This window comes from Carassius auratus, unplaced genomic scaffold, assembly GCF_003368295.1.
Source record: "Carassius auratus strain Wakin unplaced genomic scaffold, ASM336829v1 scaf_tig00215494, whole genome shotgun sequence".
NCBI classification, from domain to species: domain Eukaryota; kingdom Metazoa; phylum Chordata; class Actinopteri; order Cypriniformes; family Cyprinidae; genus Carassius; species Carassius auratus.
In genome coordinates, this window is record NW_020528110.1 from 1 (window position 1) to 51,506 (window position 51,506).

Genomic DNA, 51,506 nt, shown 5'->3' on the forward strand with positions numbered 1-51,506 from the left:
ACTTTTCGAAAAACTTACTTTTTCGAACTCGTCCTAGACGGTTTGTCCGGATTTTCACGAAAATTGGCTCAGATCATCAACAGACCATGCTGGCAAAAAGTTATGGAATTCAAGTTGATTCGTCCAACCGTTCTCGAATGACACGTGAAAAAAATATGACGAAAAGCACGCAAAAATACACGTGAGGCTATATCTCCACAACGGTTTGGCGTATTGAGACCAAACTTGGTGTGTGTTATAATAAGCATGACCTGAGACTACCTGCAGTGTTTCGACACAGCGCCACCTAGTGGTCAGGAGATATGAAAAATGCATATTTTGGCTTATAACTTCTGAATGGTTTGGCCAAAAATTACAAAACTGGTCTCTGTAGATTCAGTGCGTCATGTCGAGTCGATTGATATCCAATTTTCCCGTGTCGGCCATTTTAGGCGTCGGCCATTTTGAATTATATTTTAAAATGCTGTATTTTTTGAACGCAGCATCGTATCGTTTCGCAAATAATTACAAAAATATTCGGCTCCATGCCCTGAAGGTACTCAAAAAGTTTGGTGGCAGCGCCACCTTGTGGCCAATAGTTATAATGAAATATCACATAAATGCTAATAACTTTTGAATAAATTAGTCTATTAAAATTAAAATGGTCTCACTATATTCTGTGGGTCATGCCGAGAGTATTAATACCAATAATGTGAAAATTGGCCATACTTCCTGTCCGCCATTTTGCTTAATGTTGAAAACCTACTTTTTCGAACTCCTCCTAGACCGTTAGCCCAATTTTTCACCAAATTTGACGTGAATCATCTTCAAACCATGCTGGCAAAAAGTTATGGATTTCGTGTCGATATACGTAACGGTTCTCATTTAGCGCATCAACGAATTTGCTGGAAGGGTGCCAAAATGCATTTGAGGCTGTATCTCTGCAACACTTTGACATATTTGCACCAAACTTTGTATGTGTCATCGCCACCTCACACTGACCATGCCACATAAATTTGGTAACAGCGCCACCTATTGGTCAAGAGTAATAAACCATTCATAAACCATGAGTAATTACACTTTTTTAAAATGCTAATAACTTTTTATTGCATTAGCCTATTTGAAGGAAACTGGGCTCAAAATATTCCCTGGCTTATGCCGATAACATAGATACCAAATATACCACAGTAAGCTGAACTTCCGGTCCGCCATTTTGATTTATGTTGAAAACATACTTTTTCGAACTCCTCATCAACCGTATGTCCGATTTTCACCAAATTCGAATCAAATGATCTTCAGACTATACTGATTCAAAGTTATGGATTTTGAGTCGATAGACAAAACCGTTTTCGCATACCACATCGACGAATTTGAGGCACAATGAGAAAATGACACTTGAGGCTGTATCCCTGGAATGCTTTGGCATATTGACACCAAACTTTGTGTGTGTCATTGAAAAGTCACACAGAGTACACCAAATTGATTTTATAACAGTGTCACCTATTGGTCAAGCTTGATAAACCAAGTAATCATGCTACTAGAGGTGGTATTGGTGTTTTTTTTTTTTTTTGCCATTTCAAATACAATAATTCCAAAATTGCTGTTATTGCTCATTAATGTATTTGGTGTGATGCTTTATGCGATGCTTAGCTACTACATTTGCCGTTGGAGTGCTTGGCCCCGTAATTGCTGCTTGCAGCTATATTTAGGGGCCAAGCACCGAAGGTGCGTAGGCACCTATTGTTTTCGTTGGCGTTATTATTCTTCTTCTTCTTCTTCTTCCGCCGCAAGTCTATGGCAGCCCATAGAACCGTTTGCGGGAAAGTTGTATAATTTGGCACACTGATAGAGGACAGTCCCAACATTAACTATAGCAAATTTGAAGCCTCTAACTCCTACTCTCTAGCGCCACCACTTGTCCAAACTTTCAATGTTTGTATGCTAATAACTTTTGAACCGTAAGCCAGAAAATGGAAATTATTTTTTCCTCTGAATTCTTGGCTCAGGCCAAGTCGAATGAACCCTAAAATTCAAAAATCGCAAGGTTTAGTTTTTTCGCTATTTTCAATTATTCGAAAAACCTACTTTTTCGAACTCGTCCTAGACGGTTAGTCCGATTGCCACGAAAATTGGCTCAGATCATCTTCAGACCATGCTGGCAAAAAGTTATGGAATTCAAGTTGATTCGTCCAACTGTTGTCGAATGACACGTAAACAAATTTGACGAAAAGCACGCAAACATGCACGTGAGGCTATATCCCGGCAACGGTTTGTCATATTGAGACCAAACTTGGCGTGTGTTATAACAAGCATGAACTGAGACTACCTGCTGTGTTTCGACACAGCGCCACCTAGTGGTCAGGAGATATGAAAAATGCATATTTTGGCTTATAACTACTGAATGGTTTGGCCAAAAATCACACAACTGGTCTCTTTAGATTCAGTGAGTCATGTCGAGTCGAATGATATCCAATTTTCCTGTGTCGGCCATTTTAGGCGTCGGCCATTTTGAATTATGTTTCAAAATGCTGTATTTTTTGAACGCAGCATCGTATCGTTTCGCAAATAATTACAAAAATATTCGGCTCCATGCCCTGAAGGTACTCAAAAAGTTTGGTGGCAGCGCCACCTTGTGGCCAATAGTTATAATGAAATATAACATAAACGCTAATAACTTTTGAATAAATTAGTCTATTAAAATTAAAATGGTCTCGCTATATTCTGTGGGTCATGCCGAGAGTATTGATACCAATAATGTGAAAATTAGCCTTACTTCCTGTCCGCCATTTTGCTTAATGTTGAAAACCTACTTTTTCGAACTCCTCCTAGACCGTTAGCCCAATTTTCACCAAATTTGACGTGAATCATCTTCAGACCATGCTGGCAAAAAGTTATGGATTTTGTGTCGATATACGTAACGGTTGTCATTTAGCGCATCAACGAATTTGCTGGAAGGGTGCCAAAATGCATTTGAGGCTGTATCTCTGCAACACTTTGACATATTTGCACCAAACTTTGTATGTGTCATCGCCACCTCACACTGACCATGCCACATAAATTTGGTAACAGCGCCACCTATTGGTCAAGAGTAATAAACCATTCATTAACCATGAGTAATTACACTTTTTAAAATGCTAATAACTTTTTAGTCCATTAGCCTATTGCAAAGAAACTGGGCTCAAAATATTCCCTGGCTTATGCCGATAACATAGATACCAAATATGCCAGTGTTTACTGAAGTTCCGGTCCACCATTTTGATTTATGTGGAAAACCTACTTTTTCGAACTCCTCATGAACCGTATGTCCAATTTTCACCAAATTCGAATCAGATGATCTTCAGACTATGTTGACACAAAGTTATGGATTTTGTGTCGATAGACAAAACCGTTTTCGCATACCAAAGCGACGAAGTTGAAACACAATGACAAAATGACACTTGAGGCTGCATCTCTGGAATGCTGTGGCATATTAACACCAAACTTTGTGTGTGTCATTGAAAAGTCAAACAGAGTACACCAAATTGATTTCATAACAGTGCCACCTATTGGTCAAACTTTATAAGCCAAGTAATCATGCTACTAGAGGTGGTATTATGATTTTTTTTTTGCCATTTCAATTACAATAATTCCAAAATTACTGTTATTGCTCATTAATGTATTTGGTGTGATGCTTCATGCCATGCTTAGCTCCTACATTTGCCGTTGGAGTGCTTGGCCCCGTAATTGCTGCTTGCAGCTATATTTAGGGGCCAAGCACCGAAGGTGCGTAGGACCCTCTTGTTTTTGTTGGCGTTCTTATTAGGGGCCAAGCACCGAAGGTGCGTAGGCACCTATTGTAATCGTTGGCGTTATTATTATTCTTCTTCTTCTTCTTCTTCTTCTTCTTCCGCCGCAAGTCTATGGCAGCCCATAGAACCGATTGCGGGAAAGTTGTATAATTTGGCACACTGATAGAGGACAGTCCCAACATTAACTATAGCAAATTTGAAGTCTCTATCTCCTACTCTCTAGCGCCACCACTTGTCCAAACTTTCAATGTTTGTATGCTAATAACTTTTGAACCGTAAGCCAGAAAATGGAAATTCTTTTTTCCTCTGAATCCTTGGCTCATGCCAAGTCGAATGAACCCCAAAATTCAAAAATCGCAAGGTTTAGTTTTTTCGCTATTTTCAATTATTCGAAAAACCTACTTTTTCGAACTCGTCCTAGACGGTTAGTCCGATTGCCACGAAAATTGGCTCAGATCATCTTCAGACCATGCTGGCAAAAAGTTATGGAATTCAAGTTGATTCGTCCAACTGTTGTCGAATGACACGTAAACAAATTTGACGAAAAGCACGCAAACATGCACGTGAGGCTATATCCCGGCAACGGTTTGTCATATTGAGACCAAACTTGGTGTGTGTTATAACAAGCATGAACTGAGACTACCTGCAGTGTTTCGACACAGCGCCACCTAGTGGTCAGGAGATATGAAAAATGCATATTTTGGCTTATAACTACTGAATGGTTTGGCCAAAAATCACACAACTGGTCTCTTTAGATTCAGTGAGTCATGTCGAGTCAAATGATATCCAATTTTCCTGTGTCGGCCATTTTAGGCGTCGGCCATTTTGAATTATGATTTGAAATGCTGTATTTTTTGAACGCAGCATCGTATCGTTTCGCAAATAATTACAAAAATATTCGGCTCCATGCCCTGAAGGTACTCAAAAAGTTTGGTGGCAGCGCCACCTTGTGGCCAATAGTTATAATGAAATATCACATAAATGCTAATAACTTTTGAATAAATTAGTCTATTAAAATTAAAATGGTCTCGCTATATTCTGTGGGTCATGCCGAGAGTATTGATACCAATAATGTGAAAATTGGCCTTACTTCCTGTCCGCCATTTTGCTTAATGTTGAAAACCTACTTTTTCAAACTCCTCCTAGACCGTTAGCCCAATTTTCACCAAATTTGACGTGCATCATCTTCAGACCATGCTGGCAAAAAGTTATGGATTTTGTGTCGATATACGTAACGGTTCTCATTTAGCGCATCAACGAATTTGCTGGAAGGGTGCCAAAATGCATTTGAGGCTGTATCTCTGCAACACTTTGACATATTTGCACCAAACTTTGTATGTGTCATCGCCACCTCACACTGACCATGCCACATAAATTTGGTAACAGCGCCACCTATTGGTCAAGAGTAATAAACCATTCATTAACCATGAGTAATTACACTTTTTAAAATGCTAATAACTTTTTAATGCATTAGCCTATTTGAAGGAAACTGGGCTCAAAATATTCCCTGGCTTATGCCGATAACATAGATACCAAATATACCACGGTAAGCTGAACTTCCGGTCCGCCATTTTGATTTATGTTGAAAACATACTTTTTCGAACTCCTGATCAACCGTATGTCCGATTTTCACCAAATTCGAATCAAATGATCTTCAGGCTATACTGATTCAAAGTTATGGATTTTAAGTCGATAGACAAAACCGTTTTCGCATACCACATCGACGAATTTGAGGCACAATGAGAAAATGACACTTGAGGCTGTATCCCTGGAATGCTTTGGCATATTGACACCAAACTTTGTGTGTGTCATTGAAAAGACACACAGAGTACACCAAATTGATTTTATAACAGTGTCACCTATTGGTCAAGCTTGATAAACCAAGTAATCATGCTACTAGAGGTGGTATTGGTGTTTTTTTTTTTTGCCATTTCAAATACAATAATTCCAAAATTGCTGTTATTGCTCATTAATGTATTTGGTGTGATGCTTTATGCGATGCTTAGCTACTACATTTGCCGTTGGAGTGCTTGGCCCCGTAATTGCTGCTTGCAGCTATATTTATTATTATTATTATTATTATTCTTCCGACTGGGGGTCTATGGCAGCCCATAGAACCGAATGCGGGAAAGTTGTAATGGTTTGACATTCTTATAGAGGACAGTGCCAACATTAAGTACACCAATTTTGGTGTGTCTAAGACATTCCCTCTAGCGCCACCAACTGTCCAAAATTTCACTTTAATTTTGTTAATAACTTTTTGACCGTAAGGCCAATCATCAAAATTCTTTTTTCATCTGATTTCTGAGCTCATGCCGATTTGATTGCACCATAGCAAATCATTTTCCGTCATAGAAATGTGGCCGCCATTTTGAATTTTTTTAAAAACCTACTTTTTCGAACTCGTCCTAGACGGTTTGTCCGATTCACACGAAAATTGAACCAGATCATCTTCAGTCAGTGCTGACCAAAAGTTATGCAAATCAAATTGATTCGTCAAACCGTTTTCGATAAACGCTCAAACAAATTTTACGTAACGCTTGCAAAAACAGTCGTAAGGCTGTATCTATGCAACGATTTATTCTATTCTGACCAAACTTGGTACATGTCATAACAAGCATGACCTGAGGCTACATGCTGTGTTTCGGCGCAGCGCCACCTACTGGTCCAGAGATATGAAAAATTGCTATTTTTGCTTATAACTTTTGAACAGTTTGTCCAAAAATCATAACATTTGTCTTGTTAGATTCAGGGCTACATGCCAAGTCGACTGATATCCAATTTTACCATTTTGGCCATTTTGACTGTCGGCCATTTTGAATTTTGTGCTAAAATGCTGTATTTTAAGAACACATCAACGGATTGTTACGAAACTTGGTATGGGTCATCAGCACAATGTCCTGAAGGAGCGTGAGAAGTTTCGAAACAGCGCCACCTAGTGGTGATCTTCTTTTTTTAAATGCTTATAACTTTGGGTGTGGTTGACTTATTTTCACGAGACTCATCAAATTGGACTCCTGAAACCTTACCGAGTCCTACGATACCAAACATGCTAGGTTTCGCCTTACGGTTTGTGTAGCGTTGTGATTTAGCGCTTAAAAAACATTTGGCTATATCTTCGAAACCGCTTGTCTGATCGAGACGAAACCACCATCAGAAGTTCGGAAACATAGGTCGATAGCTAAACGCCAATGCCCAAATGCCAAAATATTGATAGTAAGGGGTAGTAATATTCAATCAAAGTCAAGAGTCAGTCATTTTTTACATGCTTTTTCATGTAAATGTCTATAACTCTGAAGTGAATTGAGATATTTTCACCAAAATTGACACACATATGTATGGGCTCACTCTGAGGACACATAAAACAAATGGTTGGACTGAGCCTCTTGGTGGCGCTATAATAGAACAAAACATGAAATTCCCATTGACTTCAATACAGTTTTGTGAAATAAAATGCTATACTAAACAAATGCATTTGTGTAATATTACGAAACTCAGAATGTGCCAACAACAACATCCCCTGAAGGTACTCAAAATATTTTGAAACACCTAGTGGTCAAGTTATAACTCAATTTACATAAAGGCTAATAACTTTTGAAAAGATCTGGCTATTGACATGACGCTGATCTTAATAGATTCCTTGGGTCAGGCCGAGAACATAGATACCAAGTTTTCCTTATTTGGCTGAACTTCCTGTCCGCCATTTTGATTAATGTTGAAAACCTACTTTTTCGAACTCCTCCTAGACCGTTAGTCCGATTTTCACCAAATTTGACATGGATCATCTTCAGACCATTCTGGCAAAATGTTATGGATTTCGTGTCAATATACGAAACGGTTCTCATTTAGCGCATCAACGAATCAGCTGGAAGGGTTCCAAAATGCATTTGAGGCTGTATCTCTGCAAAGCTTTCACATATTTGCAAAAAACTTTGTATGTGTCATCGTCACCTCACACTGACCATTTCAAACTAATTTGGTAACAGCGCCACCTATTGGTTACACGTGATAAGCCAATAAATCCTATTACTAGTTGTTGTGTTTATTGTTTTCAAGCCATTTTGCCTAAAATAATCTTAAAACTGTCTTAATTACTCATTCCTGCCGTTCGTCTGAAGCTTGCTTCTGTAGTGCTTGGCCCCGTTATTGCTGCTTGCAGCTATATTTATTATTCTTCTTCTTCTTCCACCCCAAGTCTATGGTAGCCCATAGAACCGATTGCGGGAAAGTTGTATAATTCGGCACACTAATAGAGGACTGTCTGAACATTAACCATAGCAAATTTGAAGTCTCTAACTCAAACTCTCTAGCGCCACCAATTGTCTAAACTTTCAAAAACTTGATGCTAATAACTCTTGAACCGTAAGCCACAAAATGAAAATTCTTTTTTCCTGTGATTCCTTGGCTCATGCCGAGTCGAATGGACACCGAAATTCAAAAATCGCAAGGTTTAGTTTTTTCGCTATCGTCAATTGTTCGTAAAACCTACTTTTTCGAACTCGTCCTAGGCCGTTGCACCGATTGTCACGAAAATTGAATCAGATAATCTTCAGACCATGCTGGCAAAAAGTTATGGAATTCAAGTTGATTTCTCAAACCGTTTCCGAATAGCTCATGAACGAATTCTTCGAAAAGCACGCAAACGTGAACGTGAGGCTATATCTCCGCAACGGTTTGGCCTGTTGAGACCAATCTTGGTGGGTCTTATAACAACCATTCCCTGGGACTACCTGCAGTGTTTCGGCGCTGTGCCCCCTAGTGGTCAGGAGATATGAAAAATGCATGTTTTTGCTCATAACTTCTGAACGGTTTTGCCAAAAATCACAAAAGTGGTGTCTTTAGATTCAGTGCATCATTCCGAGTCGAATGATACCGAATTTTCCCAATTCGGCCATTTTGGGCGTCGGCCATTTTGGATTTAGTTGTAAATTGCTGTATCTTAAGAATGAAGTTCCGTATCGTTTCGCAAATAATTACAAAAATGTCCGGCTCCATGCCCTGAATGTACACAAAAAAATTGGGGGCAGCGCCACCTTGTGGTCAATAGTTATAACGATTTTTTCGAAAAATGCTAATAACTTTTGCATACATTAGCCTATTGTAACAAAGCTGATGTTGATAGATTCCTTGGGTCATGCCGAGAACACCGATACCCCATTTGTCAATTTTGGCAAAATTTCCTGTCCGCCATTTTGATTCATGTTGAAAACCTACTTTTTCGAACTCCTCCTAGACCGTTGCTCAGATTTTCACCAAATTTGATTTGGATCATCTTCAGACCATGCTGGCAAAAAGTTATGGAATTTGTGTCGATACACGTAACCGTTTTCAATTAGCGTACCAACGAATTTGCTGGAAAGATGCCAAACTGCATCTGAGGCTGTATCTCTGCAAAGGTTGGAGATATTTACACAAAACTTAATATGTGACATTGACACATCACATTGACCACGCCACATCATTTTGGTCACAGCGCCACCTATTGGTCAAGAGTAATAAACCAATCAATAACCGCGAATTATTACATTTCCAATAATGCTAATAACTTTTGATTGCATTAGCCTATTATCATGAAACATGTCTCAAAATGTTCCTTGGGACATGCCGACAACATACATACCAATTATGTCATATTAAGCAAAACTTCCTGTCCGCCATTTTGATTCATGTTGAAAACCTTTTTTTTTAAACTCATCCTCAACCGTTTGTCTGATTTTCACCAAAATTGAATCAGATCATCTTCAGACCGTGCCGACAAAAAGTTATGGATTTCGTGTCAATAGACGAAACCGTTTTTGTACAGCGCTGTTTCAGATGTCAGGCATCTTCACAAAATGAGTCTGAGGCTATATCTCTGCAAAGCCCATTAGTGGTCTTCCAGTGACATCTAGTGGTCGTAAATGCAATTTATCATACAACACTGTCTCTTTAACCTTTATAAGTGTTATATGTTGTCTTAATTTCATTCCAAAGAAGCATACGCAATTTATGTATAATTTCACAGTCTAGATAATAGTACTGCACTGATTTTAAATAACCTAGATATGGCTGACAGTAAAAGAACAGAACAGAATTACAGACACACACAAACATGAAATGTTTAAACTAGTATATTAATACTCAATAAGCATGCTTAAACCCACACACAGATGCACACATTTTGTAATATATATAGATAATTAAAATAAATGATGGGTGATAAAACCTATTGCAAGTCTTCTGTTTTTATGGGCTTCTATGTCATTTTTCAGGTTTCATTGCAATCATAATCTGGCATAATTATAAACATTAGATATATCTGTATGAATAAATTGGTAAACTTTGACTCAATGTGATCTGAAATGCTTGAACAGTAATATTAAATAATAGTAATATACATTTTTTCTAGATGAATCCCTCAACAAGCCCATAAACTGTAATGTTTTAGTCTTTAGTGAGCTCATTAGTGGTCTTCCGGTGACATCTAGTGGTTATAATTGCAATTTTTTATTCAACACTGGGTTTTGAAGCTTTATAAATATTACAGTGTTCTTTTTTACCTAATATCTGTTAAATTTTGCATGATTGTTTAGAAAAAATACAGATCTAATGCATGTGTGATTATATTACCCCTTTTTTTTTGCAGTTTAATGCCATTCACAACAGAAATCTTTTGTTTTTTAGGCCATTTTAACTGTTATAGCACCAGCTATTGTCTGATCTTAATGAAACTTTGCATGCTTGGTGGGTCATCTTTCACATGTTATAACCAAGTTTCATAAAGTTTTTGTTTCAGTTTTATAGGCTTTAGTTACATGTGGCCTCGGCCCTTTCCTAAATGACCTCTTATAGCTAACCAAAGGACAAAATGCAACATATTTTTGAAAATTATTGATCTAGAGAGTCCAGAGAATATTATTGCAGTGGTTTGATCAAGACTGAACAAAAAACCAGGTGACCCAAAACATTCAAATTCGTGGACCAATTTTACGAAAAAGGCTATAACTCGGGAACAAAATGAGATATCTTCACCAAACTCAGAACTCATATGCATGAACAAAAACTTTAGTCAAATTATTATTTTTTTTCCATATCTGCCACTTAGTAGCGCTACAGGACGAAAAAAAATCAAATGGCTATAACTAAGCAACCGTTGATCCAATCAACTTGAAAACTGATATGGCCCAATGTGGCACAAGTGCTCTATGAGGAATTTCACTTATCTTAAAAAACATGGCCGCCATTGGCCAAACAACTTTAAGCACCTATTTGACAAGGTTACTGGAAGTCGATCGGAACGAAACTCGGTGGGCATGTTCGACTCATTGCCCTAAAGGTCTGTAAGTATTTTGAAAGAAATTGCCCACAACATTGTCACCTCCAACAGAACACAACAAAGCGATTTGATTACAGCGCCAACTATTTTCCAAAAATGATAATGCATCTTTTTACTGGAGTTTTACTGGCTGTTTCAATTACACTCTTCCAATAATTGCTTTTCTTACTCGTTGCATTTGGTCTGATGCTCCATGCCGTGCTTAGCTCCTCGCTGTGGAACTTTTATTAACGATTTTCAGCCATTTCAATTACAATCATGCAATTATTAATTTCATTATTCATTGTTGCATTTGGTCTGATGCTACATATGCTTAGCTCCTGATGTTGCCGCTGGAATGCTTGGCCCCGTGATTGCTGCTTGCAGCTATATTTATAAATGTATTTACTGTCACTTTTTATCAGTTAAAATATGTTCTTGTCTTGTTTTCTTAAAAATAAATGAATGTTAGAGTATAAAACAAAAAAAAAATAATTACGTTTTTGACAAATGTCATCTGTAGATACGACAATCTTTTCAACATCAGTTCACATTTTCTGTTGGTATCCTTGATCACAGCTGATTCTTTCAGCTAGTAGTGTATAGGCTGTGTATTAACCTCAGCAGAGGAACATAAACTGAATTTGGCAGTGCTAAAGGTCTTTGAATCTGTGGCAGGGAGCGTCACACCGGCTCTAGATCAGCAGTTCTGTGACCTGATGTGGCCTTCAGCTCAGTGCGCGTCCCCTGGGGTTGCTCAGCAGGAGGATGTGGTCAGGAGCATGGATGTGTTTGTAGAGTATTGAGTAGAGGTGAACAGGGGTCACTTCCCTCTCTCTCCCAACACTGCAAACTGCATTAAGGACAGAACAGATGGGAATGAGGTGAGCCAGTGTGTGTCACTGCCAAATAGTTAATAAAGGAGCCCAGTGAATAAGAGAGAGAGAGAGAGAGAAAGAAGAGAGAAAGTCACACATGCCTTGATTAGGTCATCTTGTCAAAAGGTTTAAAATAATCAGTTTCGAGGTATAACCTTGTTAGGGTTGCCAACCGTCCCGTATTAACCGGGACGTCCCATATTTTGGGCCTAATTGATTTGTCCCATACGTGACCTCCCTTGTCCTGTTTTTTGACTGCTACGCTGATCAGTTTTGGTGAATACAAACAACGTGATTATTTTTCCAACACCCCGCCACGCAAGAGATGTGATCAGTAAGGGAAGCGGTCTCTACAACTATTGTAAAAAAACACATTTTATATTTAAGTAACTAATAGCATAATAGATTTTTTTACAGTGAATTCTTGACATCTAATATTCTGCTATTTTTTACAGGAAATTCATACAGTGTAAATGACACACATTTTTCCTTGATACCATACAGAATATCAGCTGATAATATACATATATATATATATATATATATATATATATATATATATATATATATATATATATATTCAATTCACTATTATCAGTCACTACTGAGTATTTAACTGTATACATGCTCATTTCCCCTATCTTTTCATTCAGATTTCCTTTGCTGTCATTTAACAATCAGTTCAAGTAATGTTTATTAATAATTTTAAGGCAAATCTCAAAGTTAATATCCATTTTTCATACTGTATAATATAATGTAATGATGCCTAAAATCACTTAAAATGACTGATTCTAGCCTTTTGTTTTATTAAATCAAAATCAAACAGTGTGTTGAACTTTAATCATCATTTTGTTGTCTTTTTTGTATCAGTGCATCCCAGGTTAAAAATAAGGTTTCCAAACCATTTCCCCTAAGAACACTTCAGTGAATCACACAGTTCCCATATTTTGCAAGCAAGCAAAAATTAACAGGCAAAAAACAAATATCAAGGATTCAAAATCACCTTATGAATATATATATATGAAAACATGCTCATACAACAATGTGCACAAAAATGTATTCATATGCCACAGTCAATTAGTGTGCATACTGTAATTTCATGTAAAAAAAAAAAAAAAAAAAAAAAATTGAGCATAGCATGTGCTTTGCAGTGTCATTTCAATGTTAACATCAGAAATGACGGTGTTATTTTGGTTGCCTTTTATCAACACTGATCATTAATTCAGTCGCTCTGTTGCATAACCATGGCCTGAGGGAGCAAGAAACAAGTGTAGGATGAAGAAAAAGAAAAGAGAAACAGAAGGACAAGGGTAAACATCAAGCTCTTTACAGGTTTATAAAGCAGACAGACACAGGAGAAAATTAATAAACAATATCATGGACCCTCTATAAGCCGCACAAGAGGGACTTTTGAAGTGTTTGCCTGTCAAGTGCAATAGAGTTTAATGCGTATCACCCCTTTCCACTTCCCAGCAGAACGCACCATTAACTCATTTAATTCAATGCTAAACATCACTGCTTCACACTTCTAATTCCTCTATGTGAATGACGACTCGACATGACGTTGTGTTGCTTAATATTTTTGTGGAAATCATGATGCTTTTTTTTTCAGTGGATGACTCATTTCAAACAAAGATTTTGGTAATCACTGCTGAATAAAAGTGTTTTAATTTTTATTTATACATTTCCTTGAAAGCAAAAGAAAGGAAACACTTTTGAATGATACATTCGCTGGAGGGCCTGAAAAATATAGTTTGTTTATGATATAGGCTTAATAAAAGCCTCTGACCTCCTCGCTCAAAAAGATATGAGCAGCATTTGCACTGCTGGAAATAGCTGCTGATAATGACTTTATATTATGTCATTCTTTTCTCTGATCCAAAATATAATAGAGTTGTGGGTTAATAGGTAAAAAATGATTATGACACTTTGCTCATTCACATTAATGAAGAAAGCATCATTTCACAAGGACACAGATGTTTTAGAAAGAGTATCTCTACACCATTCACATCCTTTGGGGGTCACAGCTGTAATAGATGGCAATGTACTGAAAAGACAAGAACGGCCCCATTAAAAGCTGGCCCTTGGGAGGTCTGAAGTATCATATCCCTCTTAACTGTCATTGCCCTTATGTACTGTAGGGCGGACGTGATCCTATCTCACGAGTGCTTATGCTGGGATTCCTGAGGTTCATGTTAATGCAGCTTGTTTTATAGTCGATCGCCATCTGGCAGACCTGTAGAAATGCACATGAGTATAGTGCCTTATGATGGATCACAGCCCACACAGTGTAGATGGCATGACAGGACAGGACCAAACGCATGCACGCATGGGGTAATATAAGAATTCTGCAAAAGTATAAAAGATTCATTGCAGATAACAAAGCAAAAACTAGACTGCAGTTTTTTGCAAACTGGAATTTGTGGAAAAAGATAAACCAAAAAGGGAGGGAGAGGAGAGGGAGGGTTTGCGCGCTCGTGGGTATTATACAAAACACCCACATCATGGAAGTCAGTGGAGACTCAACCCACAGTACAGGAAAGACAGAGAGAGAATGCTTGCAATCTCCAGTTCTCCATTAACATACGAGCAGCCCCAGGGTACTTAATACAGCAAAAAACCAACACACAACATTGTGGTGAGTCACTACTCATTTGATATTTATTGTGGGTTTTGAAGAATTTGAAATGTTGTTGTTGTTGTTGTTGTTTTCATTTTTCCAAAAAAAAAAAAAAAAGAAAAAAGTAACTTTTATTTATTATTATAATTATTATTGCTGTTGCTATTATTATTTAATTGAATACTATAAAACAATTATTTAAGATATACTATCTGAAAACAAGTCTCTTAATATATAATTTTGCTTTAAGAAATGTATCAAAGGATGTGAAATGTATGGTGTAAAATATTCTTACTGGAAAAGAAGACAAAAATACGGATTAAGAAAGAAGGTTTTTTTGCAGTGTTTTGAAGGAGAGTTCTTCAGAACTATGTGTGTAATAATTTGTAATAATGACTAATCATTTCTGATCAAATTAAATGAAAGCCAGCTGAACTGTCACACGTGACAATAATATATGAGTGTTTTCATGAGGAAAATGAAGGAACAGTATTGGGACAAAATAGGATGAACAATCATAATATGATAAAAAAAAAAGTAAAGGTTCTTTGTGAGGAACATGTAGCTGAATCTAATTTGCTGAGCTTAAAACCTACAGAGACAAAAATCAAAACAATCACGCCACAGCTTGAAGCCAATGTGATCATAGTGACCACAGAGACTGCAATGGATTATGTTTAAAAATGCATATTGCATTACAGACTCATTTTTGTCTCAGTTAACCATGTTACTGTATATATGCCATTTTTATGTCCTTACAATGTCAACTGTTATTGTAGGCAACCATTTATCATAAATTATGTTTTTACAACACATTTTCCTGTTAAAACTTGCATAAAGGGGTCATAAACCAGTTTGCAATATCATTTAACTACGACACATTAATTATAAAAGGTTAAAAGTCGGTGATGATGATCACCTGACATAAAAAAAGGTAAATGGGCATGTCTCATCCTGTCTCATTGGTTTCAAAGAAACTGCAAACTGGGGGAAGGTAATGCTGTCTACTGAGAATAACAGTGTGAACACATGAGTCTGTTACATGCCAAGACAAGTTCAGATAATACACAAGTACTTGAAGACATGTGGGAGCACAGGGGTTTTTTTTTGTTTTTGTTTTGTTTTTACTTAAAAACTGTTTATTTATTATCCTTTATAATATCCTTATATTATCCTTTATTTATAAGTCCTTGAGTTCAGAAAAGGCAGGGAAACAGATACATAGATTTACATTGAGTGGTAAGAGATTAACAGGAAATCTGCACAGTCAAGTTTTAGAGAGTAAGTGTGTGAATGGGTGTTAAGATATGCGTTCATCTGACACACACACATCCACAACTCCAGTCCTTCAATGAATGTCTTGTGAAGAGAAAAGCTGCATGTAAGAAACAAATCCAGAATTAAAATGTTATTTACTCCAAACCTTTACTTCCATAATCTGTAATAACACTTCCTCCGGGAAAAAAAAAAGTTGTCTTGCCTGAATCAGGGGAGAAAAATGCACAGATCATGAACTGTTTACAAGTGTTTGACTGTTTACAAACAGTCCAAAGCAGCTCTAAACAAATATGTTTGTGGATTTTGATGTGAGAGGAGATTAAGTTTTTCACTGGAGGAAGCATTATTATGGATTACTTTTTGGCCAAAACCAACAGTTAAAAGTTAAAAATAGACTTGATGGATCTGATTTTTACAAGCACGTAGCTTTTCACTTAAAAAATGTTAACTGTTGGGCTGGAGTCGTGTGGGTTATTTGTGGATTATTGTGATGCGTTTATCTGCTGTTTGGACTCTCATTCTGTCGGGGGACCCATTCACTGCAGAGGATCAATTGGTGAGAAAGTGATGAGATGTGATGTGATGTTATGTGATGGGGCAGTAATGGCCTATGGTTAGAAAGTCGGACTTGTAACCCAAAAGGTTGCAGGTCCAAGTCTCAAGTCCGTCAGGAATTGTTGATGGGGGGGGGGGGGCCTCCAACTACCGTATTTTTCGGACTATAAGTCGCATAAGTCCAAAAATACTTCATGACGAGGAAAAAAAACATATGTAAGTCGCACTTGACTATAAGTCGCATTTATTTAGAACCAAGAACCAAGAGAAAACATTACCGTCTACAGCCGCAAGAGGGCGCTCTATGTTGCATAAAATAGGCTAGCTATGCTTACAGTGTATTATAATGTCGCGTTTTTTCTCTCTAAATACACATTTTATGTATATATAATGCATAGTGTAGGTCTATTTTAGCATGCAGCAAACCTTTTTAAATTTTTTATAAATTCCTGAAAATAAATAAATAAATTACTTTAACCATTTAACTGATTGTATTAATTGGTCAAAATTCTTAATGGTCGGTTAACGGTTAACTGGTTAAAATTAACCCGTAGACTAAACCCATCAAAATAAGTCCCGCCTTAGTAAAGGAGATCTCATACATATTTAAACTTACAAAAAATATTAAAATCTACACAAAAACAAGAAGATTAATCATAATAAAGTCTGTTACTATAAAGGATTCATATGTATTTAATTTATAGAGTGAAGTGTTATTTTACATTTGTTTACTTTATTTCTGTACCTGAACATCTAAAAAACATTGTTTATTTAATATGTATCTTTGTTCTGTTGTATTTATGTAGGCCTGCTGAATGTTAAATGGATCCAATCCATGTTCATTAGAAATAATTTGATGATGCAGCACTAAAACTGCAAGTGTAATGTAATGCATGTGTTGTTGAACTTTGCTGATTTAAAACATGATCAAAATACTATCTATTTTGATGCAAAATTTCAAATAAGAGAGGAATTGACAAATATCTGTATCGGAATAGGCCAATAAGCGTTTGTTAAAATTGGTATCTGTATCGTCACCAAAAAATACTGTGTGTATATATATATAAATATATATATATACACACACACACACACACACACATACATATATACATATGGCAATAACACAGAGCTATTGGGCCACTCAAAATTACCACAAGGGAAATTCCTTCACTGCAACAGCCCTAGGTAACAGTGGCCAGCAGTAACACCAGTATCCCGTGTGAGCTCTTGAAGCCCCGCCCTCTTCTGAAAAGGAAGGCAGCAATTCCATCTCATTTGCATTTAAAGGGACAAACACAAAAATCTGACTTATTTTACATCTTGAAAAAAAGGAGCATATAAAAGCTCATTCAAAATATTATTAATATATAATAGTATAAATGTATTTGAAAATAACACTGTCAGGGTAATACAAATATTAACTGTCTCTTCAAATCATCAGATAATCATCAGATAATATGACCTTGCTATAACACAGCAGGGTTAGTTCAGGTTGAAAAATATCATGTTGTGCAACTCCACGAAAATGTGATATTTGTGAATTAATAATTTATGATATTCATGGCCCATCAGGCAGTGCTAAACTGTTCTTTATTTGGCCTTCCCCTGATACACACACACACACACACACACACACAAGCACCAGAGCTGTGTGAAACTTGAGACTTTATCCGAACTGTATGAACGAAGCTTTCTGTTTCTCTGTATTTTACACTCTCTCACTGTCTCTGCATGTGGGAGGAACAGTTGGTGTACGACTTCACCCTGAATAGACAAGTTTATCATCCAGTTTTTACAGAGAGTCAGTTATTTTCCAGTTCACTGGAACTCCAACACAATTCACTCCCCTATCCTCATGCCAAACATATTCAGCAAAGGTCTTGTAAACACATTTCCCTTCAAAAAGATCAATATCTCAATATGGTGCACAGCTCTTCCCAGTTAAACTATTTTTGACAATCTTGTGTCTACAAGACTAAAGTTTAGAACATATTATGACCTCATGAAAGATTTTGTTCCAGTTTGGTACTGCAGTATTCAAAACATTCAGATGTATTAGAGCTGGCTTTCCATATGTACACAGTTAATCCTTTGAAGACATGTTCTTTCCTGCCTTCAGAAATTACTCATGTGTGCTTATGAAATCTTGTGTGGGTGAGAGATGCAGTCGGGGTGTTTAGCACTGGCACTGAACAAGGTGTCATGCAGTGACATTCTTTCAAGAGAAGAATAAAAGGTGTTTTTGGATCTAAATACTGATCTTTTGCAACACTGACGCATGTTTTGGTACGAGCACCTTCACAAGTGTACTTCTTCAGAAAAAAAAAGATATTATCTATTTACCCCTATACATCTATGCAGAAAACAAGCAAAAGAAAGAAAGAAAGATCTGAATTAGGTTCATGAGGGTCACCACCAGAATCTTTTAAAAATACATATCTAGAAATGGTGTGGTATTGTGCGGTTCCTATCTGTCAGGGCTCATTCAGAGAGGAGTGCATATCAGTTAATATTTCATGAAAATGACAGAGCGTATATTTCCCAGATACACTGGGCTCTAAAACTTCTTTTGGACAGATTCCAGAGGCTTCTAGGCTTTCAGAGAGTCGCTGACTCTACGAGGAGCCAGACAGCAGAGATCAATCAGAGACAAGAGTCTAGATGCTTGATGACATCTAATCAATTTTCCAAAGGCAATCCAAGCCTAGCAAAGCAGCAATATGATAATAGAAATAAATTGTTAATGGCCATCTCTACATTCTTCAAATCAAAGAAGGACACTTCTTCATCTTATCTTACTCTTATTAGAAGTAGTAGTATGGAACTAGTTTACTTCAATAACACATCAGTTATCAGCAGGCCCGTGTGGAATCTGCTACTAGAAAGCGAATTATCCGTCGCCCTTTGCAAGTGTGTCATGAAATACTTTGATGGTGATGCTAATAAAAGGATGCTCCCTTCCTGTATAACTGCTCTTTTTGAAAGAATAAATCAAATCTGGTTACCATGGCTCTGTTAGCCCCTGCTGGTTGATATCATAACTACACCATCTGGCTGTAATGAGCAAAATATGCAGTTAGAAGACAAGATCGTCCAGCATTGGCTAAAAAAAAAAAAACTAAAACCAAAGTCATTTTCTCTGTAATAACATTTAGTTTTCATTCATAATGTACTGCAGGTTTAGTTTTAATAACCTTATGATTCATCATTACAGCAGTTTCATTTTCAGTGCTGCTGTTGCCAAGTCTTGGGTTGTTTAATCAGCTGAGCTCGCTTTCACTCTATCCAACCTACACAGCCTTCATTTAACTCCAGATTCAGCTCCCCCTCCATCATTCCCTCCTCTGCCTTTATTTCTGCATTTCAATCAGTCTCCTACACACCTTTATCCGAAACAGCTAAGGTCAAAGGCCACCGGTGGAGATCTCTAATTTAACCCACCATTATTATTTTCCTTTCACTCACACAACATGTGGTAAGACTGAGGGTCAAATTCAGCTGGCACCTGTTTTTTTGCTAATTGTTTTGTTGCATTGTCAAATGTATTTGAATTTAGTTTCTGTTTTCCCCAGTAAATGAACTGGGAAAAACTGAAACTAAATTCACTTACATTTTTATGACTCCAAAACTAACTAAAAAAAAAAAAAAAAGACTTATTTAGGCCACCTGAATAAAACATGAAAATGCCAATAGATAGCAATACACTTGACTGTGCTGAAAAATTATTTAGCACTGTAAAACATTTTTAAACAATTTACATGATAGCTAAATAAGACTAAATTATAGATTAACTTTGGAAGCCCTAAAATACATTTGTTTTAATATAAAATAAATGAATAAAATCTAAACTAAAAACTAAGCTAAAATAATAACCTTGGAAAGATTACTTGGAAAATAGGCCTTAAAATGTAATGCATTCATTTGGTATAATGAATAAAAAAGCTACAATAATAACAACAAGTTATTATTATTATTATTATTATTATTATTATTTAAAAAAATTGTAAATAATAATAATAATAATAATAATAATAATAATAAATTAAATAAAATATCACATTCTTGCGTGTAAAAATAGCTTAATGGAAAGGATCAAAACAGAACAGAATGAAGGATTGAGACATACTTTTCAAAATTAAATGACTATTAATTTAACTTGGTGTCATAAAAATATTACAGCCATGGCATGAGATGCCGAAAAACAGTGATAGGCGACAGAACAGCATTAATGGTAACCTTAAGTTCAACAATAGAGGTAAAACAGAGAGCACACTGAATATTAAAAATACTTTGTGTAATGTTGATTCAATAATTACACAATACCTATGGTTTTTCTTCATTTGGGGGCTCAACAGTGTAATTAACTCATTTCTTTTTTTGACAGTAATATTAGACACAAAGTGTCTAAAGTCATTACAACTAATAGACAGAGTAAGAGCTGTTTCTCATAGATAATGGCTGATTTATTACTCCTCTGCACAATACCCAAAATCTAACTTTCAAAGAAAGGCGTATAGCTTAAGCACTCTAAGTGGTCGGCGTGCATACGAGAGTGGGTCAGAAAGTGCAGTGTGGGCGTTGGAGAGGACTCTGAGTGATGCTGGAGGAGGAGATGTCCTTCCTTTTGAATTATTCACTCCATCACGGTAATGCATCTCCCTTCATGTTTAGAGTTCCTCTTTCAAGAGTGCATTTACTCTCTACTGCTCCAGAAGTGGCTGAGAGCTTGAGTTTGAAAAATCTGTCCAATTGGATTCTTGTATGTTTGCTGCTCTCAGTCCAGTTTAAGAATTAATATAATAAATACTGCTAAAATGTTTCTCCTTCTGTAACCTATTTTATGTACTCTTCAGTGAATTCTCTCAGACCTCGATCTCAGATCATCCAGCACAAGATGAGTGCACTGTTGTATATTGGGGGTATACAAAATAAGGTAATGCCTGGAATTTGAAACCATCAATAATGGCCTATAAAGGCCTTCATTTATTGTTGTCATGGAGACTTGTAGGTGCATTTTGAATACATGATGCATTTTGGTATGAATGTGTCCAATCCCAACTGATTTTCTGTTTGCTAATAAGGTCTTATTGGTGGATCATGTATGCCAGTTGACCCTCCACTGAACTCAGCCTCCTTAGTTAGACAAGCTTGTGAACTTCCTATAGATTTCAGTTAACATAATAATTTTCAGTCAGATGTGCTTATAATGTGGCCACTATTTGTAGGATATTAATACATGTGCTGGAATAATGTGCAACATTGCAAAGTAAAGATTGTTTCTACAACAGAATCAAAAAAGTTAATTGTGGCTCTATACCTCACAATTCAGACTTTTTTCTCGCAAGTCTGACTTTTCTGCTCAGAACTGAAACACTATCAATTCTGAGTTTGTTAATTTGCCTTTAATATATTCTTTGTTTGTTCATCAAACCTTATTAAAGTTAACTAATTGGGCATTTTTGTAAAGTCAAGTAAAACCAGAAAAGTCTAATTTGATAGAGAAAAAAAAAAAAAAAAAAAAACTTTGAAAACTTAAGCAAGTGAACACAGTTTGACCATTAAAGGGATAGTTCACCCAAAAAGCATCCTGCCATCATTTACTCACTCTGTTATTCCAAACCTGCAGGACTTTCACAAAAGAAGATATTTTGAAGAATGTTGAAAAGAAAGTCAAACAAGTTTAGAATGGCATGAGGGTGAGTAAATGATAAGCTTTTTTTATTCTGTGTAAACTGTTTAATTTTTCCTATCTCTTTGCAGTGTTACAAGCTCTTGGTGCATAAAGAAGATCTGTAAAATTGTAAAGACTAAAGTCTCAAATCCAAAGAGATATTTTTAATAAAAAAGTTAAGACTCATCCTCACACCCCTGATATGGCTCGTTCTCTGCTCACTCAAGGCCGCGGTGTGTGACACTGTTTCGTTGAGAAAGTGAAACTACTTTGTTTGGCCTTCCAAAAGAAAACACGACTAGAAATCATGTTTAGATCACGTTTATGATGAGTTTTATGTTTATGTCTCGTCGCTCCGGTCAGACAGGGCATCACAATATGTTAAGAGGCATAACATTTCCATCACATGCTTGAGGTATTCAGCCGATCACGTTGCATTGGATAGCTGGCCAATCAGAGCACACCTCGCTTTTCAGACCGATGAGCCTTGTAAAAATGTACGCGTTTCAGAAAGGGCATAGAGGAGAAACAATAATGTACAGTATGTAGAATATATATATATATATATATATATATATATATATATATATATATATATATATATATATATATATATATATATATATATATATATATATGTGTGTGTATATATATATATATATATATATATATATATATATATATATATATATATATATATATATATATATATATGTGTGTGTGTGTATATATATATATATATATATATATATATATATATATATATATATTTATTATTTTTATTTTATTTTTTTACCTTAAAACACAAACACATTTCATTGCACCAAATAATGTTCTTTTTACCAGCATCATATAACCCCTTTAAGTTCTTACTGTGTCAGAAAGTCCTGCAGTGTGACTGCTGAAAAGGCCATCTAATAGAAGCATATTTGGGGTGATAAACACTTCCAAAACGGAGTAAAACAATTCAGACTGGTGGACAGCACGGTTTAAAAAAAATAAAATAACTGCTGGTACATGGAGCAAAAAAAACAAAAAAAAACAATAACCTATTGCTTTTTAAACCAGTTACTGAATACACACAAATTGCAAGGTAATGAAACTAAATCAACAGGGGTATGTTGTTCGATGTGTAAAAGCTTGGGACACAGTGACGGGCTTTGCTCCAGATGGTCATTGTGCTCAGGTTTTCTTTTTTTTTCTTTTTTTTTTGGTGGGGGGGTTATAAGATCACATCTGCTGATAGACAGGGAAAGGGAGAGAGGGGCCTAACAAGACTTTCCCCCAAGGACCCTTAGCAGCTGCACACAATATACCACCAATTGAGCCTCCCTGACTAGATGATGGATAAATCCATAAGAGAACATTAAACATCCAATGTAGAGAGAAATAGAGAAAAAAATCTCAGATTGCCTATTTAGAGCAAGACAGTACTTTACCGAGCCTCATTTTGCATGTGACAGATCATTCGATTGAGCAAAAGAACCGCATGGATGCATAGTGCACTATCAGTTTAGCTAATAATCACTTGTGTTCATACAGACTGCTGGGAGAATGCAGCAATATCATTATCTTATAGCACATAGCCGATTGTGGGACTGAAAAATATTATTCCCACGGGACACCGAGGTCTGCAGTTACAATCTCATTTTTGTAATTGATCTATAGATCAATATCATCTAGATAAGGATTTATGATGATAGGGACATATCATCATACATATTATATATATATATATATATATATATATATATATATATACAGTACACATACATAATGAAAGATCTGATTCTTAACGGTGCAGATGTAAGTCTATGGGAGCCATCTGGCAGTCGCAGGTGTGGTAAAGTGCAGCAGTGTACGCTTTGTTTAGACTGCAGTAAATCTTCTACAGTACAACAGCCCAAACCAAGTCTCTATGCATGCATGCAGTAATGGATTGGCCATGCGTTGGATAACGTCTGCTGGTCACACTTTTCATAGGATGTCTTTGTCCTACATAGGTTGACAAACAAGTGGAACGTGTGAGGGGAACAAAACCACGCACACATACACTCTCAAAAGAACCCCACTGTCTGTGATAAAGGTCTTTCATGGCCAATTAAAGCAGCTCGACTTTCCACCTCAATAACATCTAAGCATCTATTAGTGGCAAGCCCCTCCCGCACACACGCTCTGTCGCAGCTCCCGCTGAGCTCAGCTCAGTGACTGTATGATTAGGTCATATCATTCTCTGAGAACAATGAATCAACAGTCGAGAGCATGAAGAGCCAAAGCCGGCTGTCTAAAGTCTGCATTACCTACTCTCCAACAAACTGTAAATCATGAGTCCTACCGCTGCGTGATTACAATAGTGTCTGAACGAGCACCAGGGTTTCAAAGGTCAAAATCTGAAAATGAATCTCAAAGGATCTTCTTTAGTAGGGCAAAGTGTCAGTTATTATATAGACATTAAATGTAATTCACAAACCATATACTTCCAGCTAAACTCATAATAAAGATAATTTATTGACATTTATGGTTCGATGAAGAAGAATCTTTACCATCCATGACAGCTTTTCATTGCACAAATGTTTTTACTCTCTTAAAACATTCTTTTTTCCACTATGAAGATCGTTTTATGAATGTAAAGTTCTATTGAAGTAAAGGTTCTCCACTGAACCATCAAACCCAGTAAAGAACCTTTATGTTTAAGGTTTGTAGTGAAAAGGGGTTCTTCTGATTATTAAAATGTTCTTTAAACTAAGAAAAAAAACTATTTTATGGTGCTTTTATGGCATCAGTGAATAACAAAAATCACAGCTCTGCCCCCGAAAGAATGGGCCGCTTTTCAGAAACAACATTTAAGGCATCATGTGTGCAAAAAGTAGCCAGCAATACATGTATCCGTGGATAAGTGAATTCCATAATGCACTTTGATGGAAAAATTATAATTTAAAATATATAATACATTAATAATTTTCTACAATAACAATGATATATGACAATATTATATTTAATTTATAAATAATAAGAAATAAAAAAAATTGTTTAAAACATACTGTTAGTCAATTAGAGATGTCTTATTTTTTAACAATAGTCATCTGGCACATATGACATCAGTCATCGCCCAATTGAGACTGAGAACTGGATCCAACTGAAGATGTCATAAATCAAGTGGTACTACTCTGAAGTGACCAATAAGGGCCTATGTCTTTATACATAAATGCATATCTCATTATTACGCTGCTGCCCTCTCACTTTCATAGCAAGATACCATATTAAACAACAACTCCTCTGGGAACTCCTAGACACTTAAATCCACATTCATAATTTAAAGAAACGTATTCAATGTTCTGTCTGTACCCCATGTCCCGAGGGGCCACAGCCGTAGACTGGGCGACCTTTGATTCCTCGCACACTTGCAAATGTGCCAGTCCATTGTCCACGGCTACAGCCTGTTTTTGCATATTGATCACACTGATTCCTCCACTAAACACTTACAAAGAGCATCTGAAGGATCAATACCATGCCTTCTGCTGCTGTCTTGCCAAATCAAACTTCACCCCTAAAATAACTTCTTGTTGGGGTGCAATGAAATTAATACTCAGAAGGGATGTAGGGGGACAAAACCATGCTAAGGCTTTCAAAAAAGAATTTTTTTCCCCACTAAAGATTAGCACCTAAAATGTTTTGCAAACTCCAAATCTAATGTTCCCTCCAAACAACACAATTCTTCTGACCTTGCCGCTTTGGACAAAGGGATGCATCCGTAGAGATGGGATAGAGTTTCACAGCCAGATTGATTATCTGAAAGTTTGCCTTCTTTGTTCTGGTCCCCACGGTGCTGAATATGCGCTTCAGATGAATGTACACAGATGCAAAACTTGGATGCAGAGCAATAGCTGTGTAGTGGTTTTTATGACATTTTGAGTTTACTCTTAGATATTTTTATCGTTTTCAGAGACAGTTACGTGATGACTGTAGAACAAGAATTTAAAACAATTGTTGGGGAAAAAGTGCTTATGATAATTTATTTAAAATCCTTGAATAGAATCCAAACAAGCCTAACAAATAGACTTAAAAACAAATGTGCTAAATTGAATTTCGTACATATCTATAATTAACATTTTAAAGTTAACATTCTTACAAAAGCTTTTTTCCCCTTATTTTAAAGTAAAAAAAAAAACATCCTTATAAAAAGATTCATTTGCAAATATTATAAAATATAAAATTGGAATATCGCACCAAACATTTGTGAACCAGCACCGTTTCCATCCAACGAGTCAAAGAGAACAAAATTGTCACTTCCTGGGAAACTGGCACTATACATCGCTAAGAAAAGTAGGAGAAGCTACTGAATATAATAATTTTCATATATAATAAATTACTTTCAGTTCAGAAGGAGCAGACGTAACACAAGGAATGCGGTTATTGCTTTTGGAGGTGGATGCTGCTGTTTGGGAACGCAGTCGTTTAATAGTTCTGGGAGGCAATTAAGACTTCTGCGCTGGCATTTCCGAATGACCATAACAACATTTTAGATCCTGTGGAATGATATCAGTCCACTGGTTAGTCAGAATTTACCATCCCATAGAGCAAAGTCACATGACTTTGGAGGAATTTATTCAAAAAATGCATTTATTCGCATTAACCCTTTTTCGCACCAGTCAAAAACCACCTTAAGTGAGTGTAAAAACTTTTTTGCCAATCAAGGCATTTTTATTTGAAATTTCCATTACTCAACTCTGATACGATACTTCAGAATGAGCATAAAAACAGGGTGATGGACCAGCTACTGACCACTTCCAAGCAGATGGGCCACTTAATTGTGACTTCTTCAATAAGAAAGTATCAAGAGGGTCATTTAAGCATGTTCAACTGCTTTTGGAGGCTATTAAAATATTTCAGTTTTGTTTTTTTAATTATGATTTTTACAAAGAGAAACATCTGCAAAAAAAGACACCTCGTGCATTTTATGGCAACACACTTCTTTTTGAGAGGTAGTTGGAGAGTCATTTATTTTATGGTGTAAATGTCGCACTCAGCCTAAATAAATGTCCAAGCTCACTGAACCTCATACAAAACAGGCACACTTCACTGGACAAAGACACAGAAGGAAGGAGGGAACATCAAGCTCTTCTTTCTTTTCCTGGAGGAGTGTTTGTTCAGAGTGGGTGCAGGGCAGTTTAGAGAGGAGGGGAGGGTAGCAAAGGGAGCCAACTGGGAGAAGTGTATGTGTTTGTACAGGAAACAGCAAAAGATAACGATAAAAAAATGAGTGAAAGTCACAAAACATGCCGTTTTTTGTGTGTTTTATTATTATTATGTTAAGGTGTTAGTGTACGACAAAGATGGAGCGGGAGAGAGTGTGACAGAGGGGGCACGCAGCTCATTGTAAGCAGCAGTGAGTTAATCTCTTTAGCGGCACACGTCTTATGTAAAGAGGTGTAATGGTCTCTGCCCCCTCCTTGCCCCAAGGGACCTCAGGGGACACTGGAGTCCCGTCTCCCAGCAACATTTGCATGACGGTTATTCCAAAAAAAGATATGAGGGGGAAAAACTGGTGAATGGTGATAAGATCCACCCCCTTTGCATGGTAGGCTCTCGTTTACAGGCAGACTATAGAGTATTCTGTGGTTCACTCAAGGACAAACACATTCTGACTTGCCACAGGGAGCATGCGAAGGAGATTTGATTCAGATTGGACCAACAAAGTGACTGCGGATTTATCTGTTTGAAGAGTAAGTGTCATTTTATCCTCTATTTTATTCTGGTAAGCCTTTGAAATTGATAGTAATAGCGGAGTAAAAAGAGGTGATTTTGGGTTACTGATGCCAGACAGACATTGAGACGGTCCAACTGAGATTGTTTACCTGGAGCACATGGTCTGTGTGCATGTGTCAAAGCACGATGCAATATGCGACTTGACTTTTGCTGACTGTTTTGTACCTTTTATTTGAACAAATAATGCAATAACAAAAATAATATGCAGTGCATACATCTTGCTTCTCATGAATGTTCATTTGTATTATTATTTGAACGCATTACAAAAATACTTCCTCCATGGGTTGACAAGAACTGTTTGCTTGTTCCAGTGATTTATGGGAGTTATTTGAAATGGAATTCATTGCATTTTTAATATATGACAACTACGTAATGTATGTTGTAACAGAACGTGTGAATCAATAATAATCCAGCATTGTGATTAATTTGCAGTGCTGCATAAATGAAGAATATTAGAATTACATCACTGCTTGGCATGCCTCGAGGAAAAAATATGTGTGACTCTCTTAAACAAAGACATTGATGAGATCGCTTTTCATTGGAAGGGACTGCCAAAGGGCTGCCTAAAGCCATTAAGTCCTTCTGCTGAAACAGATGTGTTTATTTGTAAGAATGCGGAATAATCATATTTAATTAATGCACATATGTAATGAAAACCACATGAATGATAATTAAGTTGTTTGTGAAATATCATCCTTCTGGCGATGATAGAGTATAGACAGTTGAATCAGTGTTTAAGATGTCATTAACATAGTTATACCCCTACTATGTCTGTTTTATTCGATTTTGGAACAGTATTCACAGCAAAACTTATGGAATATGGAGAGATTGGACACGAACACAGATGTGGTTGCATATATGGTTTTCGAATCTAAAAGCAGCTGCAACGCAGCAAAGTTACAACAAAATAACATAAAAAGAAAATTTCTTTGGAATGCATGAATTCATAATGTGATATTAAACAGCTGGCATATTGTCAGTGTTTTTTCTAGCTAATAAGCCTTTAACATATCAGCCATCACAATTAGGCCAGTTATACAAAGCCACGTGTGATGATCACGGCAGGTCTTTTGTTCAGAAAGCCCCTCGCTATCTGCTCTGAAAGACAGATGGAAAGTATGATGTGTTGATTATGAATGTGTAATTTATGCTTTAAGCACATATGAATCATAAAAGAAGATTGAGTAGCTGATGACAGATCCTTGGTACTCAGGTGACTGACATGTCCAATCTCCCTAGTGGGCTCCCATGATTACAATATTATGTCCAACGAATGCAGCCTTATATATATAGGCTAATATGTACTGCAAGTTAGCTCATAAGCAAGTTAGACCATTCTTGTTTTGTTTTTTTCCTAGATAATGCTTGCCCCATTATGTTCAAGCTAAAGTCTGTCCATTACATAGCAAATGAAATATTTTTAAAGTATTAAATATATTATATACATTTAAAAATAAATGGGTTTGTACTTTTTTAGTCAGGCAGAAATCAAACTCAAAGTGCATGTAAACATACTCATTGTTTTTTTGGCAGCCTGACAAGAAGTAGGTCTTTTGACCTACTGACCAAGTAATATGAATAGGTGTTTGACCTAGTCACACTAATCTCAAGCTTGCATTTGCCTTTGTTTGTCAAAGAGGAGGGTGTTCTTGGTACTAGTTCAAAGATTGCATTTAGTATTGTTTCCATATTGTAAATCAGGATATTCAGGATAACTGCCATTAGGTCTACCCCTACTGTATTGCATGTAGACAAAGAGCCAACAAAACTTACTGTAGTTCTTGTTTGCTGACCTAGTGAACGTTAAGTAAAGTAAACATCAAGACAAATTCTGCATAGACTTTGGTGCTTTATTGCTCTAATGACAACAGGAGACATCTCACTACATTTCTTAAAATCCATGTTTTACCAGGTTTCCCAAAATGGGAATAAGAGGGATCTCCACACAAGGCTATGAGTCCATCAGCCCTTCCTCCATGATTAAAATTCTGTAATTACACACCTGCCGCCACCAAGACCACCACCTGCTTTCTCCAGATGTCCAGGAAACATGGGTAGTGTCAGCAGTTTGATATCAGGCCATAGCCTCCACAGCAAACACTGCAAAGCATCTGAAAACAAACTCAAAAAGGGGCTTCAGTCTAAGAAAACAGGCCGTAGTTTGGATGGCCTTCTAAAGTATGGTTTCTCTCAGGATCATTGCAGCACCAACAACAACTCAAAAGTCAGCTATCATTCAGGCAAAAATGATGACTTCTTTTACATCAAGGTCAGCAACAAGCCCCGAACTGCTAACATTAATACAACTGAAGACAGTCAAGGAAGAACAACTGAGACGGACAATGAGGTGGACAGGAGAGGAGGGCCACCAGAATTAGTTTTGCTGACTGGAAAACTAGAAAAGGTAACAGAACTAGAGTAAACTGGAGAATAAGCAAGGTTTGAACTACAAAAGTAAATTTTTATTGCCAAAATAACATCATCAAGAGTTTAATTTCTACACTCCCTATATTGTTGTGCATTATGGAAGTATTTCAATCCTATAAAAAGTACATTCAAATTCCATACAATTCCATTTAACATTCAAACAAAGCAAAATGTCTGCTCAGGAAGCATGTTCAGTCCACTTTCAAGCAGTCAAACCCAAAAGATGGCCCATCCCCCAGACATTGTTATCACACAAAATCAAACAACAGTCAAGTATAGTTGATGTTAAGTAATCCCCACCAGCCCCTGACACTTTCACTAAGAGCTTAGCGGTGTCTGCTCCATTTAATTAAACCTCCAGATTGACGAGGTAAGAATGCCTTGATCTCTCCAGAGATTCAGTCCAATGGCGGTGTGGCACTTGCAAGCACCTCATTCTCTGAACTGCCTCAGTTTTAATAGATCAGGAAGTTAATGCTAAACCATGGGGTAAACATGCTTCCATGGGTAAGAAGAAAATTACTAGGCTGTCTTGAGATTGTCTTGTGGATCAATCATTTATGCAAAATGTTTTGTTGTAATGTCCTGTCAGTTATTACGATGATAGCATCTGATCAATAGTAGGTTTTAAGTGTCCTGCCATAAAGTGAATGATCAATTAGTTGTAGTGCACTTCAAATTCCAAAAACACTGATCTATCTTTTTTTTGTCTTCTCTCTTTAGAGTATAGAGAATGCTTTAATTCGACCCACTGCCTTCAAACCAGTTCTTCCTCGAAGCAGCAGTTCCTCGGTGGAGACTCATAACAACTTGAGCACTATCCTTGGCAAGAGAATTAGTCCTATAGACAGGCTAAAAGATCTTCAAGACCCCAAGCTAGAGACAAATTCTGGTACCTTCTCTGACTCTGGAAGGAACTCTATGTCCAGCCTGCCCACTCATAGCATCAGTGGCAGCAGCCAGATGGACAACCTAAGCACTTCAACTAACCACATGGCACGCCATGGAGGCCTAGCCCTAAACATGGACACATCTCAGAACCCACAGGGGGGTGTAGCAGGGATGAATGGAAACTCTGGAACCAGCTGGATGTGTAGTGGGACTAATGGTGGAAACAGTTGGGCCAATGGATTTAGTGAAACAAACATTGAGTCGACAAATGGCAATAAAAGATCCATTGGTGTCCTAAGTGAAAGTGTGGCAGGAGCAAGAAGTCTAAACAAAGAAATAACTGCTGCAGAACTGACAGTTTCATCCACTGAGCCAAAGATGGATTTCTCAGGAAACCAAGAGCTGCTTCTGGAACAGAGATTTACAATTTCAGAGCAAAGCTCAACAAAACCGTCATCTTCGGGGGGCTGTGTCCGATCACCAATTTCAATGGATGAATCACTGATACAGCAGCTGGAGGTGAAACTTCTAGAACGTGAAACAGAGCTGGCGGAGCTACAAACAAGCCTTGAGGAGAAGGAGACAGACACTTGTCATCTATTTGAGGAGAAGCAACGCTACTGTGCTGAGGAGATGGAGGGGTTGAAACAACGCTGTTCTACAAAACTCCGTCAAGTAAGCTGCTTACAATGTTCATAGAAGAGAAGGTGAACATATAGTTTAGTGTGACTCCAAAATCAATAAGAGTACCTTATCTTACCTTGTAGGTCAAGCAAATACGCTTTTTTCAGGTTTATCCAGGCAGATCTTAATGATGGTTTGTGTAACCTGCAGGTGTCTCAGAGGGCTTTGAGAGCCCAACAGTTACTGCAGCTTCAGGTGATACAACTTCAACAGGACAAGGAACGTCTGCAGGAGGAGGTGGACCAGCTTAATCATGACCGGGACACTGCAGAAAGCCGACTCCGAGTCTATGAGAGCCAGAAACATCTAGTACCCACTCTAGAAGAGACTCAATGGGAGGTCAGTCTATAAGACTTTAATGTTGTAAAATGACAAATGTGTATACAATGAAAATGTGTGTTCTGTGTTTGATAAAGAGGTCAATTTAAAAGCTGAACAGTTGGGACAATTGGGATCAAAACTGATACAAAAACTACTTAACCCATTAACATTAATCATGTATTATTATTTTTATTTTAAATATATATTTTCTTTGTAGGTGTGCCAGAAGTCAGGTGAGATTTCTCTGCTAAAGCAGCAACTTAGGGACTCCCATGCCGATGTTGGAAACAAACTCAGTGAGATTGTCAGTCTCAAAGCCTCTCTGAAGGAGTCCAGATTTAAGATGGAAGAACTGGAAAAGAAGATCAAGGATTATGAGGAAGCACTTCACCAGCGAAGCACTGAGGTTGAGGTCTGTATTCATTGATATTAGATTAACTTGTAGTTACTACTGCATGACGTACCATCAAATATGACTTTGATATCTTTTAAAAAAAAAGGTGTCTAAGAATGAGTTTCAAAGAAAGAAGAATGAAGCCGACCTCCTAAGGGAGAAGGTGAACATGCTGGAAATGGACATCAAGGGCATGAAGCAGGACTTAGCAATGGCCAGAGAGGAGCAACAGCAGCTAATGACCATGAGAGCCAAAGTTGAGGAACAACAGCTGCAACTGCAGATAAGCCAAGCCCGGATGGAGGCTTTTGGGACTGGTCAAGCTAAATCGAAAGCCCAGGATGGAACAAGTGCCAGTAAAACATTAAATCATAATGGAGGGACTTCAAACTTGGATGCCCTACAGAAGGAAGTAGAGAGACTGAGAGGGGAACTAAAGGAAGAGAAGCAAAAGAAACATAAGATGATCAATACCTTCCAGCAAGAGAGACAAACGTGGAATAAAGAGAAAGACAAAGTAATCAGATATCAAAAGCAGTTGCAGTACAATTACCTACAGATGTACAAAAAGAACAAGGATCTAGAGAAGATTCTGAGGGACCTAACGGCTGAGATGGACAGTCGGACAGAGATGGACATGGACAGCCATAGCACTGACCTGAACTTTGAAAAAATTGTAGCCACAGAGATATGAGGTCATAAAGGATGAATGTTTTCACAATTAACCGAATGGTCTTAAATAGTGAATGTACTAGTGGGGTGGAATTCACAAAATTTAAAGGGAAGAAATGATGTCACATTAAATTTTAAAATGTCAGGAGATGCTCGAAACTGAAGAGTATAGCATCACTTGTACACACCACTGAAAGCTTTTCTCCTTTTAGGTCTAGGATGTCAGCCATGTGCATTCCTGAATAAGTTTCAGTTAAAGGTGTAGTAAGCTATTTTGTTTATTAGAATGACACTCGTACTTGACACGTCTCACTGAATGTGTTCCCATAAACCATCATATCTGTCTCGGTGGCAGCCGTATATTCTGTAAACTTCAAATAATTGACCAAGGTCAGATTTTTTTGTTTAGCTACTTTAGCATTTTCTGCTTATCAGTTATTTTGTGCATTCATAGGACAGCCAGTGAATAGGAAGGTGCCTAGGAGTGTGGCAGTTGAATACTTGAATAATTGAACTTAATTCAAGTTAAGCACCCTATTAAGTTTCATAAGCAGTTGACAGTTGTTGGTTGTCCTGCAAGGATGCTATTTTGCTACCATTTAGATTTGAACAACCATGGCAACAATGAGATGTGCTTCTGTTTTCCTGCTAATCTCTGGTTACAATGGTAAGAGTAATGGAAAGTGTGTGCAAGTCTCATTTAGAGATTAATTCTGCAGAAGTTCCAGAACGGCTAACATTGCACACAGCACCTTTAATCCAACACATCCAGCACATCCAACCAAATGCTTTACCTCACACTAATCCAAACCATCCAGTGCTTCTTGCCTAAACCTCGAGCAGTTGTACAGTTTCACTACAGGGTGGCACAGTGATATGAATGTTTTATTTGCTGTCATTTCTAGTTGTCTCTCTTTCTTTTCATATGACATGAATCTTTATCACCAGTGTCTTGGCAGACAGGCTCACAGAAACTCTGTGTACAGTAAGATGATGTCATGATGAATGCAAATACACTGTTCACAAAATTACAGATACATATTTCATTGTTAATCTAAAGTATTTCATATTTACTTCACAGCTTTTTAACTGAGCACTTGTACTACCAGTACTAGACTATCAACTTTGAAGCCTAGACATTGTACAGTTTCCATTGGAAGTGAAGTCACTTTCACTTGCAGATACAGATTTGTATTGGACAACAAGGGTTCGTTTAAAAACACATTTGAACTACAGGAAAAGATAATTTTGCAATGTAACTTATGATTTCATATATTCCTTCTGTCAAAACCCTCAAATCTCAGTTGTGTCCCCCCACACCTCCCTCAAACTTGTCCTGCCAGGATTGTTCACGTGACATGAGAAACAATGCCGCTGGGCTTCATAACGTCAAACCTGGCACAATTCTTCTAACGGTGACATTTTACTGTTAACGGAAAATAAGCATGAATGAGATCTGAGAGATTTGTAAGGGAAGATTATCGGTGAATAAAGGCTTAAATTTGAGTCTATTACTCAAGCAATGCAAGTGTATAACTTGAGAAGACCTTGAACATAGCTCTGGACTACTGTTGTTTTTGGGAAAATAATGCTTGCTTAAAAAAACAAAAGAGTGAGTACATTATAGCAAAAAGCTAAAAGGAATTGCCAAAGGAATTGTCTTCCTGGCGGAAAAGATCAGGTCTTAAAACTGACTGAACAACCATTTTACTCTCCAGTATGAGTACTGAATTTTGATTAGTCGTTACTTCAAAATGCTATCTACAAAAAGGTTTATCTAAGCTAGAAGAAGCCTGACAGTACAACGGTATGTTATATAGAGATGAAACAAGGTTTTTCATTGCACAAATTTGTTACCCAATGTTTCATCATACAAAAATTCCCAAAAAGCTGTCTTGTAAACAATCATCCAGAGAGCTTCTCTTGATTCGATAACAACAAACTGATAATCATATTATTGATGGCTGTGGGGTGTACGGCTGTCTCTAGATGCATTTGAATGCATGTATGTGTTGTACATTTCTTATTTATTTTAATTAAATAAATTAAGATTTTTTCTGAATACCGTTTCAGATGGTTCTCAGTTAGTTATTTTATTGGTTTATCAAGTGACATATGGGAAAACACCTCAACAATATCCAAAATCAAAGTTGGTAAAGGCAATTTGCTAGAGCCGGTGATTATATTAATCTGCAACACAGGTGAGTAAGTCAGACAATACATGATCTTCTTTGCATTTGTATTTTTTGCATTTGATCCTGTCCTCATCAGAGGGAAATGTAATTATGTTGTATTATATCATGAATTAGATCATTTATGGGCAATTAAAAAAAATATATATTTGCGCTATTCGTCATCAACAGTACACAAAATAAGTATAAAAATAAATTGTGTGTGTATAATGATGATTATAAGATCTTTGTATAATACCTACAGCTTGTGTTTTGATTAAATAGCTAAATCAGGGTATAAGTGTTTAACTGATATTGTGGAGTCGCCCTCTTGTGACAAACTTCTGTTATTACACAGGCCCAGTCTGAGAATCTTATGGTAAAAATAAAAAAAACTCATCCAAAGTAGCTTACTGTTCAGCATTTGTCCTCTGTCTGGTTCATGACAAAAGATGCGATGAAAGCACTTTGATGAGATTTGTTGTATTTGCCTACTGTAGTATGTATTAAAGTAAAGTACAAAAAAAAATCAAAGAAGAAATGCCAAGATGAGCCAACAGCTTTTTTTTTTATAACTCATTCGCAGACTTAAGTATGTATCTGCTTGAATACATGATTAAATTAGATATATTAAACAAACACGACGGGCTTCTCTCTTTACCGTTGATTTGGAGGCGTTTCCTCTCCCGTCCTGTTCCTCCACGTGGATCTCGTATTTATTGTGCTCTTTTCATCCGTCAAGCGAAAAGCCAAAGCTGCCGCCAAATTCAGGACAGGAAGCTTTCAAATATTACTTCCCATTCTGTAAATTGTAAAAATTATTATTATTATTATTATTATTATTATTATTATTATTATTATTATTATTATTATATGTCTTTGGTTAAATTTACTCACAAAGTACATTGTATAGTCTATTATTGTGTTTTAAGTGGTTGTTTAAGATTTGTATTTCTAGTAGGTCTAGTTTGTATTTCTAGGATTAGTGTAGATTCATAAATGCATATGTTTAGTAAGTAACGTGTTTAAATGTTCAGTGTGCAATGTTGAAATTTTTTTTTTAAACAAAAGATAAAAATATTGTAGTATTTTTATTATTATTTAGTTAAATTATTATTGTTGTTGTTGTTGTTTAGTCCATTAAGATGGCATTTAGTTCTTTTCATTCAGGTGTTTCTTCCAGATCTAACTCTTCCACTAGATGTAGCACTAATCCACTCACGATCTGTGAACAACTCTCTGAAATCTCTCTCACACACACACACACACACTGTGCCATTTCAGGCAACTGATAGAACAAACCTTTCAGACGTATATGTCAGAACTGATCGTATAAGTGTGTTTTTTGGCGAATATACTAGCAATGATTGAACAAATGCTTGATGAATTTGAACAACCGCATCTCTGCTGCCCTCTAGTGGAAGAGAGGACAGAAACGGAGCCGGGATTCCCTCTGACATACAGTATGAACATTCACTAGCATAGATTCAAGTATTTTTATTTTGTTAAGATGCTTAGACTGCAAATAACCATTTCTGATGTACTGAATAATATGTTACTGTATAGCTTACGTTAGAAATCGAACTGTGTATTTATTTCACAAACTTTATTTTGGGATCAAACTATAATTTCAAGACCCAGTAACGTTCAGACCTTCTTTTGAAGACCCTGATTTAACGTACATTCAATTTTAAGTTCAACACACTTAGAACACAATTTTTTATTATTATTGTTGACTAATACAGGCTATTAATACTGTTTGCATAGGTTATATTTATATCTTTAAGCAAATAAATTCACAGCTAGGCCTATGTTATACTTATATAGTGTACAGCAGTGTCTTTTAATACACACAGAGAACAGCACTGTTCAGAGCTACAGTTCTGTATATATTTAAAGCAGTACTGCGGCTCTTACAAGTCCTCCTCTGTACAGTAGGCCACCATGTGGTTACACTGTAAAAAATGGCTGTGAAATCTACAGTTATTTACTGTCGATTTCACAGTAACATTACTGTATAAGATTTTTACAGTAAAATATTGTAAAGTTTACAGTAAGACTGTAAAAATCACAGTAGTCCAAGCATTACAGTTGAAATCACAGTAGTCAATGCATTACTGTAAAAAAATCACAATTTAGCCACTATAGTACTGTAAATAGTAAAGTAAACTACTGTAATTTTCCTTTTTTTTAATCATATCTTTCTTTGTACCCCTTTCACATGGACGGCTCCAGATTATTGTTGTTCATAATTCATCACCGGAATATGATGTAAATACTCGATGGTGAGCTTTAAGTAAAAGTGTAATATTAATCAATTAAAATGTGTCATGTAACTTGTACTCTGATGCACCTGCTGCAGGTTTCTATTCCATACAATATATATATATATATATATATATATATATATATATAAGATTCCAAGAATATTTTTTGTTTGTTTGTTTGTTTGTTTTGTGACTGTAAATGGGTGTTTGGGTGTAAATGGGTGTTAACAGGGCAATAAAATATTTGATAAGCCTTATCTTAAACTTCTCCAAAGTCTCCGCTGACATGGTCTAACAATATAGGCTTCATAAACGCATAATTTTTTGAGATATCATCCTCAGATTTGAACTGAAGCATGACCATTGGTTATAAGTTGCAATAGTATATTCACATAATTATGTATATTAATATTTAAATATTGTATACATTTAATAAATATAATCTTAATATTTGTTGTTTTTATTTTTGAGCTTATATATCTCTCAATATTAATAACATCTGATTAATTTTGAGTTTTGAACTTGAGCCAAAACTCTCAAGCTTTGTAAATATATGTTGGTTATGTGTCTATTCAGAATGACTTATGAGCAGCAGCCTTTTTATTTTGGGTAGGCTATGTCATGTGCATTACTTGCCAAAATTGGGCTGTCTGGTTAACTCATAAATATGTACCATGGGATTTTTATTTTACAAACATCAGTGTTATATATATTTTTTTCTTCGGAAGCAGGCGAGATAAAGGTGCAAGTTTCCAGAGCTGTTTGGCGAAATCAAAGCGCCAGAGTGGGCGGAGTTTACCCAGTCTAGAACGATCTAGAATCTGTGGGGGAAAAAAGCGCGAAAGAGGCAGCAGCACTTGAATTTCTGACTCGTCGTCAGTGACAGACAAGTTCCGTTAATTCTCAAATCTAAGTTTCTTTACACACTTTATTTTGTTTTCGTCTTTGTGTTGATTTCTTTAACTTTTTGCCTGAGAGGAATTCAGCGACAACGTTTCCGTGAGAGCTCCGACGGAGACGTCTTCGCAGCCGTTAACGTTAAGCTCCGTTAATAACAGACTATTACTCAAATTTACGTTTCTTTATACACGGATTTGTCTTGTGGTTGTAAAGTTATTTATTTTGTTTTCGTCTTTGTGTTGATATCTTTCACTTTTTGCCTGAGAGGAATTCAGCGAAAACGTTTCCGTGAGAGCTCCGACGGAGACGTTTTCACAGGCTTTAACGTTAATGTATTTTTCCCACCCGTGGCCTCTGCCGGAGTTTCCATCTTGGAATCGCGGATCCTTCACAGACTGCTTATCGGGACTTCCAGAAAATCAGTAAGTAACTTTACCATCACTACTTCGAGCAAAAAAAAAAAAAAAAGAAATAAAAAAAGAAAGTTAAGTGCCACACCCTTGTCAGGCTGTGGAAAGCCAACAGCCTGTAGAGAACCTTGCAGATTATTACCCTCTTTCTGTATATAATCAATTTGGTCTTAATCGTGTTGCTCTGCATCATTCTGTGTTTCAGAAGAATGAGTAATGGACTCCATTGAGAAGGCAATACAGGCCGTGCTACCACAGCTAGATGAAGCAAAGCTTGAAACTTTAGTCAATGAGTTGGTGAAAGTAGGTGTTGAAGGACCAGATGATCTGCAGTTTATTCAAGAAGATGACATCAAACATCTGCTCACACCCATTCAGTGCAGAAAAATTATTCATTCCTTGAAAGGTGAGATTAGTTCTTTTAATTAACATATATTAGTTTATCCGCTACAATTAATAACTAAATAAATCCGCAACCATTCAATCATAATTTTGTAAAAAAAAAAAAAAGTGGTTATATGTGGATGTTAGTGTATACCTGGTCCAAGATTCTGTCCCCTTTGGTCAGGCAGGTGACATGTTGATAGAACTTGAGGAGTACAGATTGAGGTTAGAATTATTGAAATCCCCCGCGGCAATAAATGCCCTTCTGGATGTGCAGTTTGCCGTTTGCTAATGGCAGCATATAAAGTCAAATTTGCTTTAAAAAAAAAATAAAAAAAAAATAAAACATGGTATATACGGGAAAAATAAAAACTATATTCTTGCCTCTGCAATGCTGTCTCTGCACTAGATACAGTTATTCCATGCAAAACTACAGACCCACAGCTTTCCAAAGAGCCTAATCACTTGATTATAGGCCCAAGTATGTAAGAACAGTGCAATACAGTACAGAAGGATAGTGGTCGCATTGCAATTGAAAACAGCATTTAAGATATTGCCCATATTCCCCCATCCATGCAGATCACATAGTCATGCATTGCATTTGCTCTTTTTTTAAACACATTGATTTTAATATACACCTGCAATGCGGCTGAAAAAAAGCACATCATCAAAAATATTTCAATGTTAACATGTAAAATAATATTCTTGTTTGCCATCAGTTGACCTCAAATCACCCATCTAGGCTGATTAGTAATTGAGATGAAGCCATGACAACCATTTTTGAAATGACCCTTTTCCCAAGATCAGATTTAAATACATTTTAGTCTGTTATTTAGTATTTTTTATAGTTTGTTTATTTGAACTGTACCAGAATCCAAAAAAACAAAACAAAAAAACATTTTATATAAATTTTGTTGGTTTAACCCTATATTGACCTACCTATAAGGACTTGACGGCCACCATTTTGATTTTATTTTATTTTTTAAGTTTTAGTTTAAGTACATCTGATACTATTGTAAACCACTAAGAAACCTTTTGTTAGATTTTTTTTTTAGGGTCAAACCTTATTTTCACCTGACTATTCTGTGCTTTCACAGTGTGTAATGCAGGTCCTTCAAATCCCCAGCTGAGCCCTTCATCGTCTGAGCCACTGTCAGTTGCCTATTCCAGCACATGCCCCATATCATCTATAAGTCCCATCTCTGCATGGGTGAACAGTTTTGAGGTGCCATGGAACAAAGTGAGGCTGACTCTTAGAAGAGCAGTAGATGCTGGTGAGAGGCCAGCTCCGGATGACCGCAGACACTTGATAAAAGTCACTGTTGATGCGATGAGAGAGCGTTCCTTGAACCCTACTCGCAGAGAGTGTGTGGTAGTGGCTAAAGCTATAACTCAAAAATATCCAAATAGCTTTTTAGACAAAAATGAAGAGGGGGAGCTAATTGGATGTGGGTATTTCAGCATTATAAATCAGCTCAAAACCAGAGTAGAATATTTGAATCGAGGCAACTCTCTTTCCCGTCTGAGGAAGCACAAACGCACCCAGAGAGATGATGAGGATGGTGATGATGACCAGCCAGCAGTAGCTACATGTGCAAGAATCGACAGTTATGGGTGTGTTCGTTGGCAGCCAGCGGACTATCCAGATGGGGAAACATCAGCATCATTAGAGGAAAAGAAGCTTGAGATGATTGATATATTCAGCCGAGAGGGACTAAAGGGCGCTGAGAGAGGAAGGGTAGAAGACCTAATGGCAATCACTTATGCCAAACAGCGGGAATACATCAACGCAAAGCCTTCCCCAAGCATTCTGGATGTGGGTAAAGAGTGGCCATTTCTCTTTTCACAGAAGTTTTTATTGTCACACTTCACCACTCTCACCAATGTTGAACTATACACAAGACTGAATGAAGATATGGACAAAAAGGGTAAAAGACTCCTGGATTTCTTCAGTAGTCAGATTACAAAGTGGAGGAAAGAAGTAAGAGCTGTTCTGAAGGAAGCCATAAAGAAGGACCGAGAAGGATCTGATGGCCTAGCAGCGATGCTTGTGATGTTGGCACACTTCAAAGAGCAAGAGGAGTCAATTTTTCTCATTGCTGATGTAAGTTCCTTAATTATTTAAATCTTTTATTTGGAGTTTTCAACAATTAACTGTCACATTTACCTGTACACAATTGTATCTCATTTCCCTGATTAGAGTGAGAATTGTTAATGCAGGTTGACGAACCTCCAGTTTTTCAAGTAAATACAGGTTTGTGTCAGGTTTATGTTATTGGTGGTTGAGCACTTTTTCCTTGATAGACCTCACCTCACAATATAACCCACTTGGTGCAAGCTTCTATCTCAATTCCTGGGTAAATGCTGGGTAAAGTCACTGTTGTCCACTGTGAGCACGATATTTTAATTAATATTTTAATTAAGAGAAAATTGATGTAGTGTTGTAATTGATAAAGATATTGTGGTACTTAGTTAATTTTTTGTGTAAACCTTTCACAAACCTTCAGAGCAAAAAAAAGGACCATTGCTCATTGCTTCCTTATCAACAAATTTCAAAAAGCTTTTTCTATCCTAGAGATAATATACAGCCTACCTTGTTTCAAGTAACACTTATCTTTGCTGGCATAGGAGACTACCACTCCCGCAGACGCAGAGGCCCAGCTGTCTCTCCCAGTCACTCCAAGGATCATCATGCTCGGTAAGTTTCACATTCAATGTTAACGAATCCTTTGAATGTATAGGGCACAAGCAAAGCAAAGTTTCTGGAAAACACTAGTGAATGTGTGTTGTGTCATTCTCTGCTTCTGCACCAGTCAGTAACAGCACAGTCACTCCAAAACTTAAGTTATGTGGAGTAATCTCTCATCTTTAGTAGCCACCTATAATGTCGTGATTGCTATTTCAGATTGCTTGCTATGCCTGTATCACTCATTGTTTTTCTATCACCAAACCAGTTATTGCTGCTTAAAGGACTAGTTCACCTCAAAATGAAAATTTCCTAATAATTTACTCTCACCCCAATGCCATCCAAGATATCCATGTCTTTCTTTCCTCAGTGGAAGAGAAATTAAGTCTGAGGAAAACATTTCTGGATTTTTCTTTGAATAATGGACTTCAATTGTAACCAACGTTTTGAAGTCCAAATCAATGCAGTTCAATTGTTAGGATTGAGTTGGGAACTAAATCTTCACATCGAAAGGTCGCGCTCCATTTCACCGGCCATCTTTGCGTATTTCCACCGGCGATATCGAGCGCAACCTTTCGACTTGATGTAGTTCCCAGCTCAATCCTAACAATTGTAGTTAAAAAGTATATAAATTATTATTATATTTTTTTAGAAAATGACCAATCATTTCGCTAGATAAGACCCTAATCCTCAGCTGGGATCCTGCACAGCCCGTTGAAGCACTTCAAAGATCTTTGAAACTGCATTGATTTAGACTTCAAAACGTTGGTTACAATTGAAGTCCATTATTTGAAGAAAAATCCAGAAATGTTTTCCTCAGATTTAATTTCTCTTCCACTGAGGAAAGAAAGACATGGATATCTTGGATGGCATTGGGGTGAGTAAATTATTAGGAAATTTTCATTTTGAGGTGAACTAATCCTTTAAAGGGTTAGTTCAGCCAGAAATAAAAATTATGTCATTAATGACTCACCCTCATGTCGTTCCAAACCCGTAAGACCTCTTCGGAACACAGTTTAAGATATTTTAGGTTTAGTCCGAGAGCTTTCTGACCCTCCATTGAAGCTGTGTGTACGGTATACTGTCCAAGTCCAGAAAGGTAATAAAAACACATCAAAGTAGTCCATGTGACATCAGAGGGTCAGTTAAAATTTGTTGAAGCATCGAATATACATTTTGCTCCAAAAATTACGACTTTATTCAGCATTTTCTTCTCTTCCGGGTCTGTTGTGAGCGCATTCACAACACTGCAGTGACGCCCCTGACATACAATGCTGCTGACGTGTTTTCTTTGTTATTGGTTGCACCAGAAAACACGTCAGCAGCGTCGTACGTCAACCGTCGCGTTCACAACAGACACGGTAGAGAAGACAATCCTGAATAAAGTCGTAATTTTTTTTATTTTTGGAGCAGAATGTATTTTCGATGTTTCAATAAATTCTAACGGACCCTCTGATGTCACATGGACTACTTTGATGATGTTTTTATTACCTTTCTGGACATGGACAGTATACCGTACACACAGCTTTAATGGAGGGACTGAAAGCTCTCGGACTAAATCTAAAATATCTTAAACTGTGTTCCGAAGATAAAAGGAGGTCTTATGGGTTTGGAACGACATGAGGGTGAGTCATTAATGACATAATTTTCATTTTTGGCTGAACTAACCCTTTAATGCACTGCTTCGAAGATATGTATGCTCCCTGCCCTGTTTTTACAATAATTTATGTGGAGAAAATCTTTTATAGAATGTATTGCTATGAAATATAATTTTTGTGATGACTCTTGTCTTTACTAAGGAGAGACAATACTGACTGCAAAAAAATGGATGCTGTCGATCGAGGGGAAGGTCGTAATCCCACCTCGTGCTCACATGGCAGACTTCACCACTGCCTTGGCCGCTCTCTTCGCCTGTTACTATGTATTCAACCTAGAGTATCAGGTGGAAGCCAGCACAACACTGGAGTTTGTTCAGAGGTATTTTTTATCTTAAATAGTTTGATTGCAGTGTAAAAGCAAATTGACAATTGAAAAGCTGTTCAAAATCATCTTCTCCCTTTAAAATTAGGGCTGTGAACTGACACTGGTCTCACGGTTCGGTTCGATTACGATTATCATGTCATCGATTCAGTTCAATTCGATATCACAATGCATCGCGATGCACCGCATTCTCAATTTGACATTTTTCTTCAAAAGTGATGTGTGCGCACGTGTGTGTGCTGGCCTGTTCAAACAGTGACATTCCAGTTGGGAGTAAAGCTTGTTTATGCCATTAAGAAAAGAAAAATCTGTCATATAAATTGTTTTAAAGAAATATTCATTTAAAAGCAGCGTTTATTAATCGGTGTATTATGTTACCATTAAAGATGCACGCATCAACCGTCGCTGAGTCCGCTGTTGAAGGTTACGATCATCCATTTATAATCACCCATAACAACACAGAATAATAGTAATTTGAACATCGGGTCAGACTCTGCCAGGCGTTAACAGCTCGGGGTGAAAACGGCTAACGTGGTTTATCAAGTTAGTGGTATTACCTCCTGCATATTCTATTTGTGCGTGGCATGAGCGCACACAGTGCGTCTTCTGCAGGATGTGCTTACCAGGTTGTTCATAAAAGCTGAAATGTGCCCAGATGTAGGCTTTAAAAGTAGTTGGAGCATCTTTAATTACTCGCACTCGCGTCTCGCCTCCCTCTGCCATTGTATGCTACCGTGACAAATGACGTCAGAAAAGTGTCAGTACATTATAATCGATTATGGTCTATTACTGAGCCGATACCGTATCGTCCTCATCTGCATCGTAGAAACGATAAATTTTGACACCCCTATTTAAAATGTTATGGAATTGGGCTGGGCGATATGGCTGAAAACTGTATCACAATATAGTGTTTCATATTGGTCGATATCGATAATTATTGATATTTTTATGACCTATTTAAAATAAGGAACAGGAGAAAAATATATTACATTTAAAAAAATTTATTTTAAAGTTAAGAATAGTTCACCTCAAAATGAAAATTTCTTTCTTTCTTCAGTGGAAAAGAAATTAAGTTTTTTGAGGAAACAATAGCAACCAACTGAGTTATTGAGCCATTGAAGTCCATTATATGAAAAAAAAAATCCTGAAATGTTTTCCTCAAAAAACTTATTTTCTATTGAAGAAAGAAAGACGTGGATATCTTGGATGGCATTGGGGTGAGTAAATGATTTAGGAAATTTCATTTTGGGTTGAACTAATCCTTTAACCTTCCCCTGATTCATAGGTGTGATTGGCAAAGGACAAAAAAGCAGGAAAATATAATGCGCACCTATCATGACGCCAGTGACAGCACGTGTGATTATTCCAGTAGTTAGGACATCGCACAAGATTTGTGTTAACACAGAACACATTTCATCACTGGATAGTGTTTGTCGTTTATTTAAAGTGTGGTTTATGTCAGCTGAATGTGCTGAACGCTTTTCAGAGAAGATGAGGCAACGTTATTTTAGTACAATTCACACCCAGCGATAATTCAGGGAAAAAAATCTCGAATGCTTCACGTGAAACTTCGGTCTTCCGACCTATCATTGTGTCAGTTCTCAATTGATTTTGATGGTAATATCAATTTTAATTGATATGCGCGAAGGGAGAAATAGCAAGACAGTTTGAAGACTGTGAGAGTGTGCGCGCGATGCCGGAGGAGGGGCTCTCTTTCTCTCTCTGCTCGTTCTCTCAGTAACATGCGCTTGCCTGTCAGAATTGGCGCAGCAGTCAGTCATCTTATCTACATCACTCACCGATCAAACAAGGCTTTCCACTTATCACTCCACGTCAGTTCTGTTATTGAAGAATCCAACACGAGACAACGATATGGTGCAACTAAACTGTTACATGATTGGCTGGTAGTGTGTTACTCCCTATGTTGCTAGGTTACCAGAGAGTGAGTGCCTTTGTTCATGCAAAGAAAAAAACAAAATCGAACGTTTTATCGAACGCATTTTTTATTGATATTGATTACATGTCTATCGCGATACATATTGTTAATGTTTTATGGCCCAGCCCTATTATGTAAAGTATCTGAGTATCTAAATAGTGTAGGTTGAAGCCTCCTAACAACTTGAATGCTTTAGGAGGACTGTTGGGCATGTACACACTATATTTTTTACATAAAACCTTTTGGGAATAATTAAGCTCCTAATTCTTCATTTTTTTTCAGGCCATCTGATGTTGAGAATATATCTTCTGGTTGAAGAATTGTAGCTTGTTCAGGAGGTTCTTTGTTGTTTTCCACGTCTCAGATCTTTAAAGGAGTATGGTGTTAATGCTTGAGTCGAATAGCCGTAGTTTGGTCTTGAGTGTCAAATGCAGCTCTTGCCTTGCCCATTCTTGTGGTTAACCATCAAGCTGGCCAGTGTCTTTCTGTTTGCACTTTGGTCGTTGTGCTAATGTGGAGACCTGTCTCAGCTGACTTCTGTTCTACCCCTCTCAGTTTCTCTTACATTTGTTGGTGTTTTTGGGACAGTGATGTGATATAATCTGCAAAGTCTAGGTCATCCAGTTGTGTAAATGGGGTCCATTGGATCCTATTGCGCCTGTTGTCAGTGGCTTGCCGCATGACCTAGTCGGCCGCATGATGTAGTCAACCTTCGAAGAGGAATGGTAATCAAGAAAGTAGACAGCCTTGACTAACTCCTGTTGAGATGTGAAATGCCTCTGTCAGCTGGCCTTTATGTATGATTCTACATTGCTCACTGCACTTACAGTTATTCATTAATGTGCGCATATTGTCCCATCGCCTAATTCCTATACTCATGTTCATAGGTTTTTAGTCAGGATTAATCCTGACTCCAACAAGTGCACTGCCAAGGAGCAGATGAGCAAGACGACTGGGAGAGTGGTGAAGCGGAAGACTTCATACATGAACCCCCATGTCATCTCCTTCATCAGGGACTTCACGGAGTTCTATTTGCTAACTGACTAGATACAGGTGAGGTTCTGATAATAGCTTTAATAATAATTATAATACAATTAATAATATAGGTATCTGTGGGTTTAATATAATTAATCATAATTTGATAATAATAATAATAATTATTAGGAATGCACCAATACTGGTATCGATATCGGGCCGATACTAAGCTCAATGTTCTTGTACTCGTAAAAATGATTTTTTTTTACTCCGATACCAACAACCGATACCAGGCGTGTAAATAGTGTTTGTGTTTAGAAAAAGAAACACTGACAACAGAGGGTATAATGGGGATAAAAAAGGCAGTATATGAAGTAAATCTATCTTACTAGTGAAATATTAAAAGAAATATAGTAACACACATTGCTTTGGTGCGCAGCTGATAAGAGAAAAACGTGCTGTGGCTTGAGCGTGCAGCGGGACAGACGCGTGAGCTAGTCGAGCGCATCCATTTATCCAAACGTCATTGGAAAGTTTGTAGTTCAGTCAGATGTAAATGGCAAAGAAAGTCAAACAAGACAATGTAGCTTATCAACGTTAACTGACGAGAGAGAGAGACTTGTTGATTGCTCTTGATTGACTAAATCATATATGTAAGTAAAACATAAACTGTTACCTTATTTATTAGGGCTGGGTAAAAAAATATGGATTTTTATTTTATTTTAATTGATTCTCATTTTTGCAAAACTGATACTGATTCTTAAACATTTTCATCGAGACATCAGTAGCTATATTACTAATATCAGTGATACACGCCTTCATTCATAAAATATTCCATTAACATATAGGGCTGGGTAGGGGTGGGTACCGAAAGCTGGTATTAAACGGGCCCCGGGGCTGAATTTTGAAAGACCGCTGTATCGATAAGCTCGGACGTTATCGGTTCTGCTGTCGGTACTTGGAAAAATACACGTAATGTTATTATTGCTATAAAGACGTTTTATTTCGCCAACCTTTTCTATATACCATAATATTAAACCGTTTGTCTGTGATGCATTTTTGCTATTCGCAGTCCGAGAGAGAGAGATCTCCACAGTGCGCACATGACAGCCCTAATGAGTGACGTTGGAGGACAGAACTAAACATTCAAACATAGCCTGGTTACACTTCAGATTTTTGATTACTCTAATTTTATTTTAGATTTTGGCTTCCAAAGATTATAATAATAATAATATATTTGAGGTAAAACGATTAAAAACTATAGCTGCATTCTGTATAGCGCAACTTAATTCCCTTTGCAGCAGTAGGCTACGCTCTCATTTTTCCCTACAACTTAAACGTAACGACAGAATCAGATTCAGCATTCAGTGATTGTTGTAAAATGCAGTCTAGCTACTGTTGCTAAATTGCGGGACGCTTTTAATAATAAAAAGAGCTATTAATAGCACAAAAATATGCTCATGAGATGCTGTTCCCAAGGCGGCGCACGCAACGAGATGAGCAAATTATACTTTCAGTTTCATGTGCACGTCTAAACTAGCAAATGTACACAAAAATATGTCTAAAATGGACATAGGTATGGAAATAGTTGTCAGAAAATATAGCGCATCAGTCACCTATTAGATCTGCACTCGGTCTTAAAGGGTCAGTGTCTAATAAACATGCTGACGATTGCACCATTACTGTGAATTAAACAAAAAAAAGGCTTAAATGAATAACTTCAGCTTTAATAAGCATTAATCTATCTATGATAAACTATGCAGCGTTATTTTACATTTGATTGCTTTACTAGAATTCTGTTTAGACCATACCTGAACAGTAGTAGACCTTCCTGAAATTAAAGCACTGTGTAGGCCTATATAATGTGTATCTTTGTTAATTGTTTATCTTTTGTTATATATATATTAGTGCTGTCAATCGATTAAAAAATTAACTAATTAATCGCACAATTTTTTAAAATTAATCGCGATTAATCGCGATTAATCGCATTAAAAGACTGAACTTTTTGGATATGTAAATGTAAAATGTAAATAATTAATGTAAACTCAAGACAAAGAAACTATTTAATTCAAAATATGATTGTTTATTGGAATTTTTGTTTAATTGTAACACAGATTTTCTCATGTAAACAACATACCTGCAATACCATCATATCCTCCAAATTAACTGTTGCTTGAAAGCCATATTTATTACAAATAAAACACAGGCATGTAAGTACCATTTGAATTCAAAACAATCAATGCAATAAAAAACAAAAATGATTCCATGTTGAATTCTAAGTGGACTGCAAAAAAATTCCAAAGTATAGTCATTGCCAGTGCTTTAAGTGGCCAGTAGGCACCGGTACTCAGTACCACCACTTCCAAATATAGCTCTTGAGCGTACCGCCACCTCTCCGTGCGCCCAGAACGTGCTTGTAGCGTACCGGTACGCTCATTGGACATCTGTTTTAATAGAGGTTTTAATCTTTTACCTGCACTGCCGATTTTCAGAGCGCCCTTCACAATGCAAGCTTCCTAATTCATCCCACCCAGAGCAGAAACTACATTACCATTCACCTTAAGTTATACAAGTGAATAGCGCATGTGTCGCTTTTCCCACTGTTAAGTGTCAACAACTCAACGTGGCCGGAGAAGGTGTGTGAAACTCGTTGTGAGTTAACTAAAGGCATAAACATAAAAACTGTCTGCGGAGGTTGAGTCGTCCTGCAGCCCCCGCTGGCTGTACATTGGCTGCAGCATCTTTTTTCTAAGTTCTAAAAAAATACCGTAGACGGCAAGGCACAAATTTAGATATTCATTTATCTAATTAATCTATAGCCTATGCACAAAGACAATATGATCTTTTTGTCCCCTTTTTGTTTTAAAGCTTGATGAAGAGAGAGAGCGCAAGTTGCTGCAGCTGAGGAGGACAGTGATGCACGCGCACAGGAGTGATTGACAGTTCGCGGCACTGTGTACAAAAAATACTCCGCTACACAATTATTTCGTTATTTTCGTTTAAGCTTATTAACGTTAGCGTTACAGAAAGGTCTGATTTACGCACTGTTACAGTCATTGTTTTTTTTTTTTTTTTAAACAATGACATTTGAGTTCATGATTTTAATGTTGCTGTTTCTTGTGGCAGACTGAATGAAGAGTAATGTTTCTTGTGGCAGACTGAAGAGTAATCCGGCAGAGTTTTATACTGAAACTTTCCGTCTAAAAGTCCTTCCTTGGTCTTATCCATATTTCTTTGCACGTTGAACACACATAGGCCACAACTGGAAATAAAAAAACTGCAACCGCGTTAATTGCGTTATTTTTTTTTAACGCGTTAAATATTTCAAATTAATCGAATGCGTTAACGCGCTAATTTTGACAGCACTAATATATATATATATATATATATATTATATATATATATTATATATATATATATTATATATATAATATATATATCAGAAGAGTACGCAAGATACCGTTAAGTATCGGATCGATCGATCAAAGCCGTATCGGTAAGGTAGTGAATTACCATTAAAACCTTAATGATTCAGATGTTCCAATTCGATTTCGATTCGCAAGCTTTCGATCTTGATTTTTTAATTAATAATAAGAAATTAAGAGCCACAAACCTGTATATTAAACTCTTTTACTTTAGTACACTTGGGTACATTAAAACAGAACCCAACTCTATATTTCAAATGAATAGAGAGGATTTTATGCAAGTCAGAACAGTCACTTGCCTTGATCTAACATCATTTACATACATAAAATCTCACAGCATTAGCTGTAACATGGAGGCTGCAAGCCTATGAACAGTGTAGGAAAACTAATACCGGCTTTTGGGTGATAGATAAATATCAGGGCCTGAATTTCTGTGATATTTTTTTTAGAATCTGTGTGGATTAATATACTCAACCTACAGGCTAAAGTGAAGCAGTGTTTGCAGGAATTACCGCATTATAAGTGGGAGACCAACGGAATGATTAAAATGATGCGCATAATACCACGCCGAAATTAGAGCCCTGAATATGGAAAAAAATCGATTCGTGGTCCCTAATAATCGATTTTGAATCGACCACATTTTAAAAACGATTAATCGATAATCAAATTTTTTGCCCAGCCCTTAACATAAAGCCATAAAACTTGAAATCAGTGTTTCCCACATATAGACTAATTCGTGTGGTGTGCCACAGAATCAACAACGGCTGCCTGCCACATTGCGTTTCATTATTCATAAAAAAAATAATAAATATGTTTGAAAGAAAATGATTAACTCACCCTCCATTTCTCTCAGCCGCCAAAACGAATTTTTGTCCACCAAAGCCATTTGAATGGTGTGATGTAGATGACTGCTGCACTTGTGACAGGCGCATGTTACTGATAGAACGAGCAGAGAGCCCTGGCCGCGCACGCACTCTCACAGTCGTCAAACTGTCTTGCTCTCTCTCGCTCCCTCAGGCATGTTCCTGTGGCTCAGTGTTGTTAGAGCATTGCATTAGCAGTGCAAAGGTTATGGGTTCAATTCCCAGGGGAACACATGTTAGGAAATAAATGTTAGCCTGAATGCACTGCAAGTCGCTTTGGATAAAAGC

The 51,506-nt window shown here is 37.0% G+C and overlaps 2 protein-coding genes across 3 annotated transcripts; both read left to right on the top strand.

The window, feature by feature from the left end:
* Positions 1–14,466: 14,466 nt before the first annotated feature.
* On the top strand, positions 14,467–35,283 carry LOC113094881 (leucine zipper putative tumor suppressor 1-like). Of its 2 annotated transcripts, none has more exons than XM_026260520.1 (7): positions 14,467–14,577; positions 29,745–30,236; positions 30,983–31,825; positions 31,985–32,173; positions 32,373–32,567; positions 32,656–33,288; positions 33,323–35,283. In XM_026260520.1, the coding sequence occupies exons 2-6, from the start codon at positions 29,883–29,885 to the stop codon at positions 33,241–33,243; spliced, it is 2,169 nt and encodes a 722-aa protein (XP_026116305.1). In that variant the 5' UTR covers positions 14,467–14,577; positions 29,745–29,882; the 3' UTR covers positions 33,244–33,288; positions 33,323–35,283. The 2 variants fall into 2 exon arrangements, with proteins under 2 accessions (XP_026116305.1, XP_026116304.1); XM_026260519.1 differs by lacking the exon at positions 14,467–14,577 and adding an exon at positions 27,286–27,789.
* Positions 35,284–38,338: 3,055 nt separating this feature from the next.
* On the top strand, positions 38,339–47,090 carry LOC113094882 (uncharacterized). The gene is made up of 6 exons (XM_026260521.1): positions 38,339–38,981; positions 39,175–39,375; positions 40,451–41,457; positions 41,982–42,051; positions 43,839–44,016; positions 46,843–47,090. The coding sequence occupies exons 2-6, from the start codon at positions 39,186–39,188 to the stop codon at positions 47,000–47,002; spliced, it is 1,605 nt and encodes a 534-aa protein (XP_026116306.1). The 5' UTR covers positions 38,339–38,981; positions 39,175–39,185; the 3' UTR covers positions 47,003–47,090.
* The last annotated feature ends 4,416 nt before the right edge of the window (positions 47,091–51,506 follow it).

Excerpts from the sequence above, each read along its gene's own strand:
- LOC113094881 (XM_026260520.1), top strand. The coding sequence starts at position 29,883 with ATGGGTAGTGTCAGCAGTTTGATATCAGGCCATAGCCTCCACAGCAAA. Across the intron at positions 30,237-30,982 it reads TGACTGGAAAACTAGAAAAG|AGTATAGAGAATGCTTTAAT; the intron begins GTAACAGAACTA and ends TTCTCTCTTTAG. Across the intron at positions 32,174-32,372 it reads TAGAAGAGACTCAATGGGAG|GTGTGCCAGAAGTCAGGTGA; the intron begins GTCAGTCTATAA and ends TTTTCTTTGTAG.
- LOC113094882 (XM_026260521.1), top strand. The coding sequence starts at position 39,186 with ATGGACTCCATTGAGAAGGCAATACAGGCCGTGCTACCACAGCTAGAT. Across the intron at positions 39,376-40,450 it reads AATTATTCATTCCTTGAAAG|TGTGTAATGCAGGTCCTTCA; the intron begins GTGAGATTAGTT and ends GTGCTTTCACAG. Across the intron at positions 42,052-43,838 it reads TCCAAGGATCATCATGCTCG|GAGAGACAATACTGACTGCA; the intron begins GTAAGTTTCACA and ends GTCTTTACTAAG.